The sequence below is a fragment of the Lutra lutra genome, chromosome 2, assembly GCF_902655055.1.
Source record: "Lutra lutra chromosome 2, mLutLut1.2, whole genome shotgun sequence".
Lineage (NCBI taxonomy): Eukaryota > Metazoa > Chordata > Mammalia > Carnivora > Mustelidae > Lutra > Lutra lutra.
In genome coordinates, this window is record NC_062279.1 from 144,964,668 (window position 1) to 145,036,309 (window position 71,642).

General features: G+C 49.3%; 1 protein-coding gene across 1 annotated transcript; it reads left to right on the plus strand.

Annotated features, from left to right (window-relative positions):
* The first annotated feature begins 27,642 nt into the window (after positions 1 to 27,642).
* Positions 27,643 to 59,652, plus strand: LOC125094316 (epididymis-specific alpha-mannosidase-like). The gene is made up of 20 exons (XM_047719941.1): positions 27,643 to 27,780; positions 29,489 to 29,635; positions 35,371 to 35,476; positions 38,267 to 38,439; positions 39,217 to 39,305; positions 39,733 to 39,736; positions 40,724 to 40,927; positions 42,248 to 42,446; positions 43,795 to 43,985; positions 44,900 to 45,030; positions 45,377 to 45,548; positions 47,143 to 47,417; positions 51,118 to 51,309; positions 51,985 to 52,237; positions 53,357 to 53,467; positions 53,545 to 53,737; positions 55,342 to 55,479; positions 56,935 to 57,047; positions 57,866 to 57,986; positions 59,385 to 59,652. The coding sequence occupies exons 1-20, from the start codon at positions 27,643 to 27,645 to the stop codon at positions 59,576 to 59,578; spliced, it is 3,144 nt and encodes a 1,047-aa protein (XP_047575897.1). The 3' UTR covers positions 59,579 to 59,652.
* The last annotated feature ends 11,990 nt before the right edge of the window (positions 59,653 to 71,642 follow it).

The following is a 71,642-nucleotide window of genomic DNA, read 5'->3' on the forward strand; positions in this document are numbered from 1 at the left end:
AATCTGAGGAGGGGAAGTCACTTTCATTTACACAGGCAGGACCTGCAGCTCACAGAATGCACCCCTGCCTGAGGTTGAGTCCCAGGCCGTCCTCTTTGGAGAAGTGTCTGTTCATGTCTTCTGCCCATTTTTTCAACATCATTTTTTTTTTTTTTTTGAGTGTTGAGTTTGAGTAGTTCCTTATAGATCTTGGATATCAGCCCTTTGTCTGTAGTGTCATTTGCGAATATCTTCTCCCATTCTGTGGGTTGCCTCTTTGTTTTTTTGGCTTTTCCTTTGCAGTGCAGAAGCTTTTTATCTTGATGAAGTCCCAAAAGCTCATTTTACTTTTGTTTCCTTTGCTTTTGGGTATTTTGAACTCATGTCTTTTTTTCCCCAAGATATTATTTATTTATTTGACACAGAGAGAGAGAGAGAGCACACAAGCAGGGGGAGTGGCAGGCAGAGGGAGAGGGAGAAGCAGGTTCCCCACAGAACAGGGAGAGCCCAACATGGGACTCGATTCCAGGACCTCAGGATCATGACCTGAGCCAAAGACAGTTGCTTAACCAACTGAGCTACCCAGGCACGAATGGATACATGTCTTGACACATGTCTTGAAAGAAGTTGTTGTGGCCCTTGTTGAAGAAGTCACTGCCTATGTTCTCCTCTAGGATTTTGATATATTCCTGCCTCACACTGAGGTCTTATCCATTTTGAGTTTATCATGGGTTGGAAGAGTAAACATTGTTAAAATATCTATACTGCCCAGAGCAATCTATACTTTCAATGCTATCCTGATCAAAATTCCACCAGCATCTTTCAAAGTGCTGAAACAAACAATCCTTAAATTTGTATGGAACCAGAAAAGATCTGAAATTGCTAAGGAAACATTGAAAAAGAAAAACAAAACTGGGAGCATCACATTGCCTGATTTCAAGCTTTTTTTTTTTTAAAGATTTTATTTATTTATTTGACCGACAGAGATCACAAGTAGGCAGAGAGGCAGGCAGAGAGAGAGGAGGAAGCAAGCTCCCTGCTGAGCAGACAGCCCGATGTGGGGCTCAATCCCAGGACCCTGGGATCATGACCTGAGCTGAAGGCAGAGGTTTTAACCCACTGAGCCACCCAGGTGCCCCTGATTTCAAGCTTTACTACAAAGCTGTGATCACCAAGACAGCATGGTACTGGCACAAAAACAGACACATAGACCAGTGGAACAGAGTAGAGAGCCCAGATATGGACCCGCAACTCTGTGGTCAAATAATCTTTGACAAAGCAGGAAAAAATATCCATTGGAAAAAAGACACTCTCTTCAATAAATGGTGCTGGGAAAATTGGACAGTTATGTGTAGAAGAATGAAACTTTACCATTCTCTTACACAATACACAAAGGAAATAAAGGCTTTAAATGACACACTGGACTTCACAGATATATTGAGAACATTCCATCCGAAAGCAACAGAATGCACATTCTTCTCCAGTGCACATGGAACATTCTGTAGAATAGATCATGTCCTGGATCAGAAATCAGGTCTCAACCAGTACCAAAAGGTTGGGATCTTTCCCTGGAAGTTTTCAGACAACAAATCTTTGAAACTAGAACTTAACCACAAGAGGAAAGTTGGAAAGAACTCAAATACATGGAGGCTAAAGAGCATCCTACTAAAGATCCTACTAAAGAATGAATGGGTCAACCAGCAATTAAAGAAAAATTTAAAAAAATTCATAGAATCAAATGAAGATGAAAACACAACTGTTCAAAAACTTTGGGATTCAGCAAAGGCGGTTCTGAGAGGAGTGTATACAGCAATTCAAGCCTTTCTCAAGTAACAAAAAAGGTCTCAAATACAAATCTAACCCCACAGTGAAAGGAGTCTGAGAAAGAACAGCAGATGAATCTTAAACCCAGCAGGAGAAAAAAAATAACAAAGATCGCAGCAGAAACCAATGAAGTGGAAACCAAAAGAACAGTGGATTAGATCAATGAAACTAGGAGTGGTTCTTTGAAGGAATGAATAAGATTGATAAACCCTTGGCCAGACTTAGCAGGAAGAAAAGAGAATGGACTCAATAAAATCATGAATGAAAAAGGAGAGATCACAACCAACACCAAAGAAATACAAACAATTATAAGAACATATTATGAGAAACTACACACAGCAAATTTGACAATATGAAAGAAATGGATACATTCCTATGATGTATAAACTACAAAAACTGAACCAGGAAGAAATAGAAAACCTCAACAGACCCATAACTAGTAAGGAGATTGAAGCAATAACCAAAAGTCTCCCAACAAACAAGAGACCAGGGCCAGATGGCTTAAATTCTACAAAACATTTAGAGAAGAATTCATACCTATTCTCCTGAAACTCTTCCAAAAAACAGAAATGGAAGGAAAAATGTCCAAACTCATTTTATGAGGTCAGCATTACCCTGATTCCTAAATGAGACAAAGACCCTATCAAAAAGGAGAATTACAGACCAATATCCGTGATGAACATGGACACAAAAATTCTCACCAAAATACTATCCAATAGGATCCAATAGTACATTAAAAGGATTATTCACCATGACCAAGTGGGATTTATTCCATGGCTGCAAGGTTGGATCAACACCTGCAAATCAATCAATGTGACACAATACATTAATAAAAGAAAGAACAAGAACTATATGATACCCTCAATAGATGCTGAAAAAGCATTTGACAAAGTACAGCATCCTTTCTTGATCAAAACTCTACACAGTGTAGGGATAGAGGGTACATACCTCAATGTCATAAAAGCCATCTATGAAAACCCCACAGTGAATATCATTCTCAATGGGGAAAAACTGAGAGCTTTTCCCCTAAGGTGAGGCACAAAGCGGGGCTGTCCACTATCAGCACTGTGATTCAACATAGTACTAGAAGTCAGGAATGTTGAGCAACAGGAATCAGACAAAAATAAGAAATAAAAGTCATCTGAATCTGAAAAAAGAAGTCAAACTCTCACTCTTTATAGATGATATGATACTTTATGTGGAAACCCAAAAGATTCCATCCCAAAACTTCTAGAACTCATACAGGAATTCAGTGAAGTGTCAGGATATAAACTCAATGCACAGAAATCATGTGCAATTCCATACACCAACAACAAGACAGAAGAAAGAGAAATTAAGGAGTCAATACCATGTACAATTGCACCCCAAACCATAAGATTCCTAGGAATAAATCTAACCAAAAAGGCCAAGAATCTGTACTCAGAAAACAATAGAGTACTCATGAGAGAAATTGAGTAAGACACAAAAAATGGAAAAACGTTCCATACTCATGGATTGGACAAACAAATATTGTGAAAATGTCTATGCTACCTAGAGCAATATACACATTTAATGCAATTCCTATCAAAATACCATCAAACTACAAAAGTTAGGTATTCATCCTTTCTGATGGAGGCATAATACTCCATAGTGTATATGGACCACATCTTCCTTATCCATTCGTCCGTTGAAGGGCATCTTGGTTCTTTCCACAGTTTGGCAACCGTGGCCATTGCTGCTATAAACATTGGGGTACAGATGGCCCTTCTTTTCACTACATCTGTATCTTTGGGGTAAATACCCAGTAGTGCAATTGCAAGGTCATAGGGAAGTTCTATTTTTAATTTCTTGAGGAATCTCCACACTGTTCTCCAAAGAGGCTGCACCAACTTGCATTCCCACCAACAGTGTAAGAGGGTTCCCCTTTCTCCACATCCCCTCCAACACATGTTGTTTCCTGTCTTGCTAATTTTGGCCATTCTAACTGGTGTAAGATGATATCTCAATGTGGTTTTAATTTGAATCTCCCTGATGGCTAGTGATGATGAGCATTTTTTCATGTGTCTGATAGCCATTTGTATGTCTTCATTGGAGAAGTGTCTGTTCATATCTTCTGCCCATTTTTTGATATGATTATCTGTTTTGTGTGTGTTGAGTTTGAGGAGTTCTTTATAGATCCTGGATATCAATCTTTTGTCTGTACTGTCATTTGCAAATATCTTCTCCCATTCCGTGGGTTGCCTCTTTGTTTTGTTGACTGTTTCCTTTGCTGTGCAGAAGCTTTTGATTTTGATGAAGCCCCAAAAGTTTATTTTGGCTTTTGTTTCCTTTGCCTTTGGAGACATATCTTTTTTTTTTTTAATTTTTTTTTTATTTTTTCAGCATAACAGTATTCATTATTTTTGCACCACACCCAGTGCTCCATGCAATCTGTGCCCTCTACAATACCCACCACCTGGTGCCCCCAACCTCCCACCCCCCACCCCTTCAAAATTCTCAGATCGTTTTTCAGAGTCCATAGTCTCTCATGGTTCACCTCCCCTTCCAATTTCCCTCAACTCCCTTCTCCTCTCCATCTCCCCTTGTCCTCCATGCTATTTGTTATGTGGAGACATATCTTGAAAGAAGTTGCTGTGGCTGATATCGAAGAGATTACTGCCTATGTTCTCCTCTAGGATTCTGATGGATTCCTGTCTCACGTTGAGGTCTTTTATCCATTTTGAGTTTATCTTTGTGTACGGTGTGAAAGAATGGTCGAGTTTCATTCTTCTACATATAGCTGCCCAGTTTTCCCAGCACCATTTATTGAAGAGACTGTCTTTTTTCCACTGTATATTTTTTCCTGTTTTGTCGAAGATTAACTGACCATAGAGTTGAGGGTCCATATCTGGGCTCTCTACTCTGTTCCACTGGTCTATGTGTCTGTTTTTATGCCAGTACCATGCTGTCTTGGTGATCACAGCTTTGTAGTAAAGCTTGAAATCAGGTAACGTGATGCCCCCCAGTTTTATTTTTGTTTTTCAACATTTCCTTAGCGATTCGGGGTCTCTTCTGGTTCCATACAAATTTTTGGATTATTTGCTCCAGCTCTTTGAAGAATACTAGTGGAATTTTTTTTTTTTTTGTATTTTAATGATTATATTTTATTTTTAATTTTTTTAATTTTTTCAGCATAACAGTATCCATTATTTTTGCACCACACCCAGTGCTCCATGCAATCCGTGCCCTCTACAATACCCACCACCTGGTGCCCCCAACCTCCCACCCCCCACCCCTTCAAAACTCTCAGATCATTTTTCAGAGTCCATAGTCTCTCATGGTTCACCTCCCCTTCCAATTTCCCTCAACTCCCTTCTCCTCTCCATCTCCCCTTGTCCTCCATGCTATTTGTTATGCTCCACAAATAAGTGAAACCATATGATAATTGACTCTCTCTGCTTGACTTATTTCACTCAGCATAATCTCTTCCAGTCCCGTCCATGTTGCTACAAAACTTGGGTATTCATCCTTTCTTTTTCTTTTTTTTTTTACAGCTTTATAAACATATATTTTTATCCCCAGGGGTACAGGTCTGCGAATCGCCAGGTTTACACACTTCACAGCACTCACCATAGCACATACCCTCCCTAATATCCATAACCCCACCCCCCTCTCCCAACCCCCTCCCCCCATCAACCCTCAGTTTGTTTTGTGAGATTAAGAGTCACTTATGGTTTGTCTCCCTCCCAATCCCATCTTGTTTCATTTACTCTTCTCCTAACCCTCAACCCCCCATGTTGCATCTCCTCTCCCTCATATCAGGGAGATCATATGATAGTTGTCTTTCTCCGATTGACTTATTTCGCTAAGCATGATACCCTCTAGTTCCATCCACGTCGTTGCAAATGGCAAGATTTCATTTCTTTTGATGGCTGCATAGTATTCCATTGTGTATATATACCACATCTTCTTTATCCATTCATCTGTTGATGGACATCTAGGTTCTTTCCATAGTTTGGCTATTGTAGACATTGCTGCTATAAACATTCGGGTGCACGTGCCCCTTCGGATCACTACGTTTGTATCTTTAGGGTAAATACCCAGCAGTGCAATTGCAGGGTCATAGGGTAGTTCTATTTTCAACATTTTGAGGAACCTCCATGCTGTTTTCCAGAGTGGTTGCACCAGCTTGCATTCCCACCAACAATGTAGGAGGGTTCCCCTTTCTCCGCATCCTCGCCAGCATCTGTCATTTCCTGACTTGTTAATTTTAGCCATTCTGACTGGTGTGAGGTGATATCTCATGGTGGTTTTGATTTGTATTTCCCTGATGCCGAGTGATATGGAGCACTTTTTCATGTGTCTGTTGGCCATCTGGATGTCTTCTTTGCAGAAATGTCTGTTCATGTCCTCTGCCCATTTCTTGATTGGACTATTTGTTCTTTGGGTGTTGAGTTTACTAAGTTCTTTATAGATTTTGGACACTAGCCCTTTATCTGATATGTCATTTGCAAATATCTTCTCCCATTCTGTCAGTTGTCTTTTGGTTTGTTAACTGTTTCCTTTGCTGTGCAAAAGCTTTTGATCTTGATAAAATCCCAAAAGTTCATTTTTGCCCTTGCTTCCCTTGCCTTTGGTGATGTTCCTAGGAAGATGTTGCTGTGGCTGAGGTCGAAGAGGTTGCTGCCTGTGTTCTCCTCGAGGATTTTGATGGATTCCTTTCTCACATTGATATCCTTCATCCATTTTGAGTCTATTTTCGTGTGTGGTGTAAGGAAATGATCCAATTTCATTTTTCTGCATGTGGCTGTCCAATTTTCCCAACACCATTTATTGAAGAGGCTGTCTTTTTTCCATTGGACATTCTTTCCTGCTTTGTCGAAGATGAGTTGACCATAGAGTTGAGGGTCCATTTCTGGGCTCTCTATTCTGTTCCATTGATCTATGTGTCTGTTTTTGTGCCAGTACCATGCTGTCTTGATGATGACAGCTTTGTAATAGAGCTTGAAGTCCGGAATTGTGATGCCACCAACTTTGGCTTTCTTTTCAATATTCCTTTGGCTATTCGAGGTCTTTTCTGGTTCCATATAAATTTTAGGATTATTTGTTCCATTTCTTTGAAAAAAAATGGAGGGTACTTTGATAGGAATTGCATTAAATGTGTAGATTGCTTTAGGTAGCATAGACATTTTCACAATATTTATTCTTCCAATCCAGGAGCATGGAACATTTTTCCATTTCTTTGTGTCTTCCTCAATTTCTTTCATGAGTACTTTATAGTTTTCTGAGTATAGATTCTTAGTCTCTTTGGTTAGGTTTATTCCTAGGTATCTTATAGTTTTGGGTGCAATTGTAAATGGGATGGACTCCTTAATTTCTCTTTCTTCTGTCTTGTTGTTGGTGTAGAGAAATGCAACTGATTTCTGTGCATTGATTTTATATCCTGACACTTTACTGAATTCCTGTACAAGTTCTAGCAGTTTTGGAGTGGAGTCTTTTGGGTTTTCCACATAGAGTATCATATCATCTGCGAAGAGTGATAGTTTGACTTCTTCTTTGCCGATTTGGATGCCTTTAATTTCCTTTTGTTGTCTGATTGCTGAGGCTAGGACTTCTAGTACTATGTTGAATAGCAGTGGTGATAACGGACATCCCTGCCGTGTTCCTGACCTTAGTGGAAAAGCTTTCAGTTTTTCTCCATTGAGAATGATATTTGCGGTGGGTTTTTCATAGATGGCTTTGATAATATTGAGGTATGTGCCCTCTATCCCTACACTTTGAAGAGTTTTGATCAGGAAGGGATGCTGTACTTTGTCAAATGCTTTTTCAGCATCTATGGAGAGTATCATATGGTTCTTGTTTTTTCTTTTATTAATGTGTTGTATCACATTGATTGATTTGCGGATGTTGAACCAACCTTGCAGCCCTGGAATAAATCCCACTTGGTCGTGGTGAATAATCCTTTTAACGTACTGTTGAATCCTATTGGCTAGTATTTTGGCGAGAATTTTTGCATCTGTGTTCATCAAGGATATTGGTCTGTAGTTCTCTTTTTTGTTGGGATCCTTGTCTGGTTTTGGGATCAAGGTGATGCTGGCCTCATAAAATGAGTTTGGAAGTTTTCCTTCTATTTCTATTTTTTGGAACAGTTTCAGGAGAATAGGAATTAGTTCTTCTTTAAAAGTTTGGTAGAATTCCCCCGGGAAGCCGTCTGGCCCTGGGCTTTTGTTTGTTTGGAGATTTTTTTTTAAAAATATTTTATTTATTTATTTGACAGAGAGAGAGATCACAAGTAGACAGAGAGGCAGGCAGAGAGACAGAGAGAGGGGAGCAGGCTCCCTGCTGAGCAGAGAGCCCGATGCGGGACTCGATCCCAGGACCCTGAGATCACGACCTGAGCCGAAGGCAGAGGCTTAACCCACTGAGCCACCCAGGCGCCCCTGTTTGGAGATTTTTGATGACTGTTTCAATCTCCTTACTGCTTATGGGTCTGTTCAGGCTTTCTATTTCTTCCTGGTTCAGTTGTGGTAGTTTATATGTCTCTAGGAATGCATCCATTTCTTCCAGATTGTCAAATTTGTTGGCGTAGAGTTGCTCATAGTATGTTCTTATAATTGTCTGTATTTCTTTGGTTTTCGTTGTGATCTCTCCTCTTTCATTCATGATTTTATTTATTTGGGTCCTTTCTCTCTTCTTTTTGATAAGTCTGGCCAGGGGTTTATCAATCTTATTAATTCTTTCAAAGAACCAGCTCCTAGTTTTGTTGATTTGTTCTATTGGTATTTTTTTGGTTTCTATTTCATTGATTTCTGCTCTAATCTTTATGATTTCTCTTCTCCTGCTGGGTTTAGGGTTTCTTTCTTGTTCTTTCTCCAGCTCCTTTAGGTGTAGGGCTAGGTTGTGTACCTGAGACCTTTCTTGTTTCTTGAGAAAGGCTTGTACCGCTATATATTTTCCTCTCAGGATTGCCTTTGTTGTGTCCCACAGATTCTGAACCGTTGTGTTTTCATTATCATTTGTTTCCATAAATTTTTTCAATTCTTCTTTAATTTCCTGGTTGACCCATTCATTCTTTAGAAGGATGCTGTTTAGTCTCCATGTATTTGGGTTCTTTCCAAATTTCCTCTTGTGATTGAGTTCTAGCTTTAGAGCATTGTGGTCTGAAAATATGCAGGGAACGATCCCAATCTTTTGATACCGGTTGAGACTCGATTTAGGACCAAGAATGTGATCTATTCTGGAGAATGTTCCATGTGCACTAGAGAAGAATGTGTATTCTGTTGCTTTGGGATGAAATGTTCTGAATATATCTGTGATGTCCATTTGGTCCAGTGTGTCATTTAAGGCCTTTATTTCCTTGTTGATCTTTTGCTTGGATGATCTGTCTATTTCAGTGAGGGGAGTGTTAAAATCCCCTACTATTATTGTATTCTTGTCGATGTGTTTCTTTGATTTTGTTATTAATTGGTTTATATAGTTGGCTGCTCCCACGTTAGGGGCATAGATATTTAAAATTGTTAGATCTTCTTGTTGGACAGTTCCTTTGAGTATGATATAGTGTCCTTCCTCATCTCTTATTATAGTCTTTGGCTTAAAATCTAATTGATCTGATATAAGGATTGCCACTCCTGCTTTCTTCTGATGTCCATTAGCATGGTAAATTCTTTTCCACCCCCTCACTTTAAACCTGGAGGTGTCTTCGGGTTTAAGATGAGTTTCTTGTAGGCAACATATAGATGGGTTTTGTTTTTTATCCATTCTGATACCCTGTGTCTTTTGATTGGGGCATTTAGCCCATTAACATTCAGGGTAAGTATTGAGAGATATGAATTTAGTGCCATTGTATTGCCTGTAAGGTGACTGTTATTGTATATTGTCTCTGTTTCTTTCTGATCTACTACTTTGAGGGTCTCTCTTTGCTTAGAGGACCCCTTTCAATATTTCCTGTAGAGCTGGTTTGGTATTTGCAAATTCTTTCAGTTTTTGTTTGTCCTGGAAGCTTTTAATCTCTCCTTCTATTTTCAATGATAGCCTAGCTGGATATAGTATTCTTGGCTGCATGTTTTTCTCATTTAGTACTCTGAATATATCATGCCAGCTATTTCTGGCCTGCCAGGTCTCTGTGGATAAGTCTGCTGCCAATCTAATATTTTTACCATTGTACATTACAGACTTCTTTTCCCGGGCTGCTTTCAGGATCTTTTCTTTGTCACTAAGACTTGTAAATTTTACTATTAGGTGACGGGGTGTGGACCTATTCTTATTGATTTTGAGGGGGGTTCTCTGAACCTCTTGAATTTTGATGCTTGTTCCCTTTGCCATATTGGGGAAATTCTCTCCAATAATTCTCTCCAATATACCTTCTGCTCCTCTCTCTGTTTCCTCTTCTTCTGGAATCCCAATTATTCTAATGTTGTTTCGTCTTATGGTGTCACTTATCTCTCGAATTCTCCCCTCGTGGTCCAGTAGCTGTTTGTCCCTCTTTTGCTCAGCTTCTTTATTCTCTGTCATTTTGTCTTCTATATCGCTAATTCTTTCTTCTGCCTCATTTATCCTAGCAGTGAGAGCCTCCATTTTTGATTGCACCTCATTAATAGCTTTTTTGATTTCACCTTGGTTAGATTTTAGTTCTTTTATTTCTCCAGAAAGGGCTTTTATATCTCCCGAGAGGGTTGCTTTAATATCTTCCATGCCTTTTTCAAGCCCGGCTAGAACCTTGAGAATTGTCATTCTGAACTCTATATCTGACATATTACCAATGTCTGTATTGATTAGGTCCCTAGCCTTTGGTACTGCCTCTTGTTCTTTTTTTTGTTGTGAATTTTTCCACCTTGTCATTTTGTCCAGATAAGAGTTTATGAAGGAGCAAGTAAAATACTAAAAGGGTGGCAACAACCCCAGGAAAATATGCTTTAGCCAAATCAGAAGAGATCCCACATTGTGAGGGGGGAGAAAGGGGATAAAAGGGGTTCAAAAAGAAAAAAAAAAGAAACTATTTAAAAAAAGAAAGCCGATAAAGAAAAAATATAAAAAGAGAAAAAAAATATATATATTAGATAAACTATTTAAAAAACGTTAAAAAAGAAAACGGTAAAAGTTAAAACAATTTAGCAGAAGAAGAGAAAAAGAATAAAAAAATTGAAAAAGAAAAAAAATTAAATTAACTGCAAGGCTAAAAAATCATGGGGAGAAAGCCATGAGTTCCGTGCTTTGCTTTCTTCTCCTGTGGATTTCCGCCGCTCTCCTTGGTATTGAAACTGCACTCCTTGGTAGGTGAACTTGGTCCTGGCTGGGTTTCCCATTGATCTTCTGGGGGAGGGGCCTGTTGTAGTGATTCTCAAGCGTCTTTGCCCCAGGCGGAGTTGCACCGCCCTTACCCAGGGCCGCGCTGAGTAATCCGCTCGGGTTTGCTTTCGGGAGCTTTTGTTCCCTGAGCGCTTTCCGTAGAGTCCAGAGGATGGGAATGAAGATGGCAGCCTCCCGGTCTCCGGCCCGGAGGAGCCGAGAGCCCGGGGCCCCACTCCTCAGTGAGCCCTCAGAGAACAGTGCCCAATGACTCCCGTCACCCTGGCATCCGGCCGCGCTCCGAGCTGACCGAGCCTGCGACCGGTTCAAGGCAACCCCGAGCTGAAAGTCACTCCTCGGCTCTGTCTCTGTAGCCGGCTTCCCCGTTCTAATACCGGTAAGCTCTGCGACACTCAGACACCCCCAATCCTTCTGCGACCCTGCGGGACCTGAGGCCGCGCTGACCCCGCCTGGGCTTCACCCCAGTTAAGCCTCTGGAGCGATGTCCCTCAGAGGAACAGACATTTAAAAGTCCTGATTTTGCTCCGTTGCTCCGCCGCTCGCCAGGAGCCGGCCCCTCCCCCCGCGGTCTATCTTCCCGTCGCTTTGGATTCACTTTTCCGCCACTCCTACCTTCCAGAAAGTGGTTGATTTTCTGTTTCTAGAGTTGCTGTTCTTCTTCTCTTCAATCTCCCGTTGGATTTGTAGGTGTTTGCAATCTTTAGATAAGCTATTTAGCTGATCTCCTGCTACCCGAAGTAGTCTCAGCCTGCTACTTCTCTGCCATCTTGACTCCTCTCCCTACCAGTGGAATTTTGATTGGAATGGCATTAAAAGTATAGATGGCTCTAGGCAGTATAGACATTTTAACAATGTTTATTCTTCCGATCCAAGAGCATGGAATGGTCTTCCATCTTTTTGTGTCTTCTTCAGTTTCTTTCATGAGTGTTCTGTATTTCCTCGAGTACAGATCCTTCACCTCTTTGGTTAGGTTTATTCCCAGGTATCTTATGGTTCTTGGTGTTATAGCAAATGGAATCAATTCTCTAATTTCCCTTTCTGTATTTTCATTGTTAGTGTATAAGAAAGCCACTGATTTCTGTACATTGACTTTGTATCCTGCCAAATTACTGAATTGCTGTATGGTGGGAGGTTGGGGGAACCAGGTGGTGGGTATTAGAGAGGGCATGGATTGCATGGAGCACTGGGTTGGTACAAAAACAATGAATACTGTTATGCTGAAAATAAATTAAAAAAATGATTAAAAAAATAAAAAAATACTATCAAACATTTTCACAGAGTGGGAACAAATAATCCTAAAATTTACAATGAAACAGAAAAGACTGAGAATAGCCAGAGGAATGTTGAAAAAGAAAGCCAAAATTGGCAGTATCACAATTCCAGATTTCAAGCTCTATTACAAAGCTGTAATCATCAAGACAGTATGGTACAGGCACAAAAACAGACACTTTGATCAATGGAACAGAGTCACAAGCCCAGAAATGGACCCTCAACTCTAAGGTCAACTGATCTCCAACAAAGCAGGAAAAAAAATCCAATGGAAAAAAGGTTCTTCAACAAATGGTGTGGGAATTGGACATCCACATGCAGAAGAATGAAAGTGGACTATTTCCTTACAGCACACACAAAAATTGACTCAAAATGGATGAAAGATCTCAATGTGAGACATGAATCCACCAAAATCCTTGAGGAGAACACAGGCAGCTACCTCTTCGACCTCTGCTACAGCAAATTTTTCCTAGAAACAGTGCCAAAGGCAAGGGAAGCAAGGGCAAAATGAACTATTGGGACTTCATCAAGATCAAAAGCTTTTGCATGTCCAAGGAAAGAGTCAACAAAACCAAAAGACAACTGACATAATGGGAGAATTATTTGCAAATGACATATTAGATAAAGACTTGATATCCAAAGTCTATAAAGAACTTATCATACTCAACACCCAAAGAACAAATAATTCAAGTCAAGAAATGGGCAGAAGACAGGAAGAGACATTTCTCCAAAGAAGACATACAAATGGCCAATGGACACATGAAAATTTGCTCAACATCACTTGGCATCAGGGAAATACAAATTGAAACAGTGAGATACCACCTCACACCAATCACAATGACTAAAATTAACCAGTCAGGAAATGACACATGTTGTGGAGGATACAGAGAAAGGGGAACTCTCCTACACTGTTGGTGGGAATGCTAGCTGGTGCAGCCACTCTGGAAAACAGTATGGAGTTTCCTCAAAAAGTTGAGGGGCACCTGGGTGGCTCAGTGGGTTAAGCCTCTGATTTCTGCTCAGGTCGTGGTCTCAGGGTCCTGGGATCGAGTCCTACATTGGGCTCTCTGCTTGGCAGGGAGCCTGCTTCCCCCTCTCTCTCTGCCTACTTGTGATCTCTCTCTCTTTTCAAATAAATAAATAAAATATTTTTTAAAAAGTTGAAAATAGAGCTACCCTATGACCCAACAATTGCACTACTGGATATTTACCCTAAAGATACAAACTTAGTGATCTGAAGAGGCATGCTCACCCCAATTTTTATAGCAGCAATGTCCACAATAGCCAAACTAAGGAAAGAGCCTAGATGTCCATCGATAGATGAATGGATAAAGAAGATGTGGCATATATCTATGGTGGAATATTATGTAGTCATTAAAATGAAATCTTGCCATTTGCAATGATGTGGATGGAACTAGAGGGTATGATGCTAAGCTAAATAAGTCAATCAGAAAAAGACAGTTATATGATCTCACTGATCTGAGGAATTTGAGAAACTAGGCAGAAGATCATAGGGGAAGGGAGCAGAAAATGAAATAAGATGAAACAAGAGAGGGAGACAAACCATAATTCCTGTTAATCTCAGGAAACAAACTGAGGGTTGCTGGACAGGAGGGGGCCAGGGGGCTGGGGTGGGTGGGGGGGGACACTGGAGAGAGTATGTGCTATGATGAGTGCTGTGAATTGTGTAAGACTGATGAATCAAAGACCTGTATCCCTGAAGCAAATAATACTTTATATGTTAATAAAAAACTAATAAAAATAAAAAGAATAAAAAGAAAAGGTGAAAATAGAGATACTTTATGACCCAGCAATTATACTACCAGGTATTTACCCCAAAGAGACAAATGTAGTGATCTGAAGGGGCATGTGCACCCCAATATTTATAACAGCAATATCCACAATAGCCCCACCATGGAAAGAGCCCAGATGTGTGTGTGGTGCATAAACAATGAATTCTGGAACACTGAAAAGAAGTTAAAAAATAAATTTAAAAAAAGAGCCCAGATATCCATCAACAGATGAATGGATAAAGAGAATGTTGTGTATATATAAACAGTGGAATATGACTCAGCCATCAGAAGAATGAAATCTTGCCATTTGCAATGATGTGGGTGGAACTAGAGGGTATTATGCCAAGTGAAATAAGTCAATCAGAGAAAGACAATTATATTATTTCATTCATACATGGAATTTAAGAACAAAACAGAGGAGCATAGAGGAAGGGTGGTAAAAATAAAACAAGACCTCATCAGAGAGGGAAACAACCAATAAGAGACTCTTAACTCTAGGGAAACAACAGGGTGGCTGGAGGGGAGGAGGTGGGGGGACAGGATAACTGGGTGATTGGAATTGAGGAAGGCACATGATGTAATGAGCACTAGGTATTCTATACAAGAGATGAATCATTGACCTCTACCTCTGAAATCAATAATACACTACATGTTAATTATTGAACTTAAATAAAAATAAATAAATAAAACAGAGCCAATTAAAGAGGAATATAATGATGATGATGATGATGATGATGATGATGATGATGATGATGATGTATCTCCTAGTCCCGGGAAGGGGTGGGTGGACTGTAGCCACCAGGGCGGAATTTTGGAAACCAGTGAGATGTTAGGCAGCAAGAGCTAAGAACCCCTTCATCCTCCCTGACACAGCGTTTCCATTTGGGGCGATTTGCCCTGGGTAAAGTGTATGAAGAAGGAACAGTAAGCTTGTAGGCCTAAATGGACTCACTGCAGAATGATTTAGCAGTGAAGATCAAACAAAACAGCCCTGGAATCAATCGAAACGGGTGACCACAGAGACGTGGTTTTCAGCCGTGTGTTTATTGGCATCTGTTCCTTTGTGTGAACTCATTCCTTTTGGTACTTACAGATCATGGGGGAAAGGACATAGCTGGCTAGTGGTATTTATTCTCAGAGAGACTGTCGCTCACACTTCCTCCTTGTCCACTTACAAGAACGTCTGTGGGGACGTCTTTGTACAAATAAATGGGTATTATTTAAGAAAGTTTTTGGCCACAAGTAAGAGAAGAAGTGGCTAAATGACTGCTGATAGCTGGAGCCTAAGGAGATGGGGCTGCAAACAGCACCTCGAGCCTAAAATGTTAGAGAATATTGTCCAGAAGTGGTAGTGTGACTCCATGACACCTTGGAAGCCAGCTCCTGCCATCTTCTAGGACTGCCATGCTTGGCCCTGCACCAGAGCCACCAGGGGCAGGGGTTCACTGCAGACCAGGAGGTGAATTTCATGTGGGCAGGTGTCTGTGTCTGTGTGGTGTCTGTGTGGAGGCGTGGCCCTGTGATCTCCACTTTCCACAGGCAGACACTTGACCCAACCATGTGACGGACCAGACCTGACGTTTGGTAAAGAAGAACTATGGCCGGGGCACCTGGGTGGCTCAGTGGGTTGAGCCTCTGCCTTCAGCTCAGGTCATGATCTTGGGGTCCTGGGATCTAGCCCCACATCGGGCTCTCTGCTGGGTGGAGAGCCAACTTCCTCCTCTCTCTCTGCCTACTTGTGATCTGTCAAATAAATAAAATCTTTTAAAAAAGAAGAAGAAGAAGAAGTATGCCCTTGTGTGTGCTGAGATTCTGCAGGGTTCCTCTGTCCACGTCAAGTGGAGCTGCTTCAGCCAAGACTCAGTGAATTGGGAACCATTCAGGATGGTGGGCAAACCCACCTCATCAGACAAAAGTAGGGGGCTGAGCTCTGCAAACCTTGTCTAGAACAAGTGTTTCACTGAACACCGCCTCCTTTAGCTTAGCCTAGCCGAGCATCCGAAGAGTGTAGCTGCTCCGCAAGTTATGAGAAGTGTGAAGCATGATATGGGGGAGGCAGCAGGGAGGGCATTGGGAAGCCAGTGGGTGGGACCACCAGTCTGGATGGGTGCCACCCAGGGGGCTGACTGATGTACTTGATGCTGCGAAGGCCCCTACAGCCACTTCTTTGTTTTTTCCACTGGGAATCCCAGCTGTCCCTGCCTGCTCCCATCAACCCACCCCAGGTTGGTGGGTGCCCTTGTGTGCCACAGAGTGGCATGTGATATATGACCCTCAGTGCCCACATGCTGTCTTCATGCACAGCAGACAGGTGGTGGTGGATTCAGGCAGCCACATCATTTTTTCTCCACTTCCCCCTGGACACCGTCCAGCTGGTGTCTGGGCCATGCTCTCAGGCTTGTGCATCAGCTTCCATCTAAGGGCCCCCAGCTGCATTGGTTCGTTTGGGAATGAAATGGGAATCACCCCTGCCTCCCAGGATTGCTTGGAGGATTCCAGAAGGCCAGGGAATGACAGGCACCACCTGCTGTCAGCATTTAATGTCTCCTTTGCAGCCTCATGGCACCAGCCCTGCTTCTTCTGAGACATCTAAACCCTTTTAGCATGGAAATCCTCTGCCTATAGAATCTGAGCTCATCTCCCACTATAGGAATGGAGTAGAAGGTGCTGGATACTGGTTTCCCAGTCTGCCTTGCATGCATATGACTTGGGCCCTTTGACTCGGAAGCCACTGAGGTGACAAACCAGGGACAGCAGTGGCCAGTGCCCTACGGGGACAGGGGAGAGTTCCCAGCAGTGGAGGCACCATGGCAAACACTGTGGATTGAGTGGTCCCTTCCGTTTCCAGGCTCAGAGATGCAAATGTCTTGGGCGTCAGTTCTGGAAAGTAAATGTGTTTTCAAAGGACCAGCAATGTTGCCGCTCATGGACCCATAACGTGCTTCACCTGCGAGTCCGAATTTCAGGACCAGGGACAGCGGCCACCTTAGCCCGCAATGGCGCCCCCTGGTGGAAATCATGAGAAAGAGCAGGACAAGACCGGAGCTCTTTCAGCGGCATCAGCCTAATTTCCTGAAAAGGGAGGGGCTCCAAGTAGGGAATGGGGACAAGGGATGGAGGAAGAAGGAGAGATGGGAGGATGAGAATGCCCAATGCCAAAAGTCCCAACCATAGGCAGGAATAGGCACTCCAAATGTTCCCAATGACTCACTTCACCTGAGAACCTGTGTGGGAGAGAAGGCTCAGACTTTGGCTTATGGAAACAAAGACTCACATTCAACTGTGGTATCGCTCAGATCCAACAGTCAGTAATATTCTACTCCCTGGCCTCATCCCTCTCTTTCCACTCGGGCCCATTTTCCTTTCCTGGAGAATTTAAGTTACAACCACCCCCTTCTCTTCAGCACACTCAATTTTTCCACAAGCAGAGAGCTATCATCATCTCAGGAACACAATTCCTTGGAATCATCCAGCAGTGTCCTGACCTAATTTTCCTGGCACTCTGCAGCCCCTCCCCATCTTTTCTCCCTTAACCATACCTGTGCCCCTGACACAATCTTGTATGTTTATGTGTGTGCTGGTCTGTTTCTGCCGCTGGCAAGGGGCTCAATGGTCTTGAATGAAACAATTCATTCTCGTCTGGATCTCTTCAGGTCCTCCTGATGGCAGTGGCACAGCTCAGCCTGGCACCATGGGAGCCTCCAAATCCTCTCCTGATTTTCACCTTGATCCCCAAAGACCATACTCCACACAGTAGGCAGAGCAATCTTGTACCACTGCTGCCCCATCTCAGCCTCATTCCTGCCCTCACTCTGACATCTCCGTTCCAGCCACACTGGCCTCCTCACTGCTCCAGAACACACCAAGTTCATTTCACTCCTGGGCTGATACCTGCTGTGCTCTCTGCCTGGGACTCCTTTCCTTGGATGCTTCCTATTATTGAGGTCCCAGATGAAAGATCACCTTCTGCGAGAGGCCTTCGATGACCACCTCCATCTGGAGCTGCCTGTCTCTGGATCCTACTCTTCCTTGAATTCGTCCCATTGGAAGCAATCTGATTGCTCAATTCCATTATCACCTCTCTCCAGAGCAGGGGACTTGTCTGTGTGGCTCGCTACAATTTTACCAGGGCCTGGAACACCAGCTGACCTCCACGGGGAGCACTCTCAAGTGAATAAGTGAAGAAATGAATGGATAAGGAACTGCTCGGTGAACACAGATGCCTGCTAAATGGAGTCCTTACTGCACTGACCGCCACACTCGCATCCCACCACTCCCAATAGCACCATGAACACATGACATCCAAGACACATCTCGGTGAGCACAAGGTGGTGAAGAGCCCACTCTGCTAACAGGCTTATGTGATAGAATGCTCTGCTTCACAGCTGGGGGCTGCTGGGCCAACGCTGAGCCTTTCTGGAAAATGGGATTGTCACGGTGCCTGTCTTGAGGATCAAGGAGAGGATGAACCTGGGTTCACTTGTGAAGCATGCACAGAAGCCTGTGGAATAGACCAGGGTCAAGGCAAGTACATGTAACGGTTCCTGTGTGCGATTATCTCCAGCGGATATGTTGGTCACCATTGCACCCAGGACACCAGGGCCCCCTCCTGCCACTCACAAACCCTGCCACCCTGTGTAAAACCCTCGGCTTCTCAATGTCCAAAATGAGACTGATGATACTTGCCTCCTTCCTGCTATGTGGACAGACCACCAGGTTCAGAGCCAAGAGCCCTGGGCTCAGGGTCTGGCTCTACCACCTGCTTGTCAAGTAACCATCCCTCTGGCCTCCATCCTCGTCTCTAACAGGAGGATTGCCAGGGAGGCAGCTCACGGCACCATAGTCTTGTTGGAGCTAATGTATCAGCTTTAGGGATGATCTAGTTTCCCTGCATGCCATCTGCCCCACAGTAGCTGCTTCCCAAGTGATGGCCGTTACTAAACCTGCCTATGCCGTTCTTGCCTGGCTGCAGCTGTGAGTAACACTTATTTCACAAGCCATGGGTCCTGGGTGATCATCAGGTGGAATGCCCAGAACTATAACTGATGAGGGATCTAGCCTCTCGAGGTCCTATGTAGGCGGGGTGGGTGCTGCATTTGATGACCCCTTTCTTCCACGTGGCAGTACTGAGTCACCCCCATCAGTCCTCTGGGTTCCAGTTTGTATGAAGCAGCCACCCAGCTTCTCCTAGGTCATTGGCATGTGACGCTCATCCCCAGTGTCCCTTCTCTACCAGGCAGCCTGACAGCTAGAACACAGACATGTACACCGGGAGAATGCCATGTGTCCATCCACAAGCCCTGGGACACCAGAGATCACCAGTGAACCCGAGAAGCTGGGAGAGGCCCAAAACAGATTTTGCTCACAGCCTCCCAGGGAACTAAGCCTGCTGACACCTTGATCTTGGGCTTCTGGCCCCAGAAATATGAGACAACTGTTCCCTGTGGCTGAAGCACTCAGTGTGAGGTCCTCTGTTGGGACAGCCCCAGTGACCTGGCACCATGGTCCAATGTCTTACATGGCCTGTATAGTTGCTGACAGCACCTGATTTCATCCTGCAAAGCACCCCAGTGTGTAGGATTGGAAGAGGACACTGCAGCTCCTGTGAACAGGAGCGGTTCTTCCTAACCCCACACTGGCTCTCCAACCCGGGTGTATGGCATGGAGGTGGCAGCATGGTCACCCTGGGTTTGTGACCCGTGCTCTTGGGTAGGAAAGCACCCACTCTCAGGGTGTGGCCTTGAACCTAGAGCTGACGGAAAGACAATCTGCCTCTTCCTTGCTGTTTGACCTTAGGCAGGTCACTTAACCCCTCTGAGCCTGAGTCAAGTGCAGCTGCAAGAGCACCTCGTTTGTAGGGCATTGTGGGGATGAGAGCAGTTGGTGCGGGGAAGCCTCACAGAGCACCCACCCTACCACACGCCCCTCGGCACCAGCTGCCACTGTCAGATGTTTCAGGGGCCCCCTCGCCAGCAATGAATGACCCACTGGGAGGGAAATGGGGTTGGAATACCACTGGGTTTGAAGGTGTGCAACCAGTGTGCTTGCACAGGGCCCTGTGCTCAGCAGGGGCCCAAGCCTGGGGGTGCCAGCCCTGTGATCATAGGCATGAAATTCCTCATCATTTTCTTGTTGAATTTGTGTTTTGTAAGTGAATCCAATGGAAGCACTGAGCATGTGTGGGGCACTTGGAACCTCAGCTCATGTGTGGTCCCAACACAGGTCCTCAGCTGCCTGCTTCGCTGACCCTGGCACCCTGGAACCCATCCTGCCTGTCCTCTTTGTCCTTTGCTCCAGTGTCCCTAGCAGGGCCCAGAAAGCAGGACATAAGCTGGGAGGGGTGGGTTGGATGCATGGGCCCATGGGTGTCTCAGGGTGGGACGGGCTGTGGCCACCTGCCTCGGCCTGGTAGCCCCCTTGCAGGCCACTCAGCTGGGGGGGTCTGGTACCCAGCTGCTTCTGCCTGGAGGCCATGATAGCCTGCATGTGTCCTGTCCACAGCGCGGTGGGGCAGCGGGCCCACAGGAGGGGAGGCGGCTGGCGACCTCCCCAGTCGGGCCAGGGCACATCAACCTGTTGGCAGGCAGGAGGGGCACAGATGCCTCCAGGAGCCAGTGAGAGTCTGCACTCAGCCTCCCGTGGCCAAGGGACATGACACTAATAACAAATGGAAATAGCAGGACAGGCTGCACGAGAGGCCCCAGAAGAAAAGCAAACACTTTACACTGAACGCTTTCAGGTGTGCATTGGACTGCTGTTGGAGAAGGGCTCTGGGCTCTGCGTGTGACACCGGGCCCTACAAATGGTGTAGCTGGTCCGGGATTGGAAGGAAGCAGGATAGGACTTGGACCTTGCACTCCAACCTTTCCTGTATTGTTTACAACTTCCCAACAAGTGTGTATTTGGGTATTTGTCACATGCACACGCATGTGACACACGCACACACACGTGACACACACACTTGGGTTCAGAGGTCAGGGTCTAACGCCCAGGGCAACGACGTTGCAGGACCCTGGCCTGCTGGGAGCAGGCACGAGGGAAGCTCAGAGGGAGGAGGACAAGGTGCTAAACCTCGGCTGTCCACCCTTTTCACGGAGAGCCGAGGAAGAGTGGGAGCCATGCATTCGACCACGCATGCACTCGCTCATGCCTGCACGAGGTCATGGGTGCTCAGTTGATGGTTCCACAGTGAGTAGTTATAATCACCACCAAAAGGAATAGTCCCGGTCCTGCAGACATGAAGGGTGTGGACACTGCCCTCAACAGAAGGGCCAAGGGGGATTTCAAAGGTGAGGGCACCTGAGGCAGAGAAGGTGAGAAAGATCTCCCAGGTGGGAAGAGACCCACTGGCTACGGGAAGGCAAGGAGCCATGATAGGAGGGCCTTTTGTGGGGCCAAGACGGGGGAGGAGGGGTGGGGAGTGTGTGGGGGCAAAGAGGCTGGGCACATGCCAGTGCAGACCACGGGCACGGAAAACCACCCCTAGGAGCTCGTCTGTGGGCAATGGGGACCCCAGTCCCAGCCACACCCTCTTGCTGCTCCTTGCTGGACAGTCTCCTGAGACAGCATACAGGGGCCAAGGAGAGCTGGTCCTGTGAAGAGCAGGGACTCGGAGCTCTGCCTCTGCGGGCTGTATGGCCTTGGGCAAGCTGGCTTCCCTGGGTCCCTGTGCATTATTCGTGCATTATTTGTGCTTCCCTGGGTCCCCAGATTGTGCGAGGACTCACTGGCAGGGTATTTGAAAGCAGTTGGAACACACAGGCGCTCAGTGTGTCTGTCACACCAGATGACACAGGCCAGCCCTCTGCACAGGCCATGTCCCCTGTGCCCCCTGTACTTCAGGTCTCCCACCTCGTGAGGCCGCTTGGAGAGAGAAAGAGATCGGAGAGCAGAAGCTCCCATCGTGGGCACTTACAGCTTGGTGGTCAGGCAACACTGCCCTGTTGTGGAGGAGAAAAGTGAGGTCCTAAGCAGGTGAGTGACTTGCCTCTGGCCACATGAACAGGTAAGGGGGTGGGGTCCAGCCCATTTGCTGCCCCTGTTCCTGTCAGACAGAACCCCATCCCAGGCTCAAGGAGCAGAGAGGCCATGGGCCCAGGGAGCCTGAACAACCTAGAAGCCCACCCTGGTCAGAAGGTCTGCAGCAGAGGGGGTGACGTCCCACCGCCTGTCCCTGCACACGACACTCATCCAGGCCCTCAGGTGAGTGCTGTCATGAGGCTGTCCCTAGTGGAGACCTGACTCTGAGGGACTGGGTTGGGGGGAAGAAGCCAGGATGGAGAGCTGCCTGCATGGACCACATCCCTGGCTTGGGCCTGGAGACTGGGGCCCCAGCACCTCCAGCCTGCAAAGAGGTGAACTCTCCATGTCCATCCCTAGGAGACCCTGCAGCTCAGAGAAGTTGGCACAGCCCACAGCACAGCACATCCCCAGGGGCTGGAGGTTCCCTGTGAGCCCGAGAGCATGGGCTTTGGAACAACCCTTTACAAGTCCAGGAGAGGCCACACTACTGGGGGATGGCCCCAGCACCTGGCTGGGCTCTCCGGATCCTACTTCTGGTGCACAAAGCTTCACCCTCCCATCTGCCTACCTCATCCCCACATGGAGGGCTCTGTTTGTGGAGGAGTGCTGCCTGGAAGATTGGAGGGGCTGAGGCAGTTGAGGATGGGGTGTGGGGTCTCAGGATGGCACTGGGGAAGTCTGGCCGGGGTGCCCTGGAGCCCTGCACTGATCTTCCAGATGGGGCACAGGAAAAGGCTAACCAGCGACTGGAATACACAAGGTAGTTCTGGAGCCTGCCATGGCCTCTGGTGTGGCCTGGAGGTACCAGGGACCAGGCATGGCAGCCCCTCCTCCCTGCCCTTCTCTTCCTCCTCTACTTCCTCCTCCTCCCCTCATCTTCCTCCTCCCTATCCTCTCCCTCCTCCTCCTCCCCATTCTCCTTCTCTCCCTCCTCCTCCTCTCAATCCTTTCCCTGGTACGCCCCCTCCATCCTTTTCTCCTATCCCCTCCCCATCTCTCCCCCTCCTCCTCTCTTCCCCTCCTGCTGTTCCTTGTCTTCCCCCTTCCCTGTGGGGGCCCCCATCCCTGAGGCCCCAGGGAGGAAGCTCAGAGGCACTACCTGGAGCAGGAACAAGGAGTGTGGGGTGCAGGACACAGGGTGCATATGCAGGGTAGGAAATAGGTGAGGGGGTTGGGGATGGCCAGCACAGGGCAGGGGTTGAGAGGCTGAGATTGGAGTGTCCAGGGCACACTGGTCCTCCACTCCCCCGTGGCTCCTCCTCCACACCACTGCCCTCCCGCTGGCTCAGCTGCCTGATTACGATGCCCATTTCATGGAGAAGACACAGAGCTTGGGGTACAGTGAGGAACTCAGTAAGGAAAGCAGCCATGGCAGGACTCAAACTCTGACTCTTGGACTCTGGCCTGAGACCTGTTTGCGTTCTCACATTCCCAAGCCCAGACCTACCCGGGGCAGGGGTCACTGCTCCTCTACCTGGCAGAGTCTGGAGGAACTGAGGCATGGATGGGGCCCAGAGAAGCCAGTTCCATGGAGGGAGGACAAAGGGGACCCCCAGCAGTTCTCCTGAGGGACAGGTGGTGGACGGGTCCTCTTGGGGCTGGAGCTGCCTCACCAGAAATGGGCACAAGAAATGGCCCCTGAGGACACCAATGCTCACTAGTTCAGGGACAGATACACATGAACGTCTGTCTGCCCTTCCTCCCAGTTCGGGGAAGGAAGGGGAGTGGGGATGCTCAGCGGGAGGGGCCACCCAGGGGGCGAAGGAGAGAGAGGAGGAGCAGAGAGATGGAAAGAGCCCTGCGGGCAACCCACCTTGCCTTCCCTCACCTTCTGCACCCTGCCCCAGATCTGGGTGGCCTACTAGCCATCTCCTCAACACCCAGGACCCTTGGCCGCCCCGTCCAGCTCCCTGGACCACACTGTTTCTTCTGCCCTGTAGCCTGTGACTTCTCTGTCTTCCTTCCTGGACTTGGAGGCCCACCTCCTTCATCCCCTCCTCCAGGAAGGCCTGGGGATTCTCTAGGAGCCCTCAAGGCACGAGAGCAGTTTTTCCTGTGGGCAGCACCCCACCAAGGCCATGACCTGTCTTCCACCCCAAGGGCACCCTGAGGCAGCACATCTCCTGTTCTCTGGTCTCCCAGACCAGAGCCTGGCACAGAATCAAGGAAAGTGGGTGTTAAGGGATAAAAATCTGAAAACAAGTCCATGGAGCAACAGACTCAGTGTCTGGAAAGCATGCACCTGCTGTTTGTAAGCTGATGCTCACATTGGGTCAGACACAGATGGTCACTTTACATTCCATGTGACTTAATAAAACACCCCTAAACATCCCCATTTTAGGGGTCAGAAGCCTGAGGCTGCGTGTCAGCTGTCGGGAGTTGTATGTCTGCCCTGCTCCAGGATGGTGTTGCTGACATGAGGTGTCTCGGGTGGTCAGGAGGAGCAGCTGGGATGAACTTTATACATTACAATGGAGAGCAGCCGGGTCCTCTAGGGAAGAGGGGATGGGGGTCCATCCACACAATTAACATCACATGCTCTTCAAGAAGAGAGAGCTCCTCCTTATTCCAGGTTCTGGGTCCTGCAGGGGACCTACTGAGCCTCCTAGTGGGTTGAGCTCTGGGTGACGATGATATTAACTGCACACACATGGACATGGACTCATAAACAGACTGAATCTATGGAGAAGGCCATAGAAGGGAGGCCATGGAAGGTGTCTGTGAGACAATTTTCAGCCGGATGGAAAGTGGAGGGAGCTGCTTCTTCACCAAGGGAATGGCACGCACAAAGGGCCTGAGGCAGGAAAGGGCTTGAAGTGCAGGGAGGATCTGGCCATGCAGCATCAGTGGAGGGAGGAAGCCAGCCCACTGCAGCTGGAGGAGCCAAGGCAGCCAGGACACAGCAGAGGACAAGGGTCGTGAGGATGGGGACAGTGGGTGCTGGCAACAGCTAAGGGAAGGATGTACTTGAAGGGACTGGGAAGTGAGGCCAGAAAGGCAGGGTGGGGCCACTTCTGAAAGACTCTAGGACTCGGGCAGGGGATCAGGGTCTGGTGGGGAGACATTGGGAGCTATGGACAATTGGAGGCAGGAGGATTCCATGGTCGAGACTGACGGCCAGGGAGGTCATTGGCGCTGGAGGCAGCTCCCAGGCACATTGACCAGGAAACAACCTAAGCCTCCAGGCCTGTCCCAGCTGCTCCAGAGGACAGACAACACTGAGCTCACAAGGATTCACCAGGCCATGGTGCGGGGTGCCTGTCCGCAACCCCCTATAGACCCACAAAGAACGTTCAGGATGTTCCTTTTCCTAATTGCCCAGAACAAGTCCCGGGCACCTTCGTGTGCAGCGGTGGCCGGATCAGGAGTCACAGGCCAGAGAACCCAGGTGTGACACTGGGGACATGTTCCCTTTGCCACCAGGGAGCTGCGGGCACCCTGTGTTCTTTTTCCAGAGCTTTGACTCAAATGTGCGGTGTCTGGGGGCATCTCACTGAAGCGGGGAAAACACGTCTCCCCCTGGCTTGTTCCTGACAACAATGTGCTGTTAGTGACTGAAGCCACAGAATCCAGAAACCGAAATAGCATCCTGCGGCTGGGCTCACCCAAGCCTGTTGTCAGAAAGTTCCATTCCTCCTTGGCAGCCTCTCTGGGCAGACAATGCCAGCCGCCTAGTTGGGGAGAGCCGCGGCTCTGACGGGGTCACACAGGCCATCCCAACCTTGTCCCCAGCCCTGGCAGCTTCCAGCCTCCAGAGCCTGATGAACACATGTCGGTGTTGGAGTCCAGGCTGAGGGATCTTGTGTTGGCTGTTCCAGGAGATGATGCTGCAGCTGTGAGGACCATCATGCAGGGGCTGTGGCTCACACAAGCGGCTCAGTAGGGTGGAGAGGGCTAAGACCACTCAGGGTGGAGAGGAGATGCCCAGACAGAGGGAAGAAGAGGGATCAGAGATTCAGACAGGTGGACATGGGCGTTCGGGATGATAGTGTTTATAGGTGAGATCCCTTCAGGGGACAGTGCTCTCCAGAGGCCCCATTTCTCAAGCACCAGCATACTGAGAACTCAGAGATGGGCAGCTCCCTCCAGGCCTCCCTGATGATTGAGACCATGGCAGACCTGGGTGGGCTGCTAGCTCGGGGTGGTGGGGGGATCACCAGACACAGAATTAAGAGGCCAGGTCACTGCACGGAGCAGTCAGAAGCAAAGTTAGGTCGATCCATGGGAACATGTGGAGGTCGGCATGGCATGGGACCACTGTAAGCCATGGAGGTGATAGTACACAGCACTCATGTGGGAAAATAGATGGACAGGTGAGCCACACACCATCTGCATGACCTCTCTGGGGCCATGAGGATCGCTGAGTCCAGAAGCTGAGGGTAGTCACACCAATGACACATCTGGATTCCTTGCCCAGGTTCCAAACCCCAAACCCTCTGATGGAAGGAGAGCTCGTCCCTGGGAGGAAGGAGGCTACAAGGGCCCAGCAGGACCCTATGGAAAGGATTCCTCCATCCCTTCCCCAAGGTGGCTCCTGGTCACTGGACGCTGGGATAGAGGATTAGCACTGTTTTGAGGATGAGGGACTTCAAGCAGCCTCAAATACCCATTAGCACCCGAGTTTCTGGGGTGAGGCATTCAGGAATGATTAGCAGGATGTTTCTCACTCCCTGTCCTTCCTGAGGTTACAGTGAGGACTCAGCATGGACTCCTGAAGCCAGGGCTGGGCCAGAGGAATGGCTAGCTTGTGGCTGGCTCTTGGGGCAGCTGAGCCGGTGCTGGCTGTGGGCAGGACAGAGCTCCTCCCTGTGTGTCCCTTGCACAGAAGGCTGCGGTGACCCACGATGTGGTTGATGGCTTCCTCCAGACAAGTCTCTAGGGGAGAGCATACTGTGACTACCACCCTGGGGCACATGGTATTTGGGAGTCTGCTGAGAAGTGGACAGCACTGGTTTATCCTAAGCGAAATAAGCCAGAGAATGACAATTATCATGGGATTTCACTGATATGTGGAATTTAAGAAAAAAACAAACAGGATCATAGGGGAAGGGTTGGAAAAATAAAAGAAAATGAAATCTGAGAGGGAGACAACCCAAAAGACTCTAGCAAAAACTCTAGGAACAAACTGCGGGTTGCTGGAGGGGAGGTGAGTGGAGAGATGGGGTAACTAGGTGATGGGCATCAAGGTGGGCACATGATGTGACGACCACTGGGTGAACACGTTATAGGTTAAATAATTGAATTTAAATAAAACAATTAAAAAAATTGACATCAGTGCCCAGACGCTGGTGATGGGGGCGGAGCGCCAAATATTGATGTCCAAGGGCCACCCCCTCTTCTGGCTCAGGTGACAACACTGCTGTGAGTGCCACTCCTCCTGCTCCTGTCCCCGCCTCCCCATGGGTCGGGAGCACTGTTCTCTGCGAGGGGGCCAGTCACCAGTGGGCAGCAAGTGATGGCCAGCAGTAGCCCCTGCCCACCAGCCACTGGGATGGGGCTGCCTGGTTGGCTTCCCATTCTCACACAGCTGGTGGTACTGCAGTTCCTGGTGGCCCAGCACATGGAGCCCATCAGGGTCTTCATGGTTCCCCACAGTCACATGGATGTGGGCTGGATCTACACAGTGCAGGTAGGTGCCCATTCACCATACCCCAGAACCCCTGGAGATCAACTTCCTTTTCCCTGCTAGATCCCAGGGCAGATTTGAAGCCTGGTGTTGGCTGACATCCTCAAGGCAGCAACCTGGGTTATGACCTGACTCTGCTGGAGACCAGGGAGGCTCACTTCCTTGGCTCCGGTCTATGGCCTCATTTTCCCCATCCATGCTAGGGATAGTCAGGTGGAGATACATGGGCCTGACTCAGGCCATGGTCGCAGTCCATGACTGGGGCACCACAGGTGGACTCTGTTCTCTTTCTGAGCCCCATGTCCCCCTTCTGTACGATGGCACAGGTCTCCGACCCTTCGCATGGGCTGTTCCCTCTGCCCAGAAGGCCTTCCTCCAACAAGCCAGCTTGTCCTAGAGCCCACCATCCTGTGTGTGGCTCCACAAAAAACATTTTCTGGTGGGGTCTTCCTGGCATCCCTGTGTGTGCCCTTATTCCCTTCCCCTCCTCCCTTCCATGCACATTTGGTAGGGGCTTGGTGTCGGTCCCTTGTCCCCACCAGAAGGCTAGCTTCACAGGCCAAGGGCTTCTTATGTTATATTTCCTGGCATGTTCTCACCACCCTGGCAGACAGAAGAGGTGCACCAGCTATTGCTGAGTGAATGAATGAATGGAGGAATGAATGAATGAATGAATGCAGGAACGAAGGAACGAATGAATTAATGCAGGTATGAAGAAGTACAGGAATGAATGCATGCAAGAAGGAATGAATGCAGGAAAAGGAGCAGGAAGAGAATGAGATTTGCTCAGGATCCTGGGTCAGGCAACTGCATATTGTCACCAAGGCCGCCTCCAGCTCTTTTGTGGGAACAGGAAGAAAACCCAGAAGAGAACAAACACTCTCTGGGATTAAGGATACAGTAACTTTTCTGAGGACATTTTTGAGGGGCAGCTGGAGAGAGACTCAGCAAGAGAATCTGATGCTGGGGGAGGCGTGTGGAGTCCAGTTCTGGGACACACTGGACAGCCTCTGGGGGGACACTCCGCTTCCTGTGGAGATTGTTGAATGGTGGGGAAGCATGCTTGGTGCCCTCAGGTACAGAAGAGAAAACTGAAGCCTGGAAAAGGTTGGGGTTTTGCCTGAGGGAACCCAGGAATGACCCCTCTTTCTGAAGCCTCCCTGCCAGGGATCTTTACATTTCATTAAGGAGCTCCTCTGGGCACCACCTTGTGCCAGCCTGGAGACACATATAGGAAGCAGTTATGGCTAGTCCCGAGGAGCCTCTAACCTGGGGGCGGCAGGTCAGCAGATGCCCATGACCACCCGTGGGGCCAGGAGTGGCTCCTCTCAGTCTCAGTTCTCAACATCAATGCCTCTCACCTCAGCCCAGGCAGGCCCCATTGGGGAAGCCGTCCCTGTCCCCTGGGCACATCCTGTGTCATGGTCTGGTACATCATCTCTCTCCCTAGAACAGCAGGATCTCATCAGAGGCGGGAGAGCCATACCACTGTCTCAGGGCCAGCTGGCACTGTGTGTCCAGCACAGAGCAGTCCCTGTGTGTTCCTGTTGGAGTGGCAAGGGAGGAAGAGAAGAAGAGCCCAGGGCAGATGCCCGAAGGGAGTTGTAGGGTCCAGGGACCCTGTGTCATGGGGATTGTAGTACTGGATCCTTGGGGCCAAGCCTCTGGGATCCTCCACAGGGGCTGGTGTGATGTGGTGCCCCCTCCACAGGAAAGCCTACAGGCCTACGCATCCAATGTCTACACCTCCGTGGTGCAGGAGCTCATGCTCCAGGAGCATCGCTGCTTCATTGCTGTGGAGCAAGAGTACTTCCGGCTGTGGTGGGATGGCATCGCCTCGGGCAGGCAGAAACGCCAGGTACTGCTGTCTGCAGGGGCTTCTGGGAGGGAGGGATGCCCAGGCAGGGAAGCCCTGTGTCCAGGGCTGTGTGGTTTGAAGCTCCCAGGCCAGGTGCACTGGGCACTTCACATGACTTGTTTAGCTCTGGTTTGTGCTCAGCCCAGCCCAAAGGATGGGTTTGGTTTTATCTGCTTTTGTGGCTGTTGGTGTGAAATGGTGCTCTAACAAGTCAGACCTGCACTCATCTTGTGTGGAATGGGGTCTCTTTGGACCCCACCTGCCGCTTCATCTACCATCTGCATGGCCCCATGGCTTGCAGCTGACCACCCTGCCCAGGGTGCCCCAGTGCCTGCATTTAAAGTGGGTCACAGAAGGCATCATGGGGTGCAGGGTTAGAGAGGCCCTGGGAAGCCAGTGTCCAAGGGGGGGCCAACCTGGGACTCAGTCCAGGCAGGGGTGCATTCTGTGAGCTGCAGGTCCTGACTGTGTAAATGGGAGTGACCTCCCCCTCCTCAGATCTGCTGGGTTCTGATGAATGCGGGATGTGTGAACCTGGGAGGACACTGTGGACCTGGTCCCCTCCCTGACGTTCACCTTCCTCCAGAATGGTCACTGACAGAGTGGTGAGAGACTTGCCCAAGTGGCAAAGCTGAGAAGCTAAAGGGAAGACTTCACTGGATCCCACCTGAGGGGTGTCTTGAACCTGCACCCTATGGAGTCATAAGAAGGAGCCTTGCATGGTGTGGGTGCTGGCCAAGTGCCAGGTGCTGGCTTCTACTTTTTACAGTCCATATCACCACGTCCTCCCAACAGGGTGTATGGTGGGGATAGTTACTCCATGCTGCACAGATGGTCCTGGTTCAGAGAGGGGAGGCGAATGGCCCATGGTAACAGAGCTGATACTGGATGGGTGGGACACTGAGCCGGGCAGGTCTGAGTGAAGCGGGTCTCTCAAGGTGTCCAGGGGTGGGCTGCCCTCTATGGAGACACCCCAAACCCAAATGTCTCTCCTCATTCTTGAGGAGGGATGTGACCCAGCAGAGTCCTGGGCAGACCACTCATGTCATGGCTCCCTGGAAGCAGGGACTTTTCTCTACTTGCTCCCATGAACCCCCAAGTGTCTGGAAAGTGCCTGGGATGTGGTAGGTGCTCATGTAAAACAGTATGCAGCAGGAGCCCATTCAGTCATCTTGGAGTGAATAATCATGAGACCTTGACAGTCCTGAAAGCAAATGGAAACTACAGTCTCCAAAGAATGCACTGGACTCACCACCACTGTCTTTCCCTACTGCCCACGTCTCCATCCCTCCATTGTTTCATTTATTTAAAAAATACTTATCAGCCAAAAAAGCAAGACCCATTGATATGCTGTGTGCAAGAGACTCATTTTAGACTGTAAGTCGTCTCCAGATTGAAAGTGAGAGGGTGGAAAGCCACTTATTATGCTAACGGACATCAAAAGAAAGCTGGGGTGGCAATCCTTATATCCAACAAATTAGATATTAAACCAAAGACTGAAATAAGAGATGAGGAAGGACACTATATTCTATTTAAAGTGTCTATCCAACAAGATCTAGCCATTGTAAATATTTATGCCCCAAACATGGGAGCTGCTAATTATATAAACCAATTAAAACAAAATTAAGGAAACACATAGATAATAATACTGTAATCATAGGCAACTTGAACACCTCCCTCACTACAATGGACAGGTCATTTAAGATTAGCAAGGAAACAAGGTCCTTGAATGACCCACTGGATCTGATGAACTTCACAGATACATTCAGAGACTTGCATCCTAAAGCAAGAGAATACACATTCTTCTGAACTGCACCTGGAACAATCTCTAGAATAGATCACATACAGGGTCACAAATCTGGTCTCAACTGGTACCAAAAGAATGGAGTCATTCCTTGTGAATGTTCAGACCACAATGCTTTGAAACAGGAACTCACTCTTAAGAGGAAATTTGGAAGGAATACCCAACTTTTGTATCAACATGGACGGGACTGGAAGAGATTATGCTGAGTGAAATAAGTCAAGCAGAGAGAGTCAATTATCATATGGTTTCATTTATTTGTGGAGCATAAGGAATAACACAGAAGACATGGGGAGATGGAGAGGAGAAGGAAAGAATTCAAAAACATGGAGGGTAAAGAGCGTCCAAGTAAAGAATGAATGGGTCAACCAAGAAATTAAAGAAGAATTTTTAAAAATTCATGGAAACAAATGAAAATGAAAACACTACTGTTCAAAACCTTTGAGATGCAGGGCACCTGGGAGGCTCAGACATTAAGCATCTGCCTTTGACTCAGGTCATGATCCCAGAGTCCTGAGACAGAGCCCCACATTAGACTCCCTCCTCTGTGGGAAGCCTGCTTCTCCCTCTCCCAGTACCTCTGTATATCCTCTCTCTTGCTCTCTCTGTCTCTGTCAAATAAATAAATAAATAAATAAAATATTTAGAAACAAAAGCAAAAACAAAAACTTCGAGATGCAACAAAGGCAGTCCTAAGAGGGGAGTATATAACATTACAGACCTTTCTCAAAGCACAAGAAAGTCGTCAAATAGAGAAGCTAACCTTACACCTAAAGGGGCTGGAGAAAGAACACCAAATAAAGCCCAAACCCAGCAAGAGAGAATTAATAAAGATTAGAGCAGAAATCAATGAACTAGAAGCCAAGAGAACAGTAGAACAGATCAAGGAAACTAGGAGCTGATTCTCTGAAAGAATTAAGATTGATAAATCCCTGGCCAGAAACACCAAAAAGAAAAGAGAAAGGACCCAAATAAATAAAATCATGAACGAAAGAGGAGAGATCACAACCAACACCAAAGAAATACAATTCTAAGAACATATTATGAACAACTATATACTAACAAATTAGGCAATCAGGAAGGAATGGATGCATTTCTAGAAACATATGAACTACCAGAACTGAAACAGGAAGAAACAGAAAACTCGAACAGACCCATAATAGGCAAGGAAATTTAAGCAGCCACCAAAAATCTCCCAATAAACAAGAGTCCAGGGTTGAATGGCTTTCTGGGGGGAATTCTACCAAACATTTAAAGAACAATTAATACCTGTTCTTCTAAAGGTGTTTCAAAAAATAGAAATGGAAGGAAAACTTTTGGACTCATTCTATGAGGCTAGCAGCATCACAATTCCAGACTTTAAGCTCTATTACAGAGGTGTCATCATCAAGACAGTATGGTACTGGCACAAAAACAGATACATAGATCAATGCAGCAAAATAGAGAGCCTAGAAATGAACCCTCAACTCTATGGTCAACTAAACTTTAACAAAGCAGGAAAGAATATCCAAGGGAGAAAGACAGTCTCTTTAGTAAAGAGTGTTGGGAAAATTGGATAGCCATATGTGGAAGAATGAAACTGGACCATTCCCTTACGCCATACACAAAAATGGACTCAGAATAGATGAAAGCTCTAAATGTGAGGCAGGAACCCATCAAAAGAGGAGAACACAGGCAGCAATTTCTGCAACCTCACTCATGGCAACTTCTTGTGAGACATGTCTCCAAAGGCAAGGAAAGCAAAGGCACAAATGAACTATTGGTATATCGTCAAGACAAAAGTTTTTATTTTTTTATTTTTTTAGACAAAAAGCTTTTGCACAGCAAAGGATACAGTCAACAAAGCCAAAAGACAACTGAGAGAATGAGAGATGATATTTGCATGACATATCAGATAAAGGCTAGTATTCAAAATCTATATTGAACGTATCATACTTAAAACCAAAGAACAAATAATCCAATCAAGAAATGGGCAGAAGACATGAACAGACATTTCTCTAAAGAAGACATACAAATGGCCAATATGCATGAAAAAGTGCTCAACATCACTTGATATCAGGAAATACAAATCAAAACCACAGTGAGATACCACCTCACACCAGTCAGAATGGCTAAAATTAATAAGACAGGAAACAACAGATGTTGATGAGGGGAACAGTGTTGATGAGGGGAACCCTCCTACACTGTTGGTAGGAATGCAAGCTGGTGTAGCCACTCTGGAAAACAGTATGGAGGTTCCTCAAAAAGTTGAAAATAGAGCTACCTTATGACCCAGCACTGACACTACTAGGGATTTACCCTAAAGATACAAATGTAGTGATCGAAAGGGGCATGTGCACCCCAATGTTTATAGCAGCAATGTCCACAATAGCCAAACTATGGAAAGCCTAGAAGCCCATCAATAGATGAATGGATAAAGAAGATGTGATACACACACACACACACACACACACACACACACACACACACAATGGAATACTACTCAGCCATCAAAAATGAAATCTTGCCATTTGCAATGATGTGGGTGGAGCTAGAGAGTAATACACTAAGAGAAATAAATCAGTCAGAGAAAGACAATTATCATATGATCTCACTCATATGTGAGGATCATGGGGAATAGAGGAAAAAAATAAAATAAGACAAAATCAGAGAAGAAGACAAACCATAAAAGACTCTTAATCATAGGAAACCAGCTGAGTGAGAGTTGCTCAGGTGAGGGGGTGTGGGGGATGGGTTAATGGAATGATGGGCTTAAGAAGGGCATGTGATGTAATGAGCACTGGGTGTTTTATAACATTGATGAATCACTGACCTCTACCTCTGAACCTAGTAATACATAATATGTTAATTAATTGAATTTAAAGTTTTTTTTAAGATTTTGTTTATTTATTTGACAGACAGAGATCACAAGTAGGCAGAGAGGCAGGCAGAGAGAGAGAGGAGGAAGCAGGCTCCCTGCTGAACAGAGAGCCCAATGAGGGGCTCGATCCCAGGACTCTGGGATCATGACCTGAAGGCAGAGGCTTTAACCCACTGAGCCACCCAGGCGCCCCTTGAATTTAAGGTTTAAAAAGTTTATAAAAAATACCAGCCAGTCATGAGGCAACACAAGCAGGAGGACACTCTCCAACATTCCTGGCCTGTAATCCCCAAAATGATCAAGCCGAGCAAGAGGACATAGGGGTTGAAGAAGTGTTGGGTATACAGGACAATTACGAGACATGACAGGGGAGCCTAGGCCCCATCCTGGACTGAGCCCCATACCACTAACAGGACATTCATTGAGCAACTGGGAACATTTGGATGAAGTCTGGATTAGCTACAGTGTTGCATTAATGGTAAGTGTCCTAATTTTGGGAATTGTACTATGGCTATAATTACTCTGTCCTGACAAAACACACAGTGAGGGAATAGGGAGCAGGTATGCTATGTCCAACTGGTACTTCTGAATGGCTTAGAGAAAACTGTACCAAGTTAAAAGGAGATATGGGAGCTCTATGGCAAATAGGTAAAGAAGGTTCACAGCGAACAAAACAGGGGAAGGGATCCACAGGAACTGTTTGCACAATTTTTGCAAGTTTTTGATACATCTGAAGTTATCCAGGTAGTGACAATTTAACAGATATAGATACAGACATGGAGACAGAGGAAAAGGTAGACAAGGAGGTAGATACAGAGGTAGACATGGCGGTAGAGACAGAATTAGAGACAGAGCTATAGGTAGTTTCAGGTGGAGGTAACACAGATCAAGTAGCAGCCATGGACCAGGTGCTGGCGTGGATGTTGGGAGGCAGGTCTGACCTGCTGCTCTTGCAGAATGAATGCACATGTGGGTGTGGGGGAAGGCACCATGAGACATTGGAGGCATGTCCCCACAGACCTAGCCCAATTCTGGGGTTCTAACTTGTCTTTGTTCTCTCTGCTTGTCATCAAGGTCCGCCATCTCCTGGCCACAAGACGCCTGGAGTTTGTCATCGGGGGCCAGGTCATGCATGACGAGGCTGTGACCCACTTTGATGACCAGATTCTGCAGCTCACAGGTTAGGTCCCCCTTCCCCACCTCAGGTTATCCTGGGGCCTCCAAACACACTGGGACTGGGTTCCTGAATCCCAGCTCTGGGCCGGTCTTTCCCTCTCAGCAGGACACTGCGGCCATGTGAGTGCAGGGGTGTGGAGCGTGGTCTCAAGACCAGATGGCCTGGGTCTATCCTGTGTCTGTGCATTCCCAGCCCCAGGACCCTGGGCAAGGGACGTCCCCTCACTGAGCCTCCCTTTCCTCATGGCCCAAAGGAGTTTGACAGCACAGCCTCCCTCACAGGGTACTTGTGAGGATCAAATTGGGACAATTCCTTGGGGCACACGAAGTGGAGCCCGTGGTTCCCAGGAGATAAACAGTGAGGGTTAGATGCCATCCTCACCATCCCCACTAGTACACACAGCGCCACCTGCACCAGTGAGACCCCCCTCTCTGCCTCCATTACTCAGGCCACCACCTGCATCGACACCCTCTCCCCATCCACATGACAGCCACAGCACCATGTACACCACCTGTGTCACCATCATGATGACCACCATCATCACTTCCAGCATCATTACCACCAGCGTCCTGAACGCACTGCCCCATCCGCACCCCACCCAACCTCCGCCACCTCCCCTGTCATCACCACCCGTCCTCTAGCACGTCAGTGGGCAGAGGCACCGGCCCTCCTCCTCGATCTGAGGTGTCTCTTTGCCATGACAGGCCACTGCAGGCTGCCCGCAGGGGAGGGAGGGAATGGAGGGGCCCCCGTAACACTCCTTTGAGGGCCGCCCACCCACACCTTAGTCTGACCCGACACTTTTCTGGAGGGAGAGGCACCTGCCCGCAGCACTCGGTGACCAGGGAAAGCTGAGCGTGGCCACTCCTTCCACTCACTGAGGGGCCAGCTCCCCAGCTGGGACCCCCCCACAGAGGTGAGATGAGGGCAGGTCCCTGAGCAAGAGCTGCACACTCACCGCATCCCGAGTGGGAAAGCGCAGCATGGGTCAGGCTCCCGGGCGCCACTGCTGCAGTGCAGAGAAGGGAAAGGTCTGGCCAGGAGGAGGGGACACACCTGTGACCATCCGGGCCCCTCCGGTCCAGGGGTTGTCTACCACTAGCTCCCGGCCGGGCCCCAAGCCCCTACTCCCAGGTTGTCTTTGGTCTGCAGGGATGCTATGGGGTGTAGGCCAAACGTCCTTCTCCTGTCTCATTGGTCAGGATGCAGTCACGTGACCCAAAGGGCCCTCAAGAGATGCTGGGGAATGGCCTCCAACACTGAGCTCACAGCCCATTGGTCAGGAAGAGCCACGTGTCTTGGAAGGCGGGGTCTAGCCTAGGGACTCTGCACCTGCTGAAGCTGACAGGGAGGGTGGGCTTCTGAGACTAGAAGAAGTAGGAGGACGCCGGTCCATGGGATAATTAGCGGCTTCCTTCAGTAATCACCTCTTCATTTGGGGCTCGGGGGTGCTTTGTGCTAGAGGGCCAGGAACCTGAGGAGCAGCGACTTGAGTCTTTTTTTTTTAAGATTTTATTTATTTGACAGAGTGATCACAAGTAGGCAGAGAGGAAGGCAGAGAGAGAGAGAGAGAGAGAGAGAGAGAGAGAGAGAGGAGGAGGAGGAAGCAGGCTCCCTACTGAGCAGATAGCCCAATGCGGGAGTCGATCCCAGGACTTTGGGATCATGACCTGAGCCGAAGGCAGAGGCTTTAACCCACTGAGCCACCCAGGTGCCCCTGGCTGTTTTTTTTTTTTTAACTTAATTTTTTTTCCCGTGTTCCAAGATTCATTGTTTATGCACCACACCCAGTCCTCCATGCAATACGTGCCCTCCTTAATACCCACCACCAGGCTATCCCAATCCCCCACCCCTCCCTTCCAAAACCCTCAGTTTGTTTCTCAGAGTACACAGTCTCTCATGGTTTGTCTTCCCCTCCGATTTCTCCCAACTCACTTCTCTCCTTTACCCAATCTGACTTGCTGTTTTTAATGCAGGTGGGAAATCTTTCCCCAAAACAAAGCAAGCTTAAGGCACACATCTTTTTGGCTCCAACTGGGGTCCATGCCCAACTCTGGCTTCCAACCAGGCTGAGAAAACAAGTATCTGACAGAGGGGAATGAACTTGCCACGAGTGGCTGAGACCAATGGCAATTCATCCTTTGGGGTTGGGATGGCACCCCCTGAACAAAGTGAGGATTCTCTGAGTGCAGGAGAAGGGGATACTGAACAGGCTGCAATCAGGTCTGCCTGGCTCTGGCTCCCTGTCTATAGAGAGGGCTCTTCTTTGTACTACCTGCCCTCTTTCCTGAGTTGCTATTGTCCACTCCCTCATAATCCCTGACCCACAATCCCCAGATCTTCCCTTGCCTCCACTGCTCCCTCCGGGTCTCCTCTGCTTCTTGATCGCCCTCTGCCTCCTCCCCCTGCTGTCCCGGAGGGCCTGGAATCCCATGCCAGGCCTGTGCACCCTGGCTGGTCCTCATCCCCTCCTGGGTGCCTCAGACCCCAACCTTCTCAGCCACTGACGTCTGGCAGCACTCCCCTCTCCTGACTTGGCCTGGCCTCTGCTCTGTTCATGACTCTGTCCAACAGGCCTGGGGTCCTCTGTAATGGCTCAGGCCCATGTTGTGACTCTAACGTCATGAACGAGTAAACGAGACATCAGAGGATCCTGGTGTGGCCTCCTCTGTGTTAGGATCTCCTGCAGCCCAGCCCCAGATGACACTCCAGCTCCATGGAAGGGCAGGGGCTGAGTGAGCGGGTGGCAAGGGGTCCCTTCCTGTCACCAGCAAGGCGGTGCTCTCTTTGCAGAAGGACATGGGTTCTTATATGAAACCTTTGGGATCCGGCCACGGTTCTCCTGGCAAGTCGACCCCTTTGGCGCCTCTGCCACGACCCCAACCCTATTTGCCCTGGCGGGCTTCCATGCCCACATCATCTCCCGGATCGACTATGACCTGAAGGGTGCCATGCAGAAAGACCAAGTGAGTCATGAGCACATGCGCTGCTGCCTCTGGCCGCTGCCTTCTTCCCTCTGTGTGCAGGGCCTGCTCCCACGCTCCTGGAGGAATGAGTATTCTCTCCAGCATGACTCAGGCAAAAGTGGTCTGAGACAAATGCAAGCTGCCGCGGGCAGCAGCAGATGAAGGTGGACTTGGGTTCTAGTGGGCGAGAGAAGCAACGTCGTCCTGAGCCCCACCACAAGCCATGCCGGGCATGGAGTTCCCTTCCCGCATTGGTCCACTTCTCCTGCAGCTGACTCTGTGCTGCTTGGGCCTGGGTGGGGCCCCCCCCCCATTTCTTCCACACAGAAACTGAGGCACAGAAGAATCAGGGAACATGCGTGTGGTCCCAGCATCCTGCTGGCTAGTACTTAATAGAAGCAGGATTTCTCCCTCCTTTGCTACGCTGCCTGGGTTCTAACCATGAGGGCAATGAAACAACAGACTGCAGGCTTTGTGAGAGGTGGGCAGCTCCCTGTGCCAGGAGGTATTCAAGCAGAGCCAGAATGAGCTTCTCTAGCGGGCCTTGGCAGAGACAGTGCTGCTGGAGGTGGAAGGGAGCAGAAGCAGTTTGGCTCCTTCTGGAGGGCAGTTTCCACCACCATATGAGGGTGTGGGAGGTCCGAGGGAGTCGAGAGGAGCCCACAGAGGGGATGGAGTCCTGAACCCTGGAGGGAGGCCCAGGTGGGGCTGGGGGAGGTGGAACCAGGGCAGCTGTGTTGCCCCTGGGCCTTCATTCTGTTTTCTTGGGGTTTTCAGGGTCTGCAGTTCGTGTGGCGAGGGTCCCCATCCCTGGCGGCTGAGCAGGAAATCTTCACGCACGTCTTAGACCAGTACAGCTACTGCTCGTGAGCACTTCCCGGGGCAGCCTGTGTTTTAAGCACCCTGCCTGTATTACCACAGACACTGCCCACTCTTCATCCACCCCCTTGGCAGATGCTCTGAGCTCTCCAGCTTACAGAAGGAGAAACTGGGACAGGGCCGCTCAACCCTGGCCCGTGGTCAGCTGTGTCGGGGTCTGGGTGGTTCGGGTGGCCGGCTCCAAGATCTCCACATCGTTGGAGCAGCCAGCCTGAGGGTTCTTCGGGTGGGAGGCCCTGGATTCAACCTGCTCTGGCCCTTTATACCTGGGAGGCTGTGGGCAACAGGCTTGCCGGTCCTGGAACAGGAGAGATTAGTGGGCAAGGTGAAGGGCAGATGGTGAGAAGGATGCCAGACACGGACTTCAGGACCAGTCATTCTGTTTGTCAGGCCTCACTCTGTGCCAGGCCTGAGCCCAGTGTTTTCTACTGATGTCTTTCCTTTATCCTTCATGACAACCATAAGGACATTTTATGGATGAGGAGACAGGCTGAGAGGATCCAAGTGGCGGCTCCTGGCGGCTGGTCCAGGGTCCACCCTATGATACCTTGTGCAGCCCAGAGTAAGGCAGGGAGGACCCTAATGGGGGCATCGACCCGCAGGGTCGATCTTGCGTTCTCTGCCATGTGGACCAAACTGGAGCCTGAGGCAAGAGGGAAAATCCAGAATACTGCCCTTGTCCTTAGAGAAATGTTGGGATTCTGTTCATGACAATTTGCTTTGCATTAAGTCTGAGTTTTGAAATAGGACACTAACTTATCTCTATGTCCCATACGGAGACTCAGCACTCCCTTACCATTCACCCTGGGACACAGTGCCTCTCTTGCCTCACCCTGCTTGGGGCCTTAGACCCAGGTCTGATGGTCTTCTTATTGGCCCCGAGAATCCCGAAATGAAAGGAATCCCATGAGATCCCCAGGGGTGGAAGTGGGGAGGCATGGACTGTGGGCTCCATGTGTTGGATGAGGCAGTGTGGGTCCAGGGAAGGGGCCGTGTTCAAGATACACAGCTGGTCAACCATGACACGTGTGTTTGAGCCCCATCTGTCTGCAGTGCTCTTGTGGGACAGCAAGAGCTGCTCATCACACAGGTGGGAGAAGGAGGGCATCTGGGTGGCTCAGTTGGTGAAGCATCTGCCTTCAGGTTAGGTCATGATCCCTTGGTCCTGCAATGGAGCCTCACAGCAGGCTCCCTGCTCAGTGGGGAGTCTGCATCTCTTTCTCCCTCTGCCTCTTCCCTGGCTTTTGCTCTCTGGCTCACTCTTTCTCTGAAATAAATAAAAGATAAAAAAAAATACTGGGAGATGGAGGCCTGAGTGGTGGTCTGCACTCCCTGAGCTGCCTGGGTCCGGCGGCACCCTGCCTGACCTTCTGGACCCCAAGCTGCCTCCCTTCTCAAGGTGGAGTCAGCTAACCCTTTACACCCCTGCAGGGAAGGCTTTTACTGGGATGGCTCGGCTGTCTTCCCGGAGCCTCCCTCCAATAGGCTATTTCAACCCAAGTCTGCACCCATCACTTGGAACAACATGAAATACTATGTAGATCTTCTTGTGGACAATGTGAAAGAACGGGCTGCCTGGTTCCAGACATCACATCTCCTCTGGCCCTGGGTAAGGCGGGGTCCCACACCCTAGTGTCCCCAACACAGCTTTGGACTCCTGTCCAGTCTCACCAACCAGGCTCTTCAGGGGCCAGGCCAGGCTGCCATCATCAGCCCTGGGCCATTGTCTCTTCCCTGTACACCACATGGCCTCACCCCTTCCACCAGCTCCTCCCAACACCTGGGACTCCCCCAGCTTCTCCCACCTGAAATACAGCCCCTGGCCCATGCCAGCCCCCAGCTCCCCTCAGTTCCTTCCTTCTCATCTTCCCATCTCAGTGTTGGGATGTAAGGCCTAGGTGGGAATCCTGGCCCCCTGCTCTGTCGTTGTGTGCCTTACCCCCTGGGTCTCAGTTTCCTTGTCTCTGAAGTGGGAATCATGACAGGTCCTGCCTCACAGGCTTGATCTAGGGCTGACAGGAGGCATGCCCCATGACAGTGTCAGACATAGACGTCCTCCTCCTCCTTTTGCCTCTCCTCCTCACCATCACCTGCAGAGCTCTCTTTCATGGAGCTCCCCCAGGGCACAGGCAACTTCCATGTGATATATTTGTCTCATCCACTTACTATGCCTTATGGGCCTAGGATGTGGGCATGGCTGGTATCCCATTTTGGAAATGAGGGACCTGAGAACCAGAGAGGTCAAGGCATCATCTTGAGGCTGCACAGCCAGATTGCGGGGCAGCTAGGATGGGGATTCATGCTCAGACCCAGCAGGGCACTCCCTAGCCTGTCTTCTTACATCTTGACTGCTTGTGGAAAGGGGCACAGAAGGTCTGTAATTGTGGGTGATGGCTGTTATCCCTGTTATTCATAATTGTCAGGAGTTATAATTAATGATATTGATGGATAGTAATACTGTTGATCTTTAAAAAAGGCCCTGGGGAGAAATAAGTCAGACAGAGAATTCCAATACTGCATGATTTCATTTAATGTGATACTAAAGTCATCAAGCATAGATGAAGAGATAAATTTTGCAGTCTCTGGAGTTGAGGGGTGAGGGAGGAGGCTCTGGGCAAGGTGGTTGAAGGTGCGGACTTCCAGTTATACAAGAAACATGCTCTGGAGATGTAATGTACAGTATGATTTAAAACTAACAAGATTTTAAAGTGAAAAAAGTAAAGAGGAAGGAAAGAAGGAAGGAAGTAAGAAAGGACAGAAGGGAGGAAGGTAAGTGGGTGCAGGGATGTCCCTGGGGAGCTGGTTGAGGTTCTGCCAGGGAGCCAGGAGGGCCCCTGATGGAGGTGATGAGGGCTGGGCTGGGTTCTGCCTGGGCTGGGCACTGCAGAGGAATTACAAGGTTTTGCGCTGTGTGTGTCCCTGCATGCAGGGGTGTGACAAGCAGTTCTTCAATGCCTCGCTGCAGTTCGAAAACATGGACCCTCTGCTGGAATTCATCAACAGTAATACAGCCAAACTCGGCATCTCTGTAGAGTACACTACACTGGCCAAATACTTCGGCGCATTGCAAGCTTCCAATGTCACCTGGCACGTCCGTGAACACCAAGACTTCCTGCCCTATTCCTCAGGTATGACCCTATGCAAGTTGGTTGCAGATCTGGTGCTGGGGAGGGTGCCCACCGAGTCTGCTCTGCCGTGCTGGTGGAGCTTTTGAGGGTCACTGGGGCCGAGATGGCCCCTGCTCCCCACACCCGCCCCCACACCCTGTCCCACCTAGATATCCTAGGATTGACACTACACTCACAGAAGGGCTCCATAGCTTCCTATTTCCACATCCACAAGGCCTTGGCCGCCTTCACCCAGGAGGGCTACAAGGCTGTGAGCTTGGTTATAGTTGAGGTGGGAGGGGCAAATTGATGTGGGCGGGGTTACACTTGCAGTTCAAGTGTAACTACATCCTTGTGGGCGTGGTTACAGTCCAGGTAGGGGAGGCTACGTGAGTGTGGGCGCGGCTATGCTGAATTGGGCGGGGCTACACCGAAGAGGGAGGAGATAGGACAATGTCCTGCAGGTGTTCTGAATGGGCTTGATTTGGTGCAACCCTCCAGGAGAGACAATGTTTGTGTGGAGAGTGGACAGGTGCGTGATCCCTGGTCCCTGCTCTGAGTCACTGGGGATTTAGAGCTTAGGCTGCTGGGCGCCCCTGCCTGAGCAGGACACTCAGCCTGCTGGAGGAGCTGTGGACAGCATGGTCTCCTGACCATACAGCCTGTAGCCTTTCCCCGGATCACAGGGCTGAATACCCTTCCTGGTGTGTTCAGGTCATGTGGGAGAAGGTCAGGGAATGGAGACACTCCCCAGCCTGGGAGGAGGCAGAAGGCAAGAACCATAGGGACAGTCAACCACCTGTGGGACCCAGCCATGCTGCCAGGAGGCACCCAGTCCCCCTCGTCCCACCCAGTCTTAGTCAGGAGTCATTCCCTATGTGCAGGTCCATGCAGCAGACACGGGATCCCTCAGCTTTCCCCCATCCCACCTCCCTGGACTGCCAGTGGAACCCCAGTGATTGCAGGCTTGTCCTGGACTCCCCATTGCCCCTGAGTCACATGCCAGCACTCAGGGCCTATGGCAGCTGGATGCTGCCAACTTGGCTCCCATCTCGCTCTCCTGTCCCTCGAGGTCTCCCAGGCCCTAGGCTCATAGGCTGTCCCAGGTTTCCCAGGTCCACCCTGGGCTCTCTGGTTCCCCATCCCAGGCCTGGTCCAGGCCAATTACATACTCACACTTACCCCAACCCCTCCCTGGAATCCCTGGGCTATTTCTGGCCTAGCTGGAGTAGGAGTCTGTGGCTGCCCTCATAAGTGACCCAGGCAGAGCCAGAGCCCAGGCCCCAGCCTCCTCAGCTCTCCTGGGACTTGGTCTCCGGAAGCCCCCAGGCCAGGCAGACTCATGCCAACTGCCTGCCCTTCTCTCCAGGTCCACATCAGGCCTGGACTGGCTTCTACTCATCCCGCAGCAGGCTCAAGGGGCTGGCCAGGCGAGCCAGCGCTCTGTTGCATGCTGGGGAGTCCATGTTCACACGCTCTGTGTGGCCGGTTCCCCACCAGCACCTGGACCTGGACTGGGCCCTGAAGCAGCTCCAGCAGCTCCGCTGGGCTGTCTCTGAGGTAACGGCACCCCTCTCAGCAACACGATCAGGTTGGAAACCTTCTGGTTAGTGCACTTCCCCAGTCCCTGGTCACTAAAGGTCCACGTTTCAGAAGAGAACACCGAGGTGGCCTGTGGTACCATGACAGGTGCAGGTGGACCCTGGGCCAAGGCTAGAACCAGGCTCCGACAGCCTTCAGCTCGTGGCTTCAGTAAGCTTTAGCCAAATTTACCCAGAGGGCAAAGGGCAAAGAGAGGCAGCATTAGTGTTCTACAGTCCTGCATGGATTCAGTCCCGCTCCACTGTGTGTCCTGAGGCTCAGGACTTTCCTCTCTGAGCCCTAATTCCCTCCCTGTACGCTGAGAAGCTCATGCCCACCCCAGGATGCTGGGGCAACTGAATGTGAGAATGTACATGAGCTGCTTGGCACGGTGGCTGCCCCACAGCAAGTTGTTCCCAACACTCTGTCTCCATGTGTCCCCACTGTACAGATGGGAAAACTGACAGAACGTGCCACTGTGTTGGGGGTGGAATGGATAGACTTGAGTCCATTGACATGGGTGAGATCCGTGGCTTTAGCTGGTGGGGCCTCAGTCTCCCTTTGAGGAAGACAAGCTCATCCCACACCCACTTCAGTACAGAGAATGGAGGGTGCCTGGAGCATCCCAGTGGCACTCACAGGCAGACTGCACAGCAGAGATGAAGCTGGGGTAGGTCCCTTGCAGATGTCTGTTTTCTGCCCAAGCTAGGGGACTCAGTGGGTTTCTATAAGGTCGTCAGTCTTGGGGCTTCAGTTTCCTAGTCTGGAATGTGGTAGGGACACTCATCTGCTCCACTAGCACCTGGTGAGAGGGAAAGGAATGCCAGCCCCCAGGAGGTGGTCTGCAGAGGGAGGCCCGATCCAGAGTTTCCCCTACTCTGGTTGGGACGCAGGTGCAGCACCATCATGCCATCACTGGGACTGAGACCCCCAAGGTGAGAGACATGTATGTGAAGAATCTGAGGTCAGGGATGCAGGGTGTGCACGAACTGATGGCCTCCATTGTCCAGGACAGGACCCCGGCGTACTCAGGTAAGTGAGGTCCCTGTGGGATGGCGCTGCATGTCTTGGGAAGGGGCTCAGAACCCTTCTGAGCAGAGAGCTGGGGGTCACAGAGAGGACTAGAACAACCGGAGCCTCAGACTCTGTAACCACATCCCTTGTGCAGCCCTGAACCTTGTGTAATCCCTTCCACTTTCCCCTTCCTGGGGACAGGACACAGAGCCCTGAGCAGAGTACGGGGCCTGCTGGGTATAGGAGTGCACTAACCCACTGGTCCTATAGTCAGCTGCCCTGGCAGCTCTGCAGGAACATGTCTCTCCTGCCTCAGTTTCCCATGTAGCCAGGGGCCCTCAGGTGTGTTGGGTGAGTCCAGTGGCAGCACGTAAGGGCGGTTCTCTGTGTGCAGACTCAGAAGCTAGGGGATACGTTGCCGTGGTCTACAACCCCCTGGCCTGGACGGTCACCACCCTTGTTACCCTGACTGTGGGCTTCTCACGGGTCAGCATCACAGATGAGTCCGGCCAGCTGGTGGCTGCACAGGTATGGCCCTGAGGGTGTGCAGAGGGGCACACTTGCTGCTACTGACACCTGTTCCAGTACGGCACTTCCCGAAGTGGGAGCAGTTCACATGAACACATGACCATGGGGGCCACACTTAGAGGACACCTTTTGGGACCCTTATCCAGTAAGGTCAGTGGGATCCACAAGGGGACTCTCACTGGTCTGTGAGCATCTGAAGTGTCCAGAAGTCCCAGCACTGTCTCTTCCCTGGAGGGTCTCCTGGGTAGCCTGACCTGGTTGGGAGGCTTCTCCTCACGCCCTCGACATGGGGCATATTTATGTTCTCATGTAAACCTCCACTTTCTGTGGAAAGGCCCTCAGGAGTCTTCAGACTTGTGGAGGTGCTGATGCTCTAGGCTGGCCCAGGTGCCTATGTCTGCACACCCAGACACCAGTGTGTGGTCTGCCCTCATTTCCTTCTACTGCCTGGAGCCAGCTGAGGGGCCGAGGGACCCTGCCTGTCCCCCAGTGCCAGGGTTTCCCTGCGGACATGCAGGAGGTGCTGACATCAGCCACTCAGCAAACACTCCCAGAGGCACATTCTGGTCCTAGACAGCAGCACCACCATGGGGAATGGGTGGGTCAGACACTTAAAGGACATGTGTGGTGTGGAGTGATGACCTGGGGAGCGAGGGTTGTGGACCTTAGTTGATGCAGGAGGAGAAGGAGTTCATCTGACCTGGGCAGAGAGATGGGATGGTGTTGGTTTCAGCAGACCCAACCCCTAGCACCCCCTTCTTCACCCACACACAACACCACTCTGAGTAAATGCACTCAACAAGTATTTTGGAGTCCTACTGTGTGTCAGGTTCTGGCCTAGGTTCCAGGCTTCCTTAATAACCAAGCCCATGAAGTCCCTGTGCACAGAGGACTCATATTCTCACCCTGGGGAACAGGCAGGAAACCAAATAAGAATGTGTGGAATGTGACAGATGGTTGTGCTCCAAGGAGGAAGATTGGCAGAGCTGGAAGGGGGGGCAGGGACAGGGTATGTATGTCTCACAAAGCCTGGGTGGGATGGTGTGTGCTGCCATCCTGGGGTTGCTGATAGGGCTCCTGAGCTTCCCATGGGGGCTCAGATGCTGCATTCTTCCCCTGGAGAGTGAAGGACTTGGCTGAGTGTGCCCAGTGTCCTTCTCCATCCCTCCCCCTCGGATGTCAGGTGACAGGGGGTGGGAAAGATGGTGGGGTGAACAGAAAAACATCCCCTGGGGAAATTGGAGGGTGTGAAATAAGGGACTTCAGAGAGAAGGCTCTCCAGGGATGGGGAATAGCATGAGCAAAGGTTCCGAGGTAAGAAACAGCAGGGGTGCTCGGAAGTGAGGGCAGTGTCTGGTGCTGGAATCTGAGGAGTGAGGGAGGCCGGGGAGGAAGGTGGGGGCTGGGACAGGGTCCTTGTGAACAGGGAGAATGCCTGAAGGGAACTCAGCACAGTCCATTGATGGAAAGACCCTGCTGTCCGAGGGTAGTGAGCACCCCATCCAGGAGGTGTGCAAGTCACAGTAGAGTGAGGACACTGAGGGTCCTCCTGCCCTGATACTCACCATTTTGTTTTCTTCTCTTGGCCTTGCAGGTCCAGGAATCAAAAGAGAGGCAAACTGCTTATGACTTGCATGTGCTGACCACAATCCCAGGCCTCAGTTACCGACACTACAGTATCAGGCGTGCCCAGAGGATTCAAGAAGACACCAAGCAGTTGGGTGCCAGTCTGGCTAAAACCTCCAGCTTTGCCCGCAAGCCAAAGACACATGCCGGTCCAGGGGGTAGGCACCTAATTTCTGTGGAGAATGACTGTTACACTGTGTTCCTGGACGTGGACACTAACCTCATGCACAGCATCTTGGAGAGGTGAGGCACAGCCATTGCTGACTCTGAGACAGAAGTGTGTGCTGAGACCTGGGCTTATCATTCCCCCACCTGCCTGTGTACTCACCTGCTAGGGGAATCATCAGAAGGTGGTGAAGGCCCTTCCTGTGTTACCAGCCTTATTTCTGCAACTGTGAAACTAGACCACTACAGGAAAACCCTGCATGAATTTTATCATTCCAGGACTGTTGATCCACAAAGTGGATGTGAAACCTCACTCAAAGAGAACATATAATATTCACTTTACTCACTATCTTAAATTCAGAGAAACATATAACCATCCATGTACCCACCCACCCAATAACCACTTATGCATCCATCTACTTACCCATTTTATACCCATCCATCCACTCACCCTTCCATCCACCCATCCATCTACTCATCCATCTAATCATCCATCCATCCCCCCACCCATCCATCCATCCCCCACCCATCCATCCACCCAACCACTATCCTTCTTGTTCATCCATGTATCCAACAACCCAACCACCCCCACAACCATCCATGTATCCACACATCAAACCACCCATGCCGTGACCCATCTACCACTTTCATACACCTTCTCATCCATCCATCCTCCATACATACACTCATCCAACCACCAATCCTTCCATCTATCCACTATTTTCCCACGTGTCTATATATTCATCCATGCATCCATCCATCCATCATTCCATCCATCTATCCATACACCCACTAACCTTCTTCTTTAACCTTCTATCCACCCATCCACCCATCCATCCATCACCTCACTCTAACATCCATCCATCCATCCATCCATCCATCCATCCATCCATCCATCCATCTTTCCATACACTATCCTTATTGTTCATCCATTTATTCAACTAACCAACCACCCATCCATCCACTAACTCCCACAAGTATCATTTTATATCCACACACCAAAGCACCCAACCACCCATAAGCTACCTTCTCACACCCTCAGATCCATCCTTCCTCCATCCATCCATACACCCAACTACCCATCCTTTCATCCATCCATTATACTCACAGTCATCTATATATTTACCCAACCACTCAACCACCCACCCATCCATACCCTCACCTTCCATCCATTCATATATCTACCTGCCTACATATCCAACCACACATCCATCTATCCATCCATCCACATACCCTCCAATCTATCCATATATTGACCTACTCACCCACTCATTCATGCCTACACACATATATCTATCCAATTATCATTTGATCTATCCCTATCTGTTTATCTTCCCATCCATCCATTTATCCATCCAACCATCCATCCATCCAACCATCCACACATCCATCAAACCATCCATCCACACATCCATTCATTCAGCAACTAGTTGTTGACAGCAGAGAAAGCATGTGACCCCCAGGAAAAAGCATCCCAAGTGTTTTGGGGGCAGCCCTGTGCATCCCCAGGCCACAACCCAGATAGTAGTCATTCTACCCCAACTACATTTCCTGATGTGACCTCCCAACAGGATTGGAAATGCAGGAGGAATAGGAAGTCTGGGAGGAGTAGCTGGCAGAAAGTGAGGGAAGGAAAGAGAAAGGAGAGAGGAGTATGGGTGTGAGGTGAGTGGTACCTGGCGATCACCCTGAGGGCATCTGTGCACAGCTCTAGAGCCTACAGCACTAGGAAGTTCCCCGCAGGGGGACCCCATCAGAGCTGTGTCCTTCATCATTCTAAAGATCTCCTGGAGAGGGTGTGGAAGGTAGAAGGAGCTGACTGCAGCCAGCTTGGGTGGGGAGGGGAGGAGGGGGAGAGCAGTAGAACCTGGGCCAGGCCAGGCAACTTCTGAGCCTCCCTGGTCAGAGCAGAGTCCCCAGGCTTGAGATGCTTGTCCAGTCAGGCATGACGCCCCAACTAGATAGCCCTTGCTGGGCCAGCCCCACCTCGCCTTCACTGTGTGCAATTCATGAAGGCCTCATCCTCAGCCATGACCTTTTACTCAGCATGTCCAGTAGTACACTCTTGGCCTGCTGACCATCCCTTCACCCCTGTCTCTGTTCCTTTTGGCTGGGTGAGAACTGGGTGCTACTTATGGGTCCCTGAAATCCCCTCTGGGGTAAATCAATGGCCCAGTGCCTGACCACTGGTCACAGAGAGAAGGAGCTGTAGAAATGGAGGGCAGTGGCTCAGAGGAGTCTTGGTGGGCAGGAGGCACCTGGAGCCGGGCCTGAGGACTGGAAGGGCCAGAGAATTCATGGGCACAGATGAGGGGACAGCTGTTCCATGGCAGGACCCTCCTGTGCAGGGCCCAAGGGGGCAGCCACCATGTGCAGAGACCACCCCAGGGCAGGTTGGGTGGAGAGACCTTCTTTGTCACAGGACAACACCGTGGATAGAATTCGCTGACCAAGCACCTCAGCCATGGAAATGTTCCCCGTCTGTGGGGTTAGGACACTCAAAGCCCATGTGAGCATCGCCACAGTCATGGCCCCTCTGACCCTTCTCTATCTCTGGATTTGTCTAAATTGGACATTTCATACCAGGGGATGAACTCCATGCAGCCCTGTGAGGTTGGCTCCTTCCCCCTAGCATCGTGTGTCCAAGGACCGTCCATGCTGCCATGGGCATGAGCGCCTTGTCCCCCCTCAGGCTCTGTGTTATTCCCACCGCAGGTGAAGCATGTTTTATTCCTCCATTCTCTCCCTGATAACACCCAGCGGAGCTGATGCAGGGAGTGGGATGTGGGCAGCCTGCAGCCAGAAGGGAAAGGGTTTGGGCCAGACTAGTGAGCAGGACCTTTTCTGGCCTCTTCAGAGGGGCCAGAGGGGCTCTTCTCAGATGATCCCCTGTCTTCCCATCCATGCCCAACACAATGGCACAGAAATCCCCCAAATGGGTGTGGAAGGGACACTTCTTTATGTTCTGTACCCGCAGCCCCACGCCCCGATCCCAGTACGTGGCTGTGCCTTGACAACACACAGAGGTACAGTCCATACACGTGTCTACACTATCCATGTGTCTACAGGGCTCTGAGTTTCTGCCCATTCTTCCCCCACCCTCCGTCCCAACCCCAGTATCTGAACCAAATGGAATGAGCCCAGATCATGCGGTTGAAACAGAACCTGAGTCCTGGCTTGGGCTCTTCCCAGATATGAGGTCCTGTGCCAGGGATTAGGGCCTCCAGCCTCGCGGGCCTCGGGAGTGAGGTAGGTTCATATTCCCTGCCCTCAGGAGTCAGGAGGAGGTGGTGAAGTGAGTGAAGTGCTGGCTCCTCACATCTGGATGCCTGGGGGTCCGCATGATGAAGTCCTTGCTTGTGCTCCTTGGGGGTCCCTCTGAAAGGTGTGGGGTGGCCCTGCTGGCTGCCTGATGACCAGGCACCACCTCCAGGGGACATTCCCTCTGGGCGGCTTCAATACCCTCTTATGCTCTCGGGGTCCTGTTATACAGCCTCTGTCGCCCTCCTGTGTGGGGTCCCCCCAGCACATGGAAGGATCTAAGGCCACTTGGCTCAGGGGAGAAGGTGTCTCATGGACGTTATCTGAACCACGTGCATAGGTGTCACCGAGCGGCCTCGTGACTGTCATCGAGGTTCTGCTGAGGTCTCTTTACTCTGCTTCTTATGGAGGTGGGTGTCTGCATAGAAGGCTGTTCACCAGCGCCCAGATGACAAGGACAATGCTCAGGACACATGTGCATGAAGAGAATACTGCTTTCCCTTTCCTGTCCCTGCAGAGAGAGTAACAGCACAGTGCAGGTGACCCAGGAGTTCATGGAGTACCATGTCAACGGTAATTTGAAATATGGCCCTATATCTGATAACTTTGTGTTTACACCCACTGAGAGTGCAAAGCGCCCATGGAAAAGTGTGGGGATGAAGATTGTGGCAGGAAAGCTCATGACGGAGATCCGGCAGTTCTTCTACAGGTGCGCTGGGGCTCCCTTGGTGCACTTGGTTGGGTACAAGGGAGTTAGGGTCCATGTGTGTTCCTGACACCAGCTCATTCTCCTATGGAGTCAGGGTCCATGCACGTGCCTGATACCAGCTCGTTTTCAGAGGGAGTCAGGGTCCATGTATGTCCCTGACACCAGCTCGTTCTTGGAGGGAGTCAGGGTCCATGTGTGTTCCTTATACCAGCTTCTTCTCAATGGGATCTTGATGCAGACGTGATTGCTCTGGACTGGGGTATCCTGGCCCCATTGCACATGCTGTACCTTGTGGGGGGTGTCCAAGGTCAGAGTTGGTCCAGGAACCCGCAAGGATAATGACTTACACAAGAAGTCATGTGACAGCACAGAACTAAGCCATCCAGGTCAGCCCCCTCAAGATCTGTATTATCAGAGACTAGGCTCTTCCCATTATATTGCCCAGGATGGCTCCTGACTATGCCTGACTGCAAGGAGGGAGGGAGAGAAGGGGTCATGGAAACAGGAAGGAAGGGAGAAGGAAGAGAGGGAAGAAGGAAAGAAGAGAAGAAGACAAATGGGGAGGGAGTGAGGAAGGGAAGGAGGGAAGGAGGGACGGATGAAGGGGGAAGGAGGAGGGAGGGATGCCTGCAGAGTTCCCAGAGCCTGACCCACTGATTCCCAATTCTCCTCCAGGAAGGAGAGAGACCAGAATCACACATATGCCATCTACTCCCGGCTCGCCCACGTGCCGGTTGGCCATGGTGGGGAGCTGCTCTGCCATCGCATCGAGCAGGAGTACCGGGTGGGCCCCTTGGAGCTGAACCGTGAGGCCATCCTGAGGACCAGCACCAGTCTCCACAACCGGCAAATCCTCTACTCAGACAGCAATGGTTTCCAGATGCAGCGGAGAGTCTTCCGGGAACACGCGACCAACAGCATCGCTCGGGTAGGCCCTAGGATGCCTGCTGGACCTGTGCCCATGGGGTGGCCCTGATGGCCCTTTTCCAGAAGGCCAGAGTAGGAAGCCCGTTCCAGCACCACCTGTGAACCCCTTGCCTACCTGTGCTGCTGGGGGTGGAGGACCCTGTCTTGGGTCTCCCCTGGTGTCTTAAATCTGGTGCCACCACAGACACTGGGCCGTCCCTTTCCCTGTCTGTGCCTCGGTTTCCTTTGTGTAGATGAGAAATCTCAGAACGACTCCTTGGGGGAGTCGTTCTGAGATTTCTGAGCTGATGCTTGTCAAAGGCTTAGAGGGCCTGACCCCCGCCAGGTGCTGTGGCAGAGACACTACCTGGCAGCTTGTTCAAAGTGATGAGCATGGCCCAAAGCCACACATCAGCTACCCTATCCCAGGGCTGCAGCTCTGTGACCCTGGGCAAGTGGGTTGGCTCCCCACTGCCCCGGTGGAAGGAATAACCTCGGTCCCCAGGGCTGGGAGGTTCAGCGGGAACAATCGAGGTGAAGCCCGCGCTGGGGTTCTCCTGTGACCCCAGTAATCATTAGTCCTTACTCCACCCGGGGGACCCAGCGGGCTATGTCCCCACCCTACTCTGCTTGTGAGTTCTGGTCCCTTCTTCCCTGTTTGCTCACTCTCCCGTGCTGTGCAGGGGCTCCTGACCGTCCTTTTGGGTCCTTCCAGGCCATTTGCTCCAGCAGAGCACAGAGCATGGGGAATGTGGCTGCTGTCCCAGACCAGACTCAGTCCTTTGTCTCTGTAGTAACCCTTGGCCCTGCATCCATAGCACATGAGCCCCACGCATCCCCTCATCACTCGCATAGGAATGTGCACATTGGGTCGTGAGCCTGTTGTATGGGTGGGGAAATTGAGGTCCCAATGAGGAAACTCAGTTCCCAGCTCAGATGGGCAGGAAGCAGTGAATCTGTATGTGAATGACAGTCTGTTGGGCTCTGTGGTCAGAGCCTCTACCATAGTCTTCCTGCTGCACCCTGAGGAGTTGCTGTGCCCGTGTGGGGGACAGGCAGGGGTGGCCCGAGGGGGACCTTGACCAGCAGTCCTGCCCGTACTTTGCCCTGACAGCCAGTCTGGCCATGTTTGTGTGCACAGAATTACTACCCCATGGTTCAGTCTGCCTTCATTGAGGACAGCCAAAGCAGGCTGGTCCTGCTGTCCGAGCAGGCACACGGCGTCTCCAGCCAAGGGAATGGCCAGGTGGAGGTATGAAGTGGGCCCTCCTGGCCACCCAGGGTAGAAGCAGGTGGGAGGGGGGCCTGTCAGACAGCTTTCCCCTGCAGGTCATGCTCCATCGCCGGCTGAGGAACAACTTTGACTGGGCTCTGGATTATGACCTCACACTGGATGACACCTCTGTTGTCCACCCCGTGCTCTGGCTCCTGCTAGGACCCCGGCAGCTTACCGCAGGCCTGCGCCAGAGGAGTGGGCTGGCACTGCAGCACAGACCCGTAGTGCTGTTAAGAGAGCTGAATGGTAAGGGACTGCTCATACCAGAATGAGCCCACCTGGCTGGGTAGACCTGGGGAGGGGTGTGGACCACCCCTGATCTGGACAACGTTGGGCAGAAGGAAGCTCAGTGTCTCTGATCCAAAGTCCTCATATAAGGTGTAGGCAAACTTGGGCAAAGAGGTTCAGGGTTCACTTAAGCTCATATAGGTGGTGGGAGCATTTCTGAGACACACCCATTCCACCTTCTACCTTTTCCCTGAGTTTCCTTCATTTTTGCTCTGATGTCCTTTTTTCTTTCTTTCTCCTTCTTTCTTTCTTTCTTTCCTTCTTTCTTTCTTTCTTTCTTTCTTTTAAAAAAGATTTTATTTATTTATTTGACAGACAAAGAGATCACAAGTAGGCAGGGAGTCAGGCAGAGAGAGAGAGGGAAGCAGGCTCTCTGCAGAGCAGAGAGCCTGACATGGGTCTCCATCCCAGGACCCTGGGATCATGACCTGAGCCGAAGGCAGAGACTTTAACACACTGAGCCACCCAGGTGACCCTCTTTTTCTTTCTGAATATGACATATTCAGAGGGAGCCAATATATGTCTTCATACCCTAGAAGATCAACATTAGAATATTTGTTTTATTTGACTTCTGGGTAGGCTGTCACCAGGTGAGGGAGATTCCTGTCCATGGTCTGATCTGCAAAGCTAATGAATTCCCTCCACTCAGACCACTACTGACTTAAAACATGCTGTACCTGTATGAAAATAATTAAAAATGGGGAAAATAAATAATGATCATGTTTAGAGATGGTACTTTTGGAACATCATTAAACGAATGAAACACCTAGAGTCCGCTGGGTGAATCAGTTGGTAGGCAGCCAACCCCTGATTTCAGTTCGGTTCATGATCTCTGGCTTATGGGATCAAGCCCTGCATTAGGCCCCTGGACTGTAGAGGGGCCTGCTTGATATTCTCTGTCCTACTTCCTCTCTCCCAACCTCAGCAAAAGAAATGAGCACAATCGTCCCAGGCTTAAGTACAACAGTTCCAGGGAAAGCTTCTGACTGGTGCAGAGAGGAATTTGTGGTTTGAGCTTGGACCAATCACTGTGGCCTGGGGACTGCAAGGAAGTGGTGCCCCAGCTGGAGCCCAGAGCTGAAAGGGCTTTTCCTGGAAGGAGGAGGGGGCTGAGGTGCCTTCTGAGCAGGGGGGCCATAAATGACAAAACAAGAGAAGAGCTGGCATCCCACAGCTTGCATTGAAATCAGGGCTCTTCACGAAACTGCCCTGGGGTCTGGAACAAGCCCCATCACCCCTGTGGGTGGTAGACTCCCCATCTGTACTTTGAAATGGCTGGACTAGAGATTCAGGGTCCTTCCAGCTGTTAGACTCTGTGATCTGAGCCCCTGGACAGGTGGGAGGAAAGGCATCCAGGTGGAAGGATGTCCATGGGCAAAGGCAGGAAAGGGGATGCCTGAGGCACTGGGACCAGCAGGTGCTTCAGGCTGTCCTCCTTGTGGGATGCACATGGGCAGGAGCCAGATTGCCTAAACAAGGGCACATGGTGTGCAGAGCTCTCACTGCCAGGAGGAGGAGCTTGGCCCCAATGCTTGTCCTGGCTCTGTGTGTCTACCCTGCAGCGATTGCCCAGAATCTCCCAGACCCCCAACAGCAAGAAGCTGTGACCCTACCCCCAGGTCTTCACCTTCAGATCCTCAGCATCCCAGGCTGGAACTACAGCTCCAACCACACAGAGCACCTGCAGAATCTCCAGAAAGGTGAGGCAGGTGTCCAGGGGAGCCAGACTCATGGCTCCTTCCCCATGGCGACTTGGCCCCACGTCCATCACCAGACAAAGTGGGCTCCTCTCAGAGTTGTCCTGCTTCTGCATGGTCACCTGATCCCCTTCTCTACCCAAAGGGGAAGCCAAGACCCACAGACAGGCTGTGGGGGACCAGTGTCACTCAGTAAGCAGGGTACACTGTGGACATGGACCCCAGCCCAGGATATGTCCACACATTCTCTGATGGATCCCTGCTAACCCTACTAGCAGCTCCCAATCATCATCCACCATCTGCCAGACCCTCAGCCTTCAGTGCAGTCCTGCTCCTCAGGGATACATCCTAGAACCCTGAACAGCCAGTCCCACTCGTCCTCTGAACCGAAGAAGCCTGACTGTCCAGAACTTCCATTCATTCACTGAACAGATGTCTTTTGTGCCAGGCACTGGGTAGTGCAGTGACCAAGGTAGGCAAGGCCCCTAGATTCACAGAGCTCTCTGACTAGAGGGGGAAGCAGCCAAGTAACCAGCCAGTGATGTTAGTGTTCACATTATACCCCCAGCAGGGCATCATGGAGGGCTTCCTGGTGGAGGTGACACCTGCCATGAGCTGACTCATCCTGTTGCCAAAGCTCCAGCCACACCTTATCTTCCCCTTTCCAGTGTGAGCACTCAAAGGCAGGGCTAGCTGCCCCTCAGGCACCCTCTTGTCCCCTAGAGCCCCACATAGGTCCTGCCAGTCACCAAGGATGGCTCAGTATGATTCCGCAGATTTAAGGAGGAGGAAAATAAAGAGGCAACAGTCCAGATAACACTTTTATCTGATAAAGTGGATCTTGGGGACCATGGCTTACGCCTGCAGCCAAGTGGCTTTCTAGCACTAAACCCCATTACCAGGAATCCCCATCACAGAAGATGCTGGGCAGGGAGCCTCCCTATAAACAGAGCGTTCCCTTCCCACTGGTATGTGTGGCCACATGCAAGAGAATAGGTCTCCTATAGACAGCTAGCTCCCAAATAGGAGGAGAAAGGGGCTGGCCTGGGGGTGCCCCAGACCTGTTGAATGAAGGTCCCTCCTCCATGGAGAGCAGGGAGTGAGGGGCAGAGTGAGGGAAGCCTCAGGGATGGAGTGAGACCCAACCCCCATCTCCCTGAGCTCAGGGCCACATTATGAAGCAGGTGTGTCGTCCTGGACATCAGCATGTCCTCACTCCACCCCACCCCCACCATCATCAGGAGACAGAGGACCTGCCTGACCCTAGGGCTCCAATCCATAACCACTCCCCGGAACAGGTAGAAAGGATTTTTCATAACCCGTGTGCAGCAGTAATATCAAGCAGGGACTGTGTCAGTGCCTCCCGGGGAGGCTGAGGGTAGGAAGTGAAGGGCAGGTGTCTAGGGCTGGGCCCAGACTAGAGGATTGGCACTTATGGGGGTCCTTCTGTCCCTGAAGGCCATGGAAGGAAGGCCAAGGCAGACCTCCGCCGTGTCCTGCTGCGACTCCATCACCTGCATGAGGTGGAGGAGGACCTGGTCCTGTCTCAGCCCGTGAGTGTGAACCTGGAGGTAAGAGCCCTCAGACCCTGTGACAGGCTCCCTGGCCATAGCCTGAAGCCCTAGCAAGCAGGCAAACCCCAGTGTGGAAACCCCCTCTGGCAAAGACCTCAGCAGAGATGCCTGGGGTGCTCTCGCTCACCTGGAGTGGGTGCTGTGGGGGCACATGGGCATCCCGCCCTCCTCTCTCTGCATTCTTGCTGCTTCTCCTTCTCTGGTCCCTTCTGGTGTCGCTGTGTCCCGCAGCCGGCCTCGCTGACGTGCTGGCTGTTCTCTTTGGCTCATTCTTTGTGGTCACCTGCAGGCACAGCCTCACAAGCAAATAGGTTTGCAGAAGTGGGAAGGGAGCAGCAAATGGGGTACTGTTGATTGCTTTCTCCCTGTGTCAATTCAGGGAAGCTTCTCCAGAAACCTTCCACCTCTGGGCCAGCCATCCCTTCCTGGTCAGGCCAGAAGGGGCCACCTACTTCTGTCCTCACACAGGAGGCCGAGTCCCTGTTTTCTTGGGATGGATAACTACTCCTGGCCTCAGCCTGGGGCACCCCCTGAGCCATACTGGGGAGAGGGGTCTGGACAATGGAGGCAGTTCCTGTGCCTGCCTCCCCTGGGTATGCTTATCCAGTGCAGTTCCTGGGAGAGCATGCTGGTCCTGGCCTCAGTGTCCTCATCTGTGAAATGGGCACATGGCTCCCTCTGGGGGATTTGCTGGGAGAATTCATGTGGTGGTGTGTTGTGCCCCAAGCATGGGTGTCGCCCCTGCTCCTGCTTTGCTTTTGCTTTGATCTGGGGCCTTGGTGATAGCTCACCCTCCCTGTGCTCCTGTCCTTCAGGTCGTGCTGCAGGGGCTGGGGTCTGTGGCGGCAGTGGAGGAGCGCTCACTCACAGGGACCTGGGATGTGAGCACGCTGCGCCGCTGGAGCTGGAAGACTCGGGATGGTCCCCACAGCAGAGGTTTGAGAACTTCTGGTTCAGGCTGAGCCTGGGAATCCCAGCCCTCCCCCAGCCTGGCTCAGGAACAGGCCAGATCCTGCTTAGATCCCTTATGGCCTGTGTGACCTTGAGTGGGCTACTCAGCTTCTCTGATTCTGTACTGTCCAGAATCTACCATGGGTCAGTGTGTGTGTGCATGCCTGTGTGTGTGTGTCTGCAGACCACCCTGGGTGAGTCCTGAACTGGCAGGCATATCCCAGGGGGCCTGACATCTAACATGCTGTGTCTCACACTGCACACACCACCATCAGCTCCTGGGAACCACAGACAGCTTTATGCCCCCCAGTCTTTCCCATGCTGTTCCTTCTTCCTGGATCACCCTTGTCCCCTTCTCTCTGGCCCACTCCTACTCAAGCTTTGGCAGAGTCCAGGGCTGGGTCAGGCTCCTCCTCCATTCCTCTCTCCCCCTCTTTCCTCTTTCCCATGGGTCTTCTCTGTCCACTGCATGCAGCTGAGTGCTTTCTACATAGCTGGACACTTAGTCATTGGGAATAGATAGATGGTGTTGGATGGATGGATGGAAGGATGGATAGATAGGTGGATAAGTGGATGGGTGGATGGATTTGTAGACTGATGATGGATAGATGATCGAATGGGATGGATGGATGGATGGATCGATGACAATGGATGGATGGATGGTGGTTGTGTGGATGAATGAATGGCTTTGTGTAAGTGTGAGTGTTTGTATGAGTGAAAGGAAAGATGGATTTGTGGATACACTAATGGATCATGGATGGGTGGATGGATGGATGGAAGGGTGGATGAATAGGTGATGATTGATGAATGAATAGATGGATTGGTAGATATATGATGAATGATGTATAGATGATAGATGAATGGATGGGTAGATGGATGGATGAATGGGTAGGTAGAGGTGTAGATGTGTCTTTCTGCAGGATGATGAATCGATGATGAATGAATGGATGGATGGATGGATTGTTGGATGATAGATGAATGGATGGGTGGTTGATAGATGGGTGAGTGGATGAATGGATGGATGGATGGATGGATGGATGGATGGATGAACAAGCTTCCTTCCCAAGATTGAATTTAGTGGAACCCAGTAATATAAAGTGCAGGCCCACCAGGTGGCCTCAGTGAGAAAGCTCTAGGAATTGAGCTACACCCCATGGGAAATGAGACCATGCATGGCCAGGACCACCTACATATTTCACTAATGAGATGGCCAAAATGCAAGGGGCCCATGGCAGTGGGAGTCCTTGTGGGATGGGTCAGCCAAGGGCCTTCATCAAAGAGCCACATTAGAGTGTAGGTGGGTGTGGTGTATGAGGGGAATCTGGGTGGAAACACCCTGGGGAAGCAGGTGGTTCTAAGGACAGACCATCTCTGCTCCCCCAGGCAGCTCCAGCTCTCACTCGACATCCCTGCAAGGCATGAAGGTCACCATTTACCCGAAGGAAATCCGGACATTCTTCATCCACTTTCGTAGCAGTGAGCCCTTGGCTGACTCTGTGAACTCAGGGCAACCCCAGGAGCCCCAGGAAGAGGAACAGGACTCAGGACAAGGAAGAGCAGCATGGGAGGATGAGTGAGGACCCCCCCGATAAGCTAATGGAGAAAATGGTCAGATTGGGGGTTTTGTTGTGCTTTAAATAAAAATTGCGTTTCGCATGTTCTCCTGGGGCTCTAGAGCTGGCTTCTCCTATCCTCCCACAAGGGTGATGCCTGCACGCACACTCACACTTCTCGTGCCCATGCAGGAGTCATCGGGAAGCTCCCATAAGTCAGAGGGGAGTACTCAGAGTGACAGGAAAGGCACCTGCCACACAGGCCTCACCCCCTCTTGCCCAGGTCACCAGTGTGACGTGCAGGCCTACTGTGTCCCTAATGATGTGTGTGGATGAGGGCCCTGGCAGAACAAGGGGACTTCTGAACCCATGGGGGGCATAGGGGTCCATTCAGGAAGGCTGTGGAAAGATGACCCTCAGGCTAGCATGGGCTTTGTGGGAAGAGCAGATGCCTCAAGGCCTGAGCCCCAACAGGCGGGGTGCTGAGAGCAGGGGACAGAATCTGCTGGGGTATTTCTTTCTGCTCTCACTTCAGGCTCCTGGGTGGCCCTCCATGGGCTGTGTCGGAAATGGCCCAGGTGCCCGGTGTCCTGTGACACTCTCCTAGGACAGGGACCTGGTGTGGGAGTGGGAGCCTGAAGAGGATTCCCAGCACCTTTAGCTGTATGGGTTCCAAGCCTTGTGGGACTGATGGTACAGTGGAATTGGACTGTCCCTTGTCATCAAGGCATCTTTAGGAGTGCTTCCTCTGTTCCCTCATTGCCATTCCTGTGTGTGCCAGACTCTGGCCTGGGCACCTGAATGGCGGGATCTGGAAGCCTCCAGCACATTGTGTGGTCTGGGTTCTTGACTCTGTCAGTGTGATCCAGAGTCTTCCCTGCTGTCTGTGGGCTCCACTTTGCACTCCAGCCTCGGGTCCCATCCTTCACTGTGTCAGTCACATCAGCCTTCTCCCAATGCCTCTGACACACAGGTATAGTCCCACTGCAGGGTCTTGGCATGTGCCATTCCCTCTGCCCAGAAACTCCTACCAGCTGGCCTGCACTGCTCCCTCCCTGGCTCATTCAGGTCTCTACTCCAGGTTACCTTCTCCTCTGACCACTCTACGGCAGGTGTCACCAACACTGCCCTCCCCCTGCCAGTCTCCTCCCCTTCCAGGCTTTCTCTTCCTTCACGGCCCTTCCATCTGCCCTTGTTCATTATGGCAGGGATCGGCTGTCTCTTGCCCCTGGATATGTGCTTCACAGAGGAGGAAACTTCTGGCTTTTCCTCACTGTATCCCCAGGCTGGAAGCAGACGTAGGCACATGTGGCCCTTGATCAATGTTTAATCCCTGGATCAAAGCTGCAGGGATGAAGGTTGTCTGTGGTTTCTGTTCAGAGAAGAATGAAGTGGGGAAGATGGGGCCACTCCTGCCCCATCGACCTCTTGCATCCAGGACAGTTGGCCTGGGACTGCCCATCTCCTGGAAGGGCCCATTCCTCCAGGGACCCTCACCCTGGCCCAGCCTCCCCCAGGAGGGGCCCTGAGTGCATGTCAAGGCTCTGGGTGACCAGGTCGGTCATCTGATGTGAGTCCCGGGGTGTGTTGGGGGCCTAACCTCATGCCCAGAAAGGGCCCCAGGGCCCTGCATGGCCCACCGCCTCTAGGCACCCAGGGTTGGTGGTTCAAAAGCATGACACAGGGACAAATTGCTCTGATCTGAGGGTGATCTGAAATCCTGCAGGGACCCGAGGCAGCTGGGTACTTGTGGCAATACAAGCTGACATGGGTGGAACGGCCACATCAGCCGAGGCAGCCTCGAGGGCGTCACACCTGCACGAACCATAAATTATTCAGCAATCTGGACGTTGTTTTTGGGCAAATGGAAGCCCCACTCTGCTGCCACTTGCCCGGTGCCCACATGCTGCTCTCAGATTCTGACGCATCAACCTAGCTGCTGATGTAAAATGCATGCGGTGTTTCTGGAACAAAGCGATCTCCCACTGGGTCTTTGAGCTGCGGGTGAGGAGCTGGAATCTGAGCCTGGTTCCATCAGGCATGGGCTGAAGGACTCCCTCAGTGTCACCAGGACTGACTCTTGGATGGGCAGGGGCAGGTCAGCTGGGTTCCCCCGAGGATCACATGAGAACCTACAGGAATCTCATGGGGTCATGTAGGTCAGTGTCATGAGCCCCCATGACATTCATTGATTCATTGATTCATTCGGTAGGTGGCTCTCCCTGGATGGTGTGCTCGCCTCCAGAGAGAGACCGATGGGGGAAAGAAAGGTAGTCCTGGCCATCGTGAGGGAGGCCAGGCCTTGGGCCATTTCACAGATGAGGAAGCTGAGGATTAGGGTGCCTCAGGGTGCTGTGGCATTTCTCCTCTCCTCCTCACTAGCCCCTTGATGCTCCTGAATGCGGGACACTGGTCTCCAGAGTGGACGTGGCACATCTCCAGGCGCTCCCTGACAGGGCCCATCACATGGGCCACTAGGGCTTCTTTGTCTGGGTTCTTTTTGTTGGCATTTAGCCTGAGGACGGTTCTCACTCTGAACCTTTCAGGACAGTGGGCAATGGGATGGATCTCTTAGTGGCTTTAAGAAGCAGTAGACAATTGTGGCCATCGATGCTAAGAACTTTGGGATAAATAAGACCCTTCTTTTCACTATATCTGTATCTTTGGGGTAAATACTTAGCAGTGCAATTGCAGGGTCATAGGGTAGCTCTATTTTTAGTTTCTAAGAATCTCTACACTGTTTTCCAAAGTGGCTGCACCAGCTTCATTCCCACCATGCCCTTCAATAGACGAATGGATAAAGAAGATATGGTCCATATATACAATGGAATATTACGCCATCATCAAAAAGGATAAATACCCAACTTTTGTATCAACATGGACAGGACTGGAGGAGATTATGCTGAGTGAAATCAGTCAAGCAGAGAGAGTCAATTATCATATGGTTTAACTTACTTGTGGAACATATGGAATAACTTGGAGGACATTAGGAAAAGGAGAGGAAGAGTGAATTGTGGGAAATCAGAGGGGGAGATGAACCATGAGAGACTGTGGATTCTTAGACACAAGCTGAGGGTTTTGGAAGGGAGCGGGTGGGGTGATGTGTGAGCCTGGTAGTGGGTATTAAAGAGGGCACGTATTGCATGGAGCACTGGGTGTGGTGCATACATGAATCTTGGAACACTGTACAAATAAAAAAAGTTAAAAAGAATTTTAAAAAAGAGTAGTATATAAATAATAAAAAAAGAAGCAGTAGGCAAAAAAGAGGAAGAGAGAGAGAGAGAGAGAGAGAGAGAGAGAGACAAGCCAAGAAACAGATTCTGGACTCTAGAGAACAAACTGATGGTTACAGTGGGGAGCAAGGCGGGGGATAAGGGAAATAGGTGATGGGAATTAAGGAGTGTGTTTGTTGTGCCGGGCAGGCAGTGTTGATGGAAATGAGTCGCTACATTGTATACCTGAAACTAATATTATACTGTATGTTAACTATACTGGAATTAAGATTTTAAACTTTAAAAAAGAAGAAGTGGACAGAGCTTCTGGAAACTGGCACAGGAATGAGGAGAAAACCAGACATGAGAGCACAAATTCTGTGTGTGAGCTCTACCCACATCTCTGGGTTCACATGGCAGATACCAAATGGCCCAGCAGGTGTGTAAGAACCACGCTGAGATTCTAGCTGCTCCCCATGCAAGGGCAACATCTTATACTTCAGAAGTTAAATGTTTGTAAAACAGAAGGCAATACCCTTGTGAGTAACATAATAGAATCCTGGATGTCTATAGGATAGTACTCACAACATTCAGGACAGAAACCAAAATTCCTTGTTCGGGGAAGGAACACAACTCAAGAGAAAAGAGAGTCAGCTGGGACTTGTCGCAAATGTTGGAACTTAGAGACAATAGTTCTAAAGCAGATGGGGTGTCTGGCTGTCTCAGTTGGTAGAGCATGCGACTCTTGATCTTGGGGTCAAAGTTTGAGCTGCACACTGGGGGTAGTGGGTTTAACTAATTAAAAAATATTAAATCCACATCCCCTCCAACACATGTTGTTTCCTGTCTTGCTAATTTTGGCCATTCTAACTGGTGTAAGATGATATCTCAATGTGGTTTTAATTTGAATCTCCCTGATGGCTAGTGATGATGAGCATCTTTTCATGTGTCTGATAGCCATTTGTATGTCTTCATTGGAGAAGTGTCTGTTCATATCTTCTGCCCATTTTTTGATATGATTATCTGTTTTGTGTGTGTTGAGTTTGAGGAGTTCTTTATAGATCCTGGATATCAATCTTTTGTCTGTACTGTCATTTGCAAATATCTTCTCCCATTCTGTGGGTTGCCTCTTTGTTTTGTTGACTGTTTCCTTTGCTGTGCAGAAGCTTTTGATTTTGATGAAGTCCCAAAGTTTATTTTGGCTTTTGTTTCCTTTGCCTTTGGAGACATATCTTGAAAGAAGTTGCTGTGGCTGATATCGAAGAGATTACTGCCTATGTTCTCCTCTAGGATTCTGATGGATTCCTGTCTCACGTTGAGGTCTTTTATCCATTTTGAGTTTATCTTTGTGTACTTTGTGTGAAAGAATGGTCGAGTTTCATTCTTCTACATATAGCTGCCCAGTTTTCCCAGCACCATTTATTGAAGAGACTGTCTTTTTTCCACTGTATATTTTTTCCTGTTTTGTCGAAGATTAACTGACCATAGAGTTGAGGGTCCATATCTGGGCTCTCTACTCTGTTCCACTGGTCTATATGTCTGTTTTTATGCCAGTACCATGCTGTCTTGGTGATCACAGCTATGTAGTAAAGCTTGAAATCAGGTAACGTGATGTCCCCAGTTTTATTTTTGTTTTTCAACATTTCCTTAGCGATTCAGGGTCTCTTCTGGTTCCATACAAATTTTTGGATTATTTGCTCCAGCTCTTTGAAGAATACTGGTGGAATTTTGATTGGAATGGCATTAAAAGTATAGATGGCTCTAGGCAGTATAGACATTTTAACAATGTTTATTCTTCCGATCCAAGAGCATGGAATGGTCTTCCATCTTTTTGTGTCTTCTTCAATTTCTTTCATGAGTGTTCTGTAGTTCCTTGAGTACAGATCCTTCACCTCTTTGGTTAGGTTTATTCCCAGGTATCTTATGGTTCTTGGTGCTATAGTAAATGGAATCAATTCTCTAATTCCCTCTCTGTATTTTCATTGTTAGTGTATAAGAAAGCCACTGATTTCTGTACATTGACTTTGTATCCTGCCACGTTACTGAATTGCCGTATGAGTTCTAGTAGTTTGGGGGTGGAGTCTTTTGGGTTTTCCATATAAAGAATCATGTCATCTGCGAAGAGAGAGTTTGACTTCTTCTTTGCCAATTTGGATACCTTTTATTTCTCTTTGTTGTCTGATTGCTGTTGCTAGGACTTATAATACTATGTTGAACAAGAGTGGTGAGAGTGGGCATCCTTGTCGTGTTCCTGATCTCAACGGGAAGGCTGCAAGCTTTTTCACATTGAGGATGATATTTGCTGTGGGCTTTTCATAGATGGATTTGATGAAGTTCAGGAATGTTCCCTCTATCCCTATACTTTGAATCGTTTTAATCGGGAACGGATGCTGGATTTTGTCAAATGCTTTTTCTGCATCAATTGAGAGGACCATGTGGTTCTTCTCTCTTCTCTTATTAATTTGTTCTATCACATTGATTGATTTGCAAATGTTGAACCATCCTTGTAGCCCAGGAATGAATCCTACCTGGTCATGGTGGATAATCTTTTTAATGTGCTGTTGGATCCTGTTTGCTAGGATCTTGTTGAGAATCTTAGCATCCATATTCATCAGTGATATTGGTCTGAAATTCTCCTTTTTGGTAGGGTCTCCGCCTGGTTTGGGGATCAGACTAATGCTGGCTTCATAGGAAAGAGTCTGGAAGTTTTCCTTCTGCTTCAATTTTTTGAAACAGCTTCAGGAGAATAGGTGTTATTTCTTCTTTGAAAGTTTGGTAGAATTCCCCAGGGAATCCGTCAGGTCCTGGGCTCTTGTTTTTTGGGAGGTTTTTGACCACTGCTTCAATCTTGTTACTAGATATCGGTCTATTTAGGTTGTCGATTTCTTCCTGGTTCAATTTTGGGAGTTTATAGTTTCCCAGGATTGCATCCATTTCATCTAGGTTGCTTAGCTTATTGGCATATAACTGTTAATAATAACTTCTGATGATTGTTTTACTTCCTTGGTGTTAGTTGTGATCTCTCCCTTTTCATTCATAATTTTATGAATTTGGGCTTTCTCTCTTTTCTTTCGATTAGTGTGGCCAATGGTTTATCAATCGTATTGATTCTTTAAAAAAACCAGCTTCTAGTTTCATTGATACGTTCTACTGTGTCTCTTGTTTCTACCTCATTGATCTCAGCTCTAATCTTGATTATTTCCCTTCTTATGTGTCGAGTTGGTTTGATTTGTTGATTCTCCAGTTCTTTAAGGTATAGGGACAGCTGCTGTGTTCCGGATTTTTCAGTTTTTTTGAGGGAGGCTTGGATGGCTATGTATTTCCCCCTGAGGACTGCATTCTGTTCCCCAATGTTTATAGCAGCAATGGCCACGGTTTCCAAACTGTGGAAAGAACCAAGATGCCCTTCAACAGACAAATGGATAAGGAAGATGTGGTCCATATACACTATGGAGTATTATGCCTCCATCAGAAAGAATGAATATCTAACTTTTGTAGCAACATGGACGGGACTGGAAGAGATTATGCTGAGTGAAATAAGTCAAGCAGAGAAAGTCAATTATCATATGGTTTCACTTATTTGTGGAGCATAACAAATAGCATGGAGGACATGGGGAGTTAGGAGAAGGCATTTGGGGGAAATTGGAAGGGGAGGTGAACAATGAGAGACTATGGACTCTGAAAAACAATCTGAAGGGTTTGAAGAGGTGGAGGGGTGGGAAATTGGGGGAACCAGGTGGTGGGTATTAGAGAGGGCACGGATTGCATGGAGCACTGGGTGTGGTACAAAAAACAATGAATACTGTTATGCTGAAAATAAATAAAAAATGATGTTAAAAATAATAATAATAAAAAATAAATAAAATAGAATAAATAAAATCTTTAAAAAATTAAAAATAATATTAAATCATAATTTTAAAGCAGCACTTGTCATGATGCTTAGAATGTAAAGAAAAATATGTTCATGCTAAATTGAGACAGATAATCTCAACTATTGAGTGAACTACATGGAAAATCTAGAACTAAAAATAATGTATCTGAGAGGGTGCAGTGCAGCTCAGTCAGTTGAGTGTCTCCCTTTGGATCAGGTCATGTTCCCATGGTCCTGGGATCAAGGTCTGTGTCAGACTCCCTTTTCCCGGGAGTCTGACCCCCTCTCTCTGACCCTTCCCCCTGCTCACATGTGCTCTCTTTCAAATGAATAAATTAAAAGTCTTTAATAAAATAAAATAAAAATATTTAATCTGGGATTTAAAAAAATTCACTAGATGTGCTAAAAAACAGCACACATTCTAGAAGAAATCCTCAGTGAACTTGATGAGAGATCGGTAGAATCTACCCAATCAGAAGAACAGAGGACAGAAATTACATAATGTAAACCAGAGCTACACGGGCCTATGAGACAATACCAAAGTCTATGACAAGTGGTGTTTTCATGGAACATGACAAGTGAAAACGTGGCAGGAAAATGTAACAAGGGCTGAAAATCTTCCCTATTTGGGAGGAGACATATATAAAGAAAAATATTCCAAGGCACGTGTCGTAAATTAAACTACGAAAAACCAAAGAGAAACATTTGAAAGCAGCCAGAGGAAAAAAGGCACTTTACAGACAAGGGAAGGATGGTGTGAGGATCACTGACTTGTCATCAAAGACAATGGAGGCCCAAAACTATACAGCCAAGCAAGCAAACAAACAAACAAAAAGACAATGGAGGTCAGAAGACAGTGGAGTGACATCTGTGACCCACTGGAAAAGCCTGTCACTGGAAAATGCTATTTCTATGAAAATATTCTCCAGTAATGAAGATGAAATGAAGACATTTCAGATGAAGGAAGAAGAACTCAGAGAATGCACTGCCAGCCGACCTGGGTTCCAAAGCACGAGAAAGGCGGCCCTCTGGAGTGAAGATCAATGGGCAAGATGGAATCTTGAACCTTCTGGAAGGAATGAAGACCATTGGAAATGGCAAGTATGTGGGTAAATATAAGAGACTCTTTTCTCCTGATTTCTTTAGAGTGTATATGATTATGTACAGAAAACTGACTACATTGTGCTGTGGGGCTTATAATGTACATTAGATATAACATGTACAATAACTATAGAGAAAAGGAGGAAGGGAGGGAATGAATGTCCCCATCGGTTGATGAGTGGCTTCCATTTTTAGAAGTGGCATGAGATTGACTAAGTCCTCTGTGAACATCTCAGGATGTACTGTATAACTGTAGAGCAACCATTGAGAATTTAATGCAGAGAGAGAACTGAAGAGCCCACAGGAAAATCAAAATGGAATTCTAAAAAACGTCCAAGTGCAACAATATGAATGAATCTCACAGACCTGCTGAGCCCAAGAAGTCAAACACAAGCACACAGTGGGAGATGCCACTCAGACAATATTCTAGATCAGGCAAATGCACGTGTTGGCCCTTCAGATATGAGAGATGGTTGACTCTATGAAGCAGGGAAGGACAGTCGACTGGACGGGGAACAGATCTTTCTCATACATTTGTCAAAACGAACCAAATTGGGTACTCAAGATCTGTTTGCTTTACTGTATGACATTTATATCCCAATTTAGAAATCTTCTAAAAATGTTTATTTGAGGAAGTTTGTGTGACTCAGTTGGTGAACTGACTGCCTTCAGCTCAGGTCATGATCCCAGGGCCCCGGGATCAAGTCGGGTATCAGACTCATTGCTCAGCAGGGAGCCTGCTTCTTTCTCTGTCTTCTGCTCCTCTTGCTTGGGCTCAGTCTCTTTCTCTCAGAAACAAATAAAATCTTCTAAAATGAAATAAACTATTTATATGAGTCTCAGTATTATGATTTGGCTCTTAAATAGAAAGCCAACTGCATTTTTTTCATCAGCCTGAGGTGCCTATGTGGGGAGAGGATTCATTTAAAAATTCATTTCTAGGAAATTCCCTGTATCTTTGTACAAGAACTCCAGATAACTTGAGTGGTATATGACTCCATAAAAATATTGAACCAAGTCCTGGGGCGCCTGGGTGGCTCAGTTGGTAAAGCAGCTGCCTTCGGCTCAGGTCATGATCCCAGAGTCCCAGGATTGAGTCCTGCATCAGGCTCCCAGCTCCATGGGGAGTCTGCTTCTCCCTCTGACCTTCTCCCCTCTCATGCTCTCTCTCACTCTCTCTCTCTCAAATAAATAAATAAAATCTTTTATAAATAAATAAATAAATAAAATCTTAAAAAAAAAAAAAAAGAAAGAAAGCCAACTGCGGACACAAACAGCTCCTGGAAAACGGCTCTGCCACCATCCATAGCAGATCTCATTCCCATGAACATAGAACACAAGGCAACTAAAAAGCCACCAGGCCAAGACTCACTGAGGCCTCTCTGAGAGGTGTCTTCCGATGAAAGCTCATTGAAAGGAAGGTTCAGTCATGAAAAGGCAGAGGAAAGCATTTCCGGCACAGGAGGCAGGAAAAGGAAGGATCTGGAATCAGTGTCCCTATTCCCTAGTGCTGCATAACAAACTGTCCCTAAAGCAGCAATGTATTCTTATCTGCATGGTTCTGTGGACTGACAGGGCCATCCAGGAGACATATGACTTCAGCTTTCTGAGCTGTGGTCCCTGACCTTCGCTTCTCTAAGGTTGGAAAGGAAGAGACCACTGTAATGCTTAATGAAGAGTGCAGCAGTAAAGGGCTGGTCTGATGCTGTTACTCTTAAGTCATTGGCCCTGAGCTAGTTACCCCACCTCTCTGAGACTTGATTACCTGCACCTCCTAGAGGATGATGGTGAACATGAGTAAGATAATGCAGATTTCAGTCACTTCAGCTAGTATTATTTCTCTTACAAGTATCACCATCAGTACTTACTGAGTACCTCTGATGTGTCAAGAACCCCTCTGGTGGATCCTCATCTCCAGCTATGATGTCTGGATCTGTGATGATGCAGCCACCCCCTGCCTCACCGTGACCCACTGGATATCTCTGGTCATACTGGAGCCCTGCTCTTGATCTAACAACTTCCTCTGCTGTAAAATTTGGAACTCAACCCTGACCGTGCAGAGCTTACTTTGGTACATCCACAATGCTCTGAATGCTGTGGCCAGGGCACAGTGGGTGCCATATCGTGACAGCTGCCATTATTCTCAGGGCCTTTTCCACTGGCTATTCCCTGGTTCTGTGCCTAGTGGGCAATGGCCCTATTGCTCCTCAAGTTTCTGTGGAAACACCCCAATGAGGGCTGCTGCATTGTACAGGTGTCTTAGAAGCTTCCTGTCTCCACTCAATAGCACCCTTTAGAGAAAAGTCAACAGTGTGGACAGTTGGTTGACCTTTGGATGTAGTTACGGTATCTTGTTTGTATCCACCTGGTGAGTCTAAGAGGGAAGCAAAGCCTGGCTAACGGTGTGCACAGTTGATAGAGGTCCCTGGGAGTGAGACCACCTGCTACAGTTTCAGGTGTCTGAAAACCCACCCGGATCTCATGATTCATCTTCTTGACTGAATCCACATGCAGGGATTTACCTGCCTCCGGGGTACAGTGACTTGCCTGAGATCACTAAGTCAGTTACAGGAGAGCTGAGAAGAGAGCCAGGCCCCTGACCCTGGATGAGCACCCACTGCTTTGAAACTATCTCTTTTCATTGAGTCTGTGGGTGCAGAGGAGAGCAGAACCATCTAGGAGAAATATGCCCAGCTCTTTTTTTAAAAACCCCTAATGCTGGAGACAGCACTTGTCTCTCAGGGGTTGCAAATCAGGAGCACCTGCTTTTGTAGCCACCGCACCTTGAAAGCATCTTGTTAGTCAAGGTAAGTTACCTTGAGGGTGTCCAGCTATGATGCCCCTGTGATGAATCATAATGGGTTTCAGTTGGTTTATGTCACTGAGGCATTTGTTGAAACACAGGTTTGTCAGTAGCGCTTTCTAAAATGAATTTTCTACACATGCTTTAAAAATATGTGAGTTTTTCCTAATGCCCTATGGGAGGTATTAGGCCTGAATTTTGTAGATCTATGTTCTTCAATCAGTAATGTATCTCCTGACAAAACCAAAAGAAAATCTATAGAATGGGAGATTTTGGGGAATATCTTATCAGACAAAGGGTTAGTATCCAAAATATATTGAGAACTTACCAAACTCAATACCCAAAGAACAAATAATCCACTCAAGAAATGGGCAGAGGACATGAACAGACATTTCTCCAAAGAAGACATCCAGATGGCCAGCAGATGCTTTGAAAAAATGCTCTACATCCCTCAGCATCAGGTAAATACAAATTAAAACCACAATGAGATACCACCTCACACCAGTCAGAATGGCTAAAATTAATAAGACAAGAAACAACGAGTTTTGGTGAGGATGTAGAGAAAGGGGAACCTTCTTACACTGTTGGTGGGAATGTAAGCTGGTGCAGCAACTCCGGAAAACAGTATGGAGATTCCTCAAGAGCTACCTTATGACTCAGTAATTTCACTACTAGGTATATACCCCAAAGAGACAAATGTAGTGATCTGAAGGGACATGTGCACCCCAATATTAATAGCAACAATATCCACAATAGCCCAACTATGGAAAGAGCCCAGATGTCCATCAACAGATGAATGGATAAAGAAGGTATGGTATATATACAAAAAATGGAATATGACTCAGCCATCAAAAAATGAAATCTGCCGGGGCGCCTGGGTGGCTCAGTGGGTTAAGCCGCTGCCTTCGGCTCAGGTCATGATCTCAGGGTCCTGGGATCGAGTCCCGCATCGGGCTCTCTGCTCAGCGGGGAGCCTGCTTCCCTCTCTCTCTCTCTCTGCCTGCCTCTCTGTCTACTTGTGATCTCTCTCTGTCAAATAAACAAATAAAATCTTTAAAAAAAAATGAAATCTGCCATTTGCAATGATGTGGGTAGAACTAG

Coding starts and splice junctions, on each gene's coding strand:
- LOC125094316 (XM_047719941.1), top strand. CDS start 27,643: ATGGGGCTGCCTGGTTGGCTTCCCATTCTCACACAGCTGGTGGTACTG. Junction 29,636..35,370: donor CGGGCAGGCAGAAACGCCAG/GTACTGCTGTCT, acceptor CTTGTCATCAAG/GTCCGCCATCTCCTGGCCAC. Junction 52,238..53,356: donor CGACCAACAGCATCGCTCGG/GTAGGCCCTAGG, acceptor TTGTGTGCACAG/AATTACTACCCCATGGTTCA.